Source organism: Pholcus phalangioides, unplaced genomic scaffold (assembly GCF_987345545.1).
Source record: "Pholcus phalangioides strain wild (caught in Gottingen) unplaced genomic scaffold, Ppha-v1.0 ptg000032l_1, whole genome shotgun sequence".
In the NCBI taxonomy this organism is placed as follows: domain Eukaryota; kingdom Metazoa; phylum Arthropoda; class Arachnida; order Araneae; family Pholcidae; genus Pholcus; species Pholcus phalangioides.
Genome location: NW_028301622.1, coordinates 2,451,973 through 2,518,964, shown reverse-complemented (window position 1 = coordinate 2,518,964; position 66,992 = coordinate 2,451,973). Strand labels below are relative to the sequence as shown.

Sequence of the window (66,992 nt, the reverse complement as noted above, 5' to 3'; positions counted from 1 at the left end):
CTAGTAAAAAGAGGGATGGAAAATGATTTTGTTGATGAATAATGACGTTGAATCTATCAATATATGTCAAGTTTTTTTTAATTTTTAATCTTGGCTATTAGTTTATCCTTCAGTTAAACATGATTCAAAGGCAATGCATTTTACACATAAAAAAAAAAAAAATTGTGCATACACTAATGCTTGTATTGACTGTCAGATTTGAAACTTTGTTTACAGATTTTTTATTTTTAAGAATCTTTCAACTTAGATTCAGTTCAAAACAGTTCATTATATTATTAAATATAACTTTTTATGTAAGCTAATAAAAAAAACTAGTACACATGTTGGAACAGTTTTTTGTTGAAAAGAAAACTGTTTGGTTTAGCATTTTATACATTGAGAGGGGGCACATCTTGTGTGTAGGAAGGATTGCATGCAACTATCATACAAGTTTCAACAAATATAATTACAAAAAATCAGTCTCATTTTTAACTTATTTGGCTAATAGGAAATATAGCTATTAATGTTCAGTAATTTAATATTCAATGTGCATCACAAGAATTACTATTAGCATAAAAAAAATTTTTGGAAATCAAATTCACTGAATTTTGTACTTTTTCATTTTAATATGTGTATCTAAAAATTTGATTTCAGGTACAAAACAATCATAATTTAAAAAATATTCAGATAAAAATTATTTTTTGAAAAATTTCCAAATTTATTAGTATTTTTTAAAATATAAATTTTACACAATTGCGACCGTCCTTTTTTCCTTCATTTCATTCACGATTAATAAAATTTGAATGTGTTGATACTTTTTTTTTTTTCAAAGCAATGAAAAGCGCATAAGCTGATTGTACGTGCGATATATAATTTATCTAATCTGAGAATATTAGCAATTCCGTAGCGAAATGAAAAACCATCATTACAGATATAGCGGAAGTAGGAAAGAAAACCGTAGCTGGAATGAAATGGAATTTCCATTAAAAAGGGGATGATAAAACCATATTTTGCTTATCGAAAAAAAATTGTTGAAAAACGTAAACACAAGAATCCTACCGTTGAGTTTTCTACTTCATTAGAAGATCAAAAACCCTTCATCCAATCAGCGTCGGATCTACTTTCGCCAAGCTAATATACGCCAAATACTCGCCAACTGAACCGAGTTTCACTTGATACGCACTCGAGACTCACTGGTGAATGCCAAATTCGTTCTAAAACTGAAACGGGTTTCAGGACCGTAAGTGGTGAATACGGCCGTAAAAGGCGCGTATACACTAGCACGCGGATCATACAATGAAAGCATTCGTAATTGGTTGTTCAGTAATTTGTACGGTGTTGTGAACGATTCTTGAGCTGTTTTCACTGGACCCACCTGCAATCGGTTTTTTCAACGAACACGAAGAAAAGAAAGGAACACAAAGGAAGTTTATGCACCCACGAGCGGAATAGAACACGACCACCTAGATCAGTGGTTCTCAACCTTGGCAAGCCCGCTCCCCGGTTTCATTCATTTTTGTGAGTGGAAGGCCCTGTCAAACACAAGACCAACGGAAAATGAATGAGGAGAAATGAAACCGCTGATCACTCGCGGCCCGGTATGAATGATGTCAGGGCCCGATACCGGGCCGCGGCCCGGCGGTTGAGAAACACTGACCTAGATAACCAGATTATATAGGAGGTCGTGATTAGAACCGCTGCAGGGAGTCGTTGCAAGATCGGTGCGCTAGTATATAGGCGCCTTTAAATACACTACGAACGCGCCGTTATATACGGAGAACGCAAAGGTTTAAATTATAATAAAACGTTTATTTAGACATGAGCAAAGATACGACTGACTCGAGCCGATACAAGAAAACATTGCTTCAAAGGGCGGGAAAAATCTCAGATAAATTGTATAAGCGGTGCCATCTAGTGGTGATAGAGAAAAACAATAATAGGAAATACTACAGCTACATACAGGAACACACGGTTTCACATTATTAATAAAATCTCGAGTTCTAATTGACGTACAGCCAAAATATTGGTATCAAAACGTTCAGAAAAATGCGATTCATTTTTTAAAGAAATTTAAAAAATGAATTTTTTGAAGGTTCAAAGGTCCTGTGTCAACTTAGGGGTCATTCAAGTATTACGTCAACATCGGGGGGGGGGGGTGTTTCAGATTTGTGAATTTGATGACAAGGGGGGGGGACTTTGAAGGTTGCTTACATCATCAACCTCCCCTTTTTGAAGATATGAAATATTCCAAGCTGTGCTGACGAAATTTTAATGACAAGGGGGAGGGGGGTCAGTGTTTTGCTGACAAGGGGGGGGGGGGAGTCGAAAATGGCTGAAAATCTGCTTACGTAATACTTAATGGCCCCTTTAGAATATTTCATATTTTTCTAAAGGGTAGTTGACGTATAATAAGCATCTCATATATATATATATAAGCATCATTTAAATCCCCCTCCCCACCTTGTCATCAAAAGTCAGCAAATCCCAACCCTCTTTCCCATCGATGCTGACGTAATCCCCCCCCCCAATGGCGCCTAACGTAAAAGTATTTTTCAGGGAAACGCTGGTATGACGAGATGATCTAGAAGACGTTTTAGTGTAGATCATGCAGCAAATTTCAACAATTTACTGACAGAACAAAATATTGAAATTTTTGCTTTTCTCTCGCTTATGATGGTCTGTCGTTATAGCTGATTTCAATTGCACAAGCAAGAAATTTTCTTTGAGAAAAATGAGAACAAAAGAAGATAGTAAATCCTTACATTGTTTACTGGAATATGTGTTTCCAAGGAGACTAAGTCAATAAGCTGTTTCACCGTTGCAACCTTATCAACACTTAATACTTGCACCTCAGGTAGAAAGAAAATTCTCAAACCGGCAAAATGTATGTTATATACAGTTTTTATTAGAATCATTTAATTGGGTTTTTTTTCTTATTATATATTATTTCTTAATTCATTTCTTAATTATGGTTGCCTACTTAAATATAACAAACTACAGTTATTAACAAAAAAAATAAAAATAAACGCATCAATTCACCAGACCAATACTCATTATTCTTTAAAGGAACCAAGCAATTCCTAGGGGGAGGGGAAGTCACTCGTGTGGGGGCTAAACATTAATTTCACCCAAACTCAATCGAGGAGCTCCCGCCAAACGCTCTCATCGACGTGAGCAGATTTCATCACTCAACGTTGCGAAGATAGCCATTAGGGAGGACCGGTGGTGGCGAGACGAATCGGCTCACATTCGTGTATGGAAGTTGGAAACCACAGAAAACAAACTTCAGCCGAACAAAGCTTTGCGCAAAATACTTACACACACGGACACCTCTCCATTGGACCTCGATCGAGGATTTTTACCAAAATGTTAGGGGAAACACACAACCTATATAATCACTAATTCCACTTTCTTTTCTTAACAAATGCTATCGATAGCCAGGGAAAAACACGGGGACCACACAACTTTCAACTTGTCCCCAGATATCCCCCAAATCCAGCTCCCCCCCCCCGGCCGTGTCCGGGTGGACCCATGCGTTAAGAAGGCACTGCGCGCTCACCTGGCATGTCAGAGGATGTAGATTCGATTCCCTGTAGAGGCAGTTAAATTTTCTTTCCCGAATTCATCTTCACATCAGTCAGCTATGAAAAGTTTCGTATACATTGTAGCGACCTCTACTTGAACTTTTACCGATTGCGGAAAAATAACGACGTCGCACTTCGCAATTTTCTGGTGCGAATATTTGTTACCTAGCAACGCAAGTTGCGATAAAATCGAATGTTTTTCTTCGCAGTCGGCAAGCAACCATTGTCATGTGATGTCTTTCATTTTTATGTGTCCGTACCAAATTAAACATGTATTATATAAAACCTTCTGATTATTATTATATTTAATAATGGAGCTCAACAACCGGTCCTACAGATAGGCGCCTACACACCGGTGCCCTGCATCGGTCCCTAAACTGGGTGCCTAAACTGGCGACGCCGGACGTGATTTCGAACAGCGCCATGATTTCGAACAGCAAGCTTCTCAAGGTAAGCGAGTAATCGTTTCCTCCGTTCCAAATGGACAATCCGCCGAATGTCGATCGCGTCGCTATAAAGCCGCCTCCATTTTGGAGAAACAATCCAAACTTGTGGTTTATCCAACTAGAAGCACAATTCTCGATCGCAGCGATAACTGCCGATGCTACGAAGTTCAACCATACTATCGCTGGTATCGATGCCGATATTTTATCGACAGTCCAAGATTTAGTTCTAGAACCTCCCCAGCAGAATAAATACGACGCGCTGAAGACACGATTGATTCAGGTTTACGCGGAGAGCGAATCCTCGAAAATCCGTACGCTACTGCAAGGTTTAGAACTAGGAGATCAAAAACCATCGCATCTGCTTGCCCGAATGCGTGAGCTTGCTGGACATAACTTCAGTGATGACTTGCTGAAATCGTTGTGGTTAGTGCGACTCCCCGCTAACGTCCAAGCTATACTAGCTGCTTCGAGCGAAGGGCTTCCACAACTCGCTTCGATGGCAGATAAAATCGCTGAGTTGGCCATTCCAAATATCTGTTCAGCATCCGGTCGACCTGAGAACGCAATCAGCCAATCACCGGAGCAACAAGTCGCAGCTCTGACCAAAGAGTTGAGTGAGCTGAAGGCCGCCATTCACACTTCACAGCGACAGCCTAGACCTCGATTCCGTCATCGAGAACGGTATTCTCGCTCGCGATCCCACAGCCGAGCCCAATACAAACAAGCTGAAAATGGCTTCTGCTTCTATCACACCAATTTCGGAGCTCAGGCTAAGAAATGTCAACAGCCCTGCTCCTTCAAAACCTCACCGGGAAACTAATAAGGCAGTCGTCCACCGGCCAAGGCCACGGCTGCCAATTCGTCGACAGAGTCATACTGGCCGATCCTTCCACCAACTGGACTTTTTTGATCGACACGGGCGCTGATGTGTCAGTCGTCCCGCGAACTGTCGTCAATACCCACAAGAAACCCGAGAAGTTGATTCTTACAGCCGCCAATGGTTCCTCTATCTCAACTTACGGTACCAAACTTCTAACATTGAATTTGAACCTCCGAAGGACATTTGCTTGGCCATTCATCATAGCCGACGTAACCCGACCAATTATTGGTGTAGATTTTCTATCGCATTTTAACCTGTTAGTCGATAGCAAACATCATCGCCTCATCGATGGAACGACCTTGCTATCCACCACTTGTTCCATTGCAAAAAATATCGCAGCTCCATCTTTTTGCTTGAACGGTATCGATCTATTATCATCGCCATATCGGGATATAGTCAAAGAGTTTCCTGATATTCTCCGTCCACACATCCAAAATAAGAAAATTAAAGAGCACAATATCAAGCACTTCATTGAGACTACAGGTCCACCAGTTTTTGCCCGACCTCGACGGCTTTCCACGGAAAAGTTAAAAGTTGCGCGAAAAGAGTTCGAGTTCATGATGCAACAAGGACTTTGTCAGCCTTCGAAGAGCAGTTGGTCTAGTCCACTCCATCTAGTGCCAAAGAAATCTGGCGACTGGAGACCGTGTGGAGACTATAGAGCACTAAACAAAATCACAGTTCCTGATCGTTACCCGATTCCTTTCCTCACAGATTGCTCGCACATTCTCCACGGAACGACAATATATTCCTCAATCGACCTGATTAGAGCGTATCAACAAATTCCAGTGCACGAGCCGGATATTCCAAAAACAGCAATTACTACACCGTTTGGACTCTTCGAATTTCCGTATATGACCTTTGGATTACGCAATGCAGCGCAGACCTTCCAGAGATTCATGAATACGATCCTACAAGGATTGGAATTCGTATTCTGTTATTTAGACGATATCCTGGTAGCTTCTCCAGACGAGCAAACTCATCTCCAACACTTACGTGAAGTATTCAGTCGACTTGACGAATACGGACTGTGCATAAATGTGCCAAAATGCATATTTGGCGTCCCGACCATCAAATTCTTGGGATATGAAATTAGCAAGAATGGACTCAAACCGTTATCCGCCAAAGTAGATGTCATCAAGAACTTTATGCAACCCACGTCCGCCACTTCCTTGCGCGGATTTCTGGGCATGTTGAATTTTTACCACCGGTTCATACCTAAGTGTGCAGACTTGCAGCGACCACTCACCGCTATGTTAGCAGGTCATGCGAAAAACAGCCGGAAACCACTCAATTGGACTCAACCAGCTTCACAAGCCTTCGCAGATGTCAAGGAAGCGCTATGCAACGCCACTTTGCTCGTTCATCCAAAGCCAAACGCGCACATTTCTCTCGTAGCAGATGCATCGGACAATGCCATCGGTGCAGTGTTACAGCAAGAGCATGACGGTGTGATCCAACCCCTCAGTTTTTTCTCTCGCACACTCTCCCAGTCTCAAGTAAAATACAGTGCGTATGACAGAGAACTTCTAGCTATTTATAGCGCAGTTAAACATTTCAAATGCCAGCTAGAAGGACGTCATTTTACCATTTATAGTGACCATCGTCCATTGATGTATGCCTTCAAACAAGACCCGAACAAAGCTTCGCCTCGACAACTACGGCAATTAAATTATATCGCAGAATTTACTACTGATATCAGGTATATTCCCGGACCAAACAATGTAGTTGCTGACACTTTGTCACGCATCGCAACTATTGCTTCTCCATCACCAATCGACTACGATGCGATTGCCGACTCTCAATGTGACGACGAATTACGTGAACTCCAACAAAGCTCATCATTGAAAATCGTCAAACTGCGTTTGCCGGACAGTAATATAACGAAGCACTTGTTTTGTGACATTTCTACGGGACACATTCGTCCTTATATTCCAGAATCACACAGAAGACAAGCTTTCGAATCACTCCATACGCTTTCTCATTCAGGTATCAAAGCTACTACCAAGTTGGTTTCTTAACGCTTCATCTGGCGCAACATCAAAAAAGATTGTCAGGCGTGGACTAGAGCATGCATTGCATGCCAACGTTCTAAAGTTCACCGACACACTCGTTCCGCTCTGGCCGAATTCAAAGTACCAAACAATAGATTTCAACACATCAATCTCGACATAGTTGGCCCATTGCCATTATGCCAAGGCTCACGGTACGTCCTAACGATAATAGACAGATATTCCAGATGGATCGAAGCCACACCTATGCCAGACCAAACTGCCGAAACAGTCGCCAAAGCCCTAATTGCGACCTGGTTTGCCAGATTTGGCATACCACAGAAGATTACCACAGACCAAGGAAGACAGTTTGAGAGTCATCTTTTCCAAACCTTAAGCAGATACCTCGGATTCCAACATCACAAGACGAACGCATATCATCCTCAGGCGAATGGACTCATCGAGAGACAACACCGATCTCTGAAAGCTGCCCTAAGATGCCGAATCCAATCCCATGCAGCTTGGGTTGACGCTCTTCCATTAGCACTACTAGGCCTGAGATCCGCAGTGAAAGAAGATTTAGGATGCTCCTCCGCCGAAATCCTCTACGGATCACCATTGCAACTGCCTGGCGAGTACTTCTCCGCAATACCAGACATCAAACAATCCGATTTCGTCCATCAACTTCAAAAACTAATGCGTTCAATGAAACCCATACCTACAACAACTCACGGATCTACGCCACCATATGTTCCTACATGTCTACAATCCGCATCTCATGTCTTCCTGCGTAACGATGCACCACACTCTGCCTTGCAACCAACGTATCAAGGCCCATTTCTGGTCAAAGATCGACGAGATAAATTCTTCGACATCGACTTCAACGGGACATCCAGGAGAATCTCCATCGATCGGTTGATCCCAGCTTTCTTAAGTGACCAGCATACCCAAGTGCCTTCGACGTCACCCGTCCATCCAAGTACAGTACCAGCAACTGTGACTCGTTCCGGTCGTCATGTCCACTTCCCCGACAGATACTCGACCACGACATTTCGTTGACACTAGGGGGGGAGTGTGTAGCGACCTCTACTTGAACTTTTACCGATTGCGGAAAAATAACGACGTCGCACTTCGCAATTTTCTGGTGCGAATATTTGTTACCTAGCAACGCAAGTTGCGATAAAATCGAATGTTTTTCTTCGCAGTCGGCAAGCAACCATTGTCATGTGATGTCTTTCATTTTTATGTGTCCGTACCAAATTAAACATGTATTATATAAAACCTTCTGATTGTTATTATATTTAATAATGGAGCTCAACAACCGGTCCTACAGATAGGCGCCTACACACCGGTGCCCTGCATCGGTCCCTAAACTGGGTGCCTAAAACATCAATTCAGGGCCAGTGTTAGCCCAAGTGGTGCCCTGTGCAAAACCAGCAGATAATGTGTCGGAGGGGGTAATTTATTGTTCATTGCTAGTCACTAATGCTCCCTAAAATATGAAACTGATTTATTTCTCGATATTATCGGACTCTTGGGGTCACCCCCTCCGCAGGACCGGATCTAGAGGAACGTAGAGGGAGCAACTGCCCCGGGTGGCGAAATTTAAGGGTGGCATTTTAGGTGGAAACAAAGAACACCATTATAAAATTATCACATTTTAAAGTTGTTGAGGCTGCGGAATGAAGTTTCCCGGGCGATGAAAATCCTAGTTGCCGCCCTGCCTTCCTGATTTGTGCTTTACTTCCCCCTTTTTCCCAGTTGATTAAATTAGAGAAGTAATAATTATATTGATATTTTATACAGGTAATTGGATGTCCCGTTTTCCTCGTGCTGGTACAGTTATTAACAGAAGAAAAGCTGTTCTAATCCATCAGAAAATCCGTTCTCTCCAGAATTCCCTCCGCGAATTATTCTTCAGATTACTTCCCGGATGTTGCCAGCAATGTCGATGATGACGAGACTATCGGAAACGGTCTCATAGAAGTCGTTGATTTATCTGATTGATAATGGGTAAGAATCTTAATATAAGTAAGGTGACCATACGTCCCTTATTTCCCGGGACAGCCCGGTATTTTCTGTATTTTTTCCGTCCCGACTTTTGGCAAAAGTGTCCTGGTTTTTCCCGTACTTTACACGAAGTCTACTTGAAGTTTTATTCATTATTGAAGTCAAAGATTGAAATTATTTTTCAGCTCATAAATTATATTGTGATAATTACAACCATAAATGAGAATATTAATCTCCCACATTTTTTTGTCTTGGAGAACGTTTTGTTTTTCGTGGAATTCCTTTTAATCCACTGCAATTTGCAGTAATGCTTCATTTCCCGCCATTGTGATTTTTCGGTAATTTCAACAATATTTGGCAACTTTGTTCGGATTTGGCACTATTTTTGGCGATAATTGGCAATGTCCCTTATTTTCCCGTATTTGGAATCCCAATTTCCCGTATTTCTCTCGAGTAAATATGGTCACCCTAAATATAAGTATATATGATAATTATATTGGAATGTGCGTTAATCAAAATTATTTCACGTGAATATAAACGTAACTGTTTACTGAAATATAAATCTTTTTATTTTGTAATGATCTGTTTTCATCTGTTCCCCTACAAAATAGTCTGATAACATATAGGCCGAAAACAATTATGTATGATATATTGGAATGTATATTAAGTACCTAAATGTTATTCAGTTCTAATCGTATCTCTTTTTCTTTTCGGGAGGTCTCAATGGCGAGGCTGCTGGTAACAGACTGTAGATGACGAGAAATTCGATTAATCGTCATCATTGACTGCTTCACACAGCAGCCGAGAGAGAAATTTAATATACGTACCTTCCTTGTGTGCGTCGAGTTCGTTGGCGTGTGATTGGTGTGATTTATCCCTCTCGTTCTTCAAGGGGGAAAGTAGAGACACGACGAAGATATCTTCCTTTTTCCTTAAAAAAAAAATTATTATTATAGTAATTTTTTTTTCGGATGATTAGATTGCGTTGTGCGCATCGAATCCCTGCAGTTGCTGAGGGAGAGTTCTAATGTGTAGGTGTACTCTTAGGACCGTATTCACCGAGGGCCATATTCACCTGAGGATCTAAGATTTAGCTGGCTAATCCAGCTAAATCTTAGATCCTCAGTGTGTTTTTCCTTTATATTACTGCTGCGGGCGATTGCACTGTGTTAGCTTAAAAAAAAAATATATATATATATATATTATACATAATATACATATAATAATATACATATACATAATATACATATAATAATATACATATACATATAATAATATACATATACATATAACAATATACATATACATATAATAATATACATATATAAATACATATGTATATTATTATTTTGAAAACGTTTTGTTTCTATGTAAACAATTCATCCTTGATTTTTAAGAAAAAAATTTCATCCATTACATAGAAACTCAAAACGTTTTCAAAATAATAATAATAATATTTTTCTGAGAGTGTTATGTAAACAATGGATGAAAAATTTTCCTTAAAATTCAAGGATGAAGTCGAAAAAAAAAAAAATTTTCACCGTGGCCCACCAATTTTCACACGAGCAACAACCGCTCCAACTTCAGGAGAAAGGCGAGTGAGAGATATTTTATTTAAAATATGTTTTTTTTTTGTTTTGACGGATTGTTTCTCTTTCCTCCTGCATTGTGGTGTAATATTCACGAAAGGGTGTTATTATATAAGTAAGGGTGTTATATTATTAAGTAAGTAATAAACGATGTAATTCGATAGTTTATTTCGTAATAACATCGATGAAAAATTGTTAAGACGAAACATCGAGCCAAACCGAACTAATGAAAGGGTTGAAGACTGAATCAACGATTACAGAATCATCGGGCCAGTGCGAACCAATGAGAGGGTTGAAGACTCAGTTCCCACCAACTGAAAGATTGACTCAGTTCGAACCGAAGATTGATTGAACATTAAATACAAAAATGTCAATGCTGTAACTTCAAAAATTATTAAAAAACATGTACCTGTAATATATTTGTAAATAAATCTAAAAACTGTGCGACTGATATTGTTATGTTTGAATGTGATGTAATATAAAATGATAGAATAAAGACGGTAATACGTGGTGCGTAACGATCTGGGAACGAACAAATTCGATTTCATTCTAGATAAAAAAAAAAGTACTCTTAGACTCTGGATATATTCTGAGATTTTTCAGGCAGATCTATTCAAACAGTGGATGAATCAGAGCCTACGAGCATACGTCACCATTCCATCATCTCACGGACCTTTTTAATTTCCCCGAATCGGTGCTGATTGATATTTTCGAACAAAGCTTAGTTTGATGAGAACACTGAACAAAGCTTAGTTTGATGAGAATACTGAACAAAGCTTAGTTTGATGAGATCACTGAACAAAGTTTAGTTTGAAGCTATCACTCTACACTCTTGGCTTTGGTGTTGATTGGACCAGTGCAGGGTGGAGGTCGCCGGGTCGTGCATTTTCGAAATCGATGTGTGTAGCTTGAAAATCGATGTCAGTAACTCAAAAACTAATGATTGCAGACCCATCGTGTTTGGCGTTAAACTCGAACGCATCGAGCCAACTAATCGAATGGTGAAGGTCCGAGGGTCGCTCATTTCCGAAATCGATGTGAGTAACTCAAAAGACCCTCCAAACGACTCTCATCGACGTGAGCAGATTTCATCACTCCGAAGTTAGCCATTTGGGGGAAAGGGGAAACATTGCTCTTTGTGGCGAGACTTAATGGATCGGCCCACGTTCGTGCATGGAAAGTGGAAACCAACTTCGACCGAACACAGCTTTACGCCAGTTACCTACACACTCAGACACCTCTCCATTGAACCTCGATCGTTGTATACCTCGATAGTTGAAAACGTAGGGACATTAGACCTCAAATCACGCACCGGTGCAATCCACACCGAAACCAAGAGTAATAGTTTCAAACTAAGTTTTTTCCGTATGAGTCATCAAGTCAAAAAAAAACGTTATAAAACATCTTTTGGAGGTGTATTGAACGGTAATCTTCCAAATTCAAACATTGTTGGCAGGAAAAACACGACCGCACAGTCACTTCTGAAATGAAATCAAAAGTTTTTAACAAAAGTTTTTTTATTACACAACCTGTTACATTTATTGGCAAATTATTTGGGCTCATTGTCAATACTTTCTTGCACATCGTAATTTCTTTTATTAATTCTGAATTTGCATAGCACTGGAATTATTTCTTTCATTAATTATGAATTTAGTATAAACTGGAATTATTTCTTTATTAATTTTTAAATTTGCATCAATTCTGGAATTATTTCCTTCATCAATTCCTGAATTATATCTTTCATTAATTCTGAATTGACATTAAAGAGTACGTAAGTCGAAGATAATCCTAATCTTCTGTTTATTAACAATTAATTAATACATAATTATAATGCTACTATTATCCCCAATTCTAGATTATTGTCAAAATTAAACATGAACACTTAACAAATTTTAAATGGAGTTTGTACGGAGATAATCCAACGCCATTCCGATACTAATGTAGACTATATCCAGACTACTCTCGAAAACTTTTCCTACACGCTCACGCGTTTTTTGCACCCGGCGCGTCTTTATATATGTAATCATCAATCAGTGGGCCGCTGCAACATCAATTCTGGAATTATTTCTTTCTTCTCGTTCTCGATGGGGGCCAGATATCTCGATGGAGATAGGTGCTCTCAAATCGGATCCATGACGATGGATCTGTAGACGATGCTAGACAGGATTAAGTGTGTTCATGCTACTGACGGATTAAAGCACTTACGGAAGGACCGATGACATTGCGGTAACAATGAATGATATTAGTCAATAAACTTTAATATTAATATAACACAGTAATATATTAATAATTTATCTGTTATTAAATGCCTCTGCATCTACTTCAATTGCTACTGTTTGCGACAACCGAATCGCGGGAAATTCCCGCTTACCCGGGATTGAGGAAAAACCTGGGAAACGTTAATCCCTAGCATGAGTATACTTGCTTGACGAGCAAAGAAACTGATGAGATGTGGTGAAAATCTTATCTGAGAGAAACTAAGGAGATAAATTTGACATTGTGTATGTTCATAATAAAAGTAAAGTTGAATCTCGATATAACGATATTCTGTGGACGAAGAAAAATATAATAGTAGAGCTGTTATCGTTAAATTTGAAAAGATCTTGACATTGAATACCAGCTATCAAGGCCGCAACTAGATGCTTGATCAGCCGAGGCAAGTACACATTTTATCACCCCCATTTAATGTTCAATGAAACATTAAAAGGTGAAATTTACGCCCCCTTCTGGTCCGGAGCAACACAGAATACTGTAGTGTAATTGTTCTACCTTGTTGTCCACCTTGTTACCCTCATCCTCACTTACGGCCCTGTGACCATGGACACCACCGGAAACTTCCATACTATAAAATGATTTACTGAACAGCCTTTTCTGTAGGCCTACTACTACTACAGCCTACTACTAAGTAATAGTAGTAAGTGGAAAGTAGCTTCGCGGCAACTTAATAAACACTTTCGAAAGGTAGCGCAAAATACCAATGTTTATCAAACACGCTAAAAAGGACAAAAACTGTTAAAGAATTTAAAAATATATAGGACAGGAATTTTTCTCGAGCGAAATATGAAAAAAATATCTTTGTATCTATATATAGCCTACACTGGTTTCAAATTCTATAAAACAATATCATTATAGAGGGGATTTATTGTAGTAAAGGATATCGCTGTATCGGTAGATTAACATTATACTGGGCAATTCAAAACAAGGTTTAAAAAATATTGTAGAGGCATTTATCATCGAGTGTCATTGTAGCGAGGTTTTACTGTACGTATATACAAACTTCGTTCCCTGTGTAGGATTTTTTCATTACTGGGAGAAGTATACACTCAGCATTTTTTTCTTCCCGAAAGAAATTTCGTTTTTTTTACTGCAAAAATAAACCATAATGTCGGCTCGGGGGATGTGCAAAAGCTTTCGGGGAGGGTGGGGGGGGGGGGGAGAGTGAAAAATTCTGTCCTCGGAGCCCGGCACTAGCATGTGGGGGCCATGTTTGGCTTGTAAGGCCGGGATCACACTATAAAAGTTTTGTAAAATTAATTTTGTAAAACATGAAAAAATCAACCAACAAGCTTATCGGTTGCATTTGCTCGAATGTAACCTATGAGCTTTATTGGTTAGATTTTTAAGTTTGGGGTCATTCAAGTATTACGTCAGCATCGAGGGGAGAGAAGGTTTCGGATTTGCTGACTTTTGATCACAAGTGGTGCTTACGTCATCAACCCCACCTTTTTGAAAATATGAAATATTCTAAACTGCTGACGAAATTTTGCTGACAGAGTGGGAGGGGGGTCAGTGTTTTGTTGACAAGGGGGTCAAAAATGGCTGAAAATCCACTTGCGTAATACTTAAATGACCCTTTTATAAGAGTGATTTTATCAAACTTTTACAGTGTGATCCCGGCCTTAGGATCTGAACTGAACTGAACTAGAACTGAACTTTTTTATCCTTGACGAAGACTTGATAATCACTACATTAGTCTCTTCTAATTTTAAAATTACATGACAGTACGATTACTATAGATCGAACAGCAGAGGAAACTTCATCTTACACTGTGGTTCGCTTTTTCTGCGGCACTTTCTCTTGTGTGCCTCCTTATTTGACATGAAAATTGCACTGAATTTTTTCCTGTGGGGCCGTTGAACGTCATCATCGATGGGGAGGGGGGGGGTTTCCGATTTGCTGACTTTTGATGACGGGGGGGGGGGGGTTTGGATAATGCTTACGTCATCAACAACCCTTCATGAAAATATGAAATATTTTTAATGGCATCTTACTCGGTGCGCCAAAAACAAAAAAAAACCTTTCGATAGTTTGTGGGCACTTGAAGTAACATTCCCCCTATTGAGAAGTGTCCCACAAAGCCACTTTAATGATCTCTAAATGTTTCGCGGATCCAAGTGGTCTGGAAATGTGTCCAGCGGGTCGCTTAAGTGCTCTGGAACTGTGCCACGCATCACGTAAATAATCTGACAATGTGCCGCGGGTAACTTGAGTGATGTAGAACCGCACTGGGGCCACTTAAGTGCTCTAAAACTACGTCACATGTCACTCAAGGGATCTCTAAATGTGTCACGAATCGTTTAATGTTATGGAACTGTGTCTCGGGTCATTTAAGTGATCTGAAAATATCGGGCCGCTTAAATGTTCTGGAATTGTACCACGGGACACTTAAGTGATCTGTAAATGTGCCGCTTAGTTCATTTTTACAAAATTAGGTTTGAAGAAGGCAGGCCGCATCAGATAACCCCAGGGCCATATTTGGTCCACGGACCAAGGGCCTTTATGTGATTTATCATTATATGGCTTAGAGCGTGGGTCGCAATGAATTTATTAAAGATAAATTTTGAGTTCATAGCCTTTAAAATGGCATTGAAATTAACAGAAATTATTGTACTAACATAAAGATATTTTCTTCCGAAATTCCAATTAAAAAAATTTTTTTTTTGATCGGGGGAGGGGGGTGGGTGTTTATGGGCCACCCTACCTATGCCCCCCCCCCCTTCCACCGTGTACGTCTCTGATCCTTCCAATATGAGTTAGAATTCAGAGGAATCAAATTCATGACGAATTTTTGCTGACAAGGGTGGGGAGGAAGGGTTCAGCGTTTTGCTGACTTTTCCTGACAAGGGGGGGGGTCAAAAATGGCTAAAAATTTGTTTACGTGATACTTGAACGGCCCCTTTTTGACACTGTTCAATAATTCAACCACTTTGCGTTAACCGCATCAGTCACTTCCGTCTCTGATAATAGATGGCGGAACCAAAACTGCGGAAAAATTTACCCGTTTTCTGCTCTTTAACTCTATTTATGATACTTTCTATTCGATGACATATTGACAGCTTCATCAATCGCCAACTCTGAAATGTGAAAGCTTGATTTTTAATTGGTCACCAAGCTTCCACCCACCTGCCATAGCGCAAACTCCTAGGGGAGAAATTGAGTTTAAGTAGTCTCGCGGTGGCATCGCAACGGACGCGGGAATCATTTTGCTTCCCATTTTGTTTACCATTTTGGTGAGTGCTGGCTTGGTATATTGTAAACAAAACATCAGCCCTCGACGTAAGTGTGGTTTTTAGTCCATTTAATTAGTTTGTGTGATTAGAAATAGGATTCCTCCGACCATTTCACAGCGCGAATCCTTTTCCGTGATCACTCCCTAATGATCCATATGCCTATATATTGCAACGCTAGTTTCATTCCATTGTAATATTCATTCGCGCTTTTCACTTATTGGAGCCTACGTGTCTCGAACCTACGTCTTTGAATCGTTTAAAATAAATCCAATTATTATCATGTATGTTCAATTTAGGGGTTCGAACCCGGAACCTATAGATTCGGAGTCCAGAACCCTGTCAGTATCACCATTTAATCGACATCCGTTCCTCAATTAGATCAGTTTTTTATTAGACTGTCAGTAAATACACCCGCGAAATAGCTGTAGCTGTATAAATTTGGCGATTTTTCGGTGGAAAAGCAGTACAAGCACTCTTCTTGGCACTGCTGTGGTGCCAAGCAGTGCTGAGTCTAATATAACCCCGCGAAATTGAAGTAAAAAAAGTTTTTTTACATCCTCCACCGCACAGCAGTAATTCCATAGAAATTTGAATAATTCTTAAGGCACAAATACGTGAGATAATCCTTAGGGCACACACATATGAAATAGTCCAAAATGCTCGTAATAAATTGAAATAACCTACGCGGAATTGAATGGGTGGTAAAATACTATCGAATTTTGAAAAGAATCACGACAATAAGAAATCAAAATCACTAGAAAAATAAATTCCGAAGAGTTTGAAGTTATTAGGCCTCGGCCCAACAGAAGGTATTTAACACCGTTAAAAATTTTAAAAAATCGGTGCTGAAACGCGACTGTGAGCAGAATATCCTACAACAATGCACGGTGGAAGTGAAATGACGCATATGAAGGTTTTTTTTTTTGACAACTGGCTGTTGCGAAGATATATTTTGGAAAGAGAGAAAATTAAAAAAACTAGGGCGTTCACCCGGAAAATGAAAGGACGTGGGTTCGATTCCCAGCAGGGCCAGTTGAATTTTCCTCTCTTTCCAAAATATATCTTCTTATGGTAGCAGAGAGTGACGTCATCCTTGTATATGGACGCCATCTGGTGGCAGCGTCCGCAGTTGTGAGCTTGGCCTGAGTGTGGTCTGGCCGTCCATGTACGGTCCCTTTCAGTGTACACGAGCTCCAAGGAAAGACAGAGAAATTCAGTGCCTCTGTAGTCTAGTGGTCTAGGGCATCACCCGGAAGTGAAAAGACGTGGGTTCGATTCCCTGCAGGGGCAGTTGAATTTTCTCTCGTTCCAAAATATATCTTCGCAACATCCAGTTGTTAAAACCTTCGTATGGTAGCGGAGAGTGACGTCATCCTTGTAAATGACGCATAGTTCAACGATGTATTAGCGCAGAAAACATTTCGTCTAATCGCTAACATAAGTGCATGCGAATATGCAAATCGGTGGCTGCACCTGTAGGCCGAACTTTGTTTCAGGACCAGGACGTCGCTTCGCTCCTCTGGCCGTTAAAGGGGGCCCTTGCCCCCAGACTGAAATTATCAACTCTGTTTTCACCACAACCAGAAACATGGCAATATTACTTCACTAAGCAGGATTAAAGCCCTAGCAGACCGAGAAGGCAGTATAATCCAGTAAACAAACGTTACCAAGTTGCCACAGTTGGCGACTTTCTTATGAAAATAATTTATTGCTGATTTCAGCTTGCGAATCCCTTTCGCTATGTTACTTGTGGTGAACTTGTCTTCTACTTCTTTATCTCGATCTTCTTTATCTGGTACTGCTTCAGTTTCAGTAACAGTTAGGTGCATTAACTCCTCCTCAGTCAACCCAATATCAAAAGAACTTTGAATAGCATGTATTCACTAACAAGGTACCTCCTGACTTCCGAAACGAAAAACCGTTTTAAACTAATCCAGGAAAAGTGTTTTCATAGTCCAAGCCGTTTTATTGTTCGTCCAAAATACTGGGAGCTTTGGCTTATCCTTCCCTTCAACGCTTGCGAATTCGCAGATTTGAAAATGATGGTGGGCTTTATCATGTACCCTTTCGCATTTGCGCAAAACAACATAGTAAGTCTATCTCTACTTGCCTTAAAACCAGGAGCTCGCTTTCTTCCTGTTGCTTAACTTCTTTGCGGCATTTTCTTCCAAAATAGTGTAGTTTCGTCAGCGTTAAACACCTGGTGAGGTGCATAACCTTTCTCTTTATTAGTTTTCTACAAATTTTTCGAAATTTTCTAGCTGCCTCCTGGTCGGCAGAGGCTTGATCGCCAGTGCTTTTTACATTGCGCAATCCGAATCGTTTCTTAAACATATGAAACAACCTTTACTTACATAAGATTCTGATGAAATAGATGTTTCACCAGCCCTTTCCTTATGGAATAGTAAAATTTTTCGCATTTTCTGTTATAATATTACAACCAATTGAAATACTTTTTTGTGTCAGTCTTGTACTCACAAAAAACAGCATTTTCTGAACGTGAAACACATGGATCCCGTAGGTGCTGCAAAGTTTTGACTGCCACAGGTGCGGCTACAGCTACGGCTGAATGAATTTCAGATTCCATTTTCTTGATATAACTCACCGAACATTCGTTGATTCCGTAATGGCGGACCACAGAAGGTATTGACTTTGCCAAGCAGTCAATATATCAAATTTTTCTTGTCAAGTTTTCATTTTGATTTACCTTTTCAAAGCATTATCAGTAGCACTAGAAAAATGAGCCATCCTAAACAAGCACAACTCAAATTTTGTAAATAAAACACGTGAACGACGATTGCTGAGTATTTTAGAGAAAAATTCCAATAAAGGGAAAAACCGCGAATATGGGGGGCCGACTGTATAGATACAGGACCCTGATTGGAAATGAAGTAGCATATAAAATGAACAATAATAACATGATTTCACCAGTGCCCAGCAAATGTAAGCTTGGCCTGAGGTTAGATCCGACCGTCCATGTACACTTCTATTCAGTGCACACAAGCTTAAAGGAAAGATTGAATTATTCGTTGCCTTTGTAGTCTAGTGGCCCTTTCCAGCTTTGAGATGCGAATGCAAGCCGATCTCCCGTTTGAAAAAGTCTCTCCTCAGAGAGCAGGCAGACCTACAACACAATACAGACATACCATGAAAATTCCAGCATTCCCATCTTTTCTTCAGAAAATGAAAGACAGATGGCAGAATGAGCACTACTGAACAACATAAATACGTTAGGGGCCACACATACACTCAGAACACGCATTCCGGCATGTGGCGATTCGTTAGAAATTCTTCGGAGTAATGTGTATGAGTTGCATGTGGGGTTAAGTAGTAGTGGTCTAGGATACTAACCGGGCAAGTGAGAGGACGTAGGTTTGTTTCTTTGTCGGTTCCCCCCATTTGAATTTTCTCGTTCTTACATCCATCTTTTCGCATCAGCCAGCTTTTAAAGATCTTCGTATTGATAGCAGAGAGTGACGTCATCCTTTGATTAATGACTAGTATACGAAATAGTGATGAAAACGGAAGTATTAAAGGGGTACTACCTGAGAAACAATGATATCCTAAACAAAATAATCTAACAGGAAAAACTAAACGTAACATACTCCATAATGGAAAATTTTATATACCGTATGAGGAAGGGGGGAAAAAAGCTTGCATTTTTTCAATTCATTTAAACACCATGGTAGTAACAAAAGCATAATATCGTCAAAAAAGGAAATATACCATAGCCCTTTTGTCTGTTATAATGAGAGCTCATAATCATGAGGAAAATTGCCATTATAACAGATTTTCTCATCATAAGGGAATGTAAATTTTTTGGTTAGTCAGGATATAAATTGTTGAAAACTGCTTCATCTGCATTGAAACGTCTTTTAGATAATTTCATCCATTGAATGAACAGAACTCTCTAATTGTGAGATTGACTTTTGGTGATTATCTTACATATTTTTCAATACATTTTCAAAGAGATTTAATGCTGAGCAATCACACAAATAAAAAAATTCATGGTTAAATCAATGCTCACTTCTATGGATGCATGACATTGTAATAACGTATGGAATAACATATTTCCACTAATTGAAAAGTTCTGAGTGCTGTTTATTCAGATGTTCAGGAATGTGACTTCATACCATGAGTTTTAATCAAATAAGCCTTGTCAGTGACTGTGGAAACTTAATCACTAGGAAAGACAAAGGTCAAATAAAATTTTTATGTATTCAGTGTGCATAGTAGGAAAGGCTAAAGATAGTAAGTAGCCTAGTAGGTAAAAAAAATAGTTCTTTGTGTCCAGTCTTTGTTAGAAGTAGGGGAAGGTGGAGCGCAGTGGACCACCCCTTAAAAAGGTATTTATTTTTCATTTTTTGAGCTTGATATTTTTATTTATGTTAGGCAATTAAGTAATGAAGGTTTACAACCAAAAAAGTATATGGTCAAAACATATCTTAGCCATTTTTCAGAAGTTTGCTGTTTTCAGCTGCATAATTATTGCTCCATCAATATTTGAGATTTCTTGACAGCAAAGACAGAAAAGATGCAAGAAAAAGTACTTAACGCTGAAGCGTATGATCCTTGTTTACTTTTAAATTTATATGAAATACATCTATTAACAGCAAGTAAAAAATCTTGGAAAAATTTCTTACTCATAGTCTACGTGGGGTACAGTGGACCAATTAAAAACAGGGTAGTGGACCTTATGTTACACTGCTACCCCTTAAGCAGTATATGAATTTATTTGTAAAAATTCTTTATGATTTCAATTATTAAAACCTGACAAACAGATACAAAATGCAAATAGTTGAAAAATATTGTTGTACAATGAATGCTATTTCAAGAATAGGTTCACGATACAATAATAAAATATTGAAATACCGTGTTATTTGGAAATTTGAAAACCACTGTTAAACCTTAAACTAGTATTACATATAATGTGATTGTCAAAAGAAATTACTAAATCGAACATTATCTCAATTTGTTAATTTAAAATAAAGACCAGTAAAATGCAACATTTTTTCCAGTCTTTAAAAAATAGTTCGATCGTTGCGTTCTCATGTGATAGGAAGAATAATATTTTTGAATGTGCAATATCTAAATAAATTATTTAAATTAATAATCATTCTTTTCAACCTATGTACCCATGCATAAACCAGGGTTATTTAACCTTCTTGTAGAGATGTGAAATTCTCGAGAATAATCTTTAGGAGAATATTCTCTCGAAGGATTATTATTATAAATAACTTGAGAATATTCTTACTCTTGATGAGAATATTTTCCTGTTATTTATAATATATAATATCCTTGAAAATATTCTCTGGTAGGAGTACTTTTACAAATTACTGGGGAATATTCTTATCGAAAATAATAAGAATTATTCTCAAGTTATTAACAATATTCATTCCAAAGAATATTCTCCTTGATGAGAATAATCTTCAGTTATTTATAATTGTAGTTCTTCCAAAGATTATTCTCAAGAATATTTGTAATAACATAGATTATAATAATCTCTACAAATAACTTGAGAATAATTCTTATTATTTTACGATAAGAATATTCTCTGGTAATTTATAACAGTAGTCCTTTTCAAAAATATTCTGTCTTCCATCTCTCTTCCCGTCAAGAAGACAGGGAATATTGAAGTTTCTAGCCCACAATGTTAAAGTTTAAAGCAAGAAAATGAAACCAACATGGCTGAATTGCACGACTTGCAAAGAAATGCGATACAGAATTTAAGTGTATGTGCATTGAAGAAAACAACAGTTCTGTATTTTAGAATGAAGGTGATTGTATAAGAATAGCTTCTTTTATCAATCAACTTTGACTTTTGTGCTTTGCTTTGAACTTATTTCTGAAAATTTATCTAATTTTAAAATAATTTTTTAAGGTTTTAATCTAAAGGTTTCTAAAATCTTCATAATCAAATTTTGAAAACCTCACATAATGACTCGGACTCGAACTGAAAGTTGTCATTGGAGGTGGTTATACCAAAAATTGCTTTGTTGTAAATGTTTCGGGCAATGAAAACTGATTTATATTTCATTATATAAACAAAATAAGTAAAAAAATTTAAATTATTTAAAAAGAAAATGAATATTCTCGATTATTCTCTAATTTTTACATCCAATTCTCGTTCTCTGAGAAAATATTCTCACCTCGCATCTCTACCCTCTTGAAACTAAGGAACAAAAATGCAAATGGAAGTCGCATAATTTTAGAATGACTTTTTCTCATACACATTTCAATGTTCTCTTGTTGAGTTTCAACCTTTCATAATTTAAATCTAATTTCCAGTTTTCTTGTTCATCAATTCACACTCAAAACCTGTATTTGTGTTGAAAATATTTATTTTTATTACATGGTCCACTATGCCCCACGTCTGGGACACATTTTTTTTTTTGCTTACAAAATATTTTTTATACAAATACTATTGAAATTAATGCTTTGAGAAAATTCATAGGTAATAAGTAATAGAGGGGTATTCATGATTTTTTTCAGATAGATTGGTTTATAAATTTCAGAGAAGAAAAGAATAAAGTCTTCAAAAAAGCAGTCCACTGTGCCCCATCTTCTCCTACCTGAGACCGCAGGGTTGGGAGGTTTTTGACGGTTTAACCTGTCAGGTCGAACACCTTCAGCTGCTATGCTGTCGTCGTCATTTCCCATCGCTAAAATCAGGAGTGTGTATGCAGAAAAGGCAGATTCTGTGTGTGCAATCCTTAGGGGCACATAGAGATGTAAAATTCTCGAGAATAATCTTTAGGAGAATATTCTCATCGAGAGGAAAATATTTGAGAATATTTTCTCTGGAAGGACTACTATTATAAATAACTTGAGAAAATTCTTATAGATTTTTGATGAGAATATTTTCCTGTTATTTATAATATTGTTATATATAATATCCTTGAGAGTATTCTCTGGAAGGACTACTTTCATAAATTACTGGGAATATTCTTATCGAAAATAATAATTATTTTTCTGAAATTATTAACAATATTCGTTCCAGAGAATATTCTCCTTGATGAGAATAATCTTCAGTTATAGAAGTCCTATAGAGTATTCTCAAGAATATATGAAATAACATGTATTGTAATAAATAATCTCTATAAATAACTTGGGGGGCCATTCAAGTATTATGTCATCATTGATGGGAAAGGGGGGGGGTTTCTGATTTGCTGACTTTTGATGACACGGGAGAGGGGGGTTTATATAATGGTTAGGCCTACGTCATCAACCACCCTTTATGAAAATGTGAGTTAGGATTTAGAGGGGCAGAGCTGATGACGAAATTTTGCTGACGGGGGTGGGTCAAAAATGGCTACAAATTTGCTTACGTAATACTTGAATGGCCCCTTGAGAATAATTCTTATTATTTTCAATAAGAATATTCTTTAGTAATTTATAGTAGTAGTCCTACGAGTGAATATTCCCTGTCCCCATCTCCCTTCCCATGAAGAAAATGGGAATATTGAAGTTTGTAGCCCACAATATTAAAGTTTGAAAGAAAAATTGAATCAACATCGCCGAATCCCACAACTTGCAAAGAAATGTGAGTGATACACAATTTACGTGTAGGCCTATGTGCATTGAGGAAAACAACTGTTCTGTATCTCAGAATGAAGGTGATTATATAAGAATAGCAGCTTCCTTTGTCAATCAACTTTGACTTTTGCGCTTTGCTTTAAACTCATTTCTGAAAATTTATCTAATTTTAAAATAATTTTTTAAGGTTTTAATCTAAAGGTTTCTAAACTCTTCATAACCAAACTATTAAAACCTCTCATCATGACCAAGAGAATATTCTCAAACTAAAAAGATGTCGTTGGAGGGGGGGGGGTTGATTTTGTCAAAATATGTCCCCCTCCCATAATTCACTGGTATCTATGCATTTTTTCCAGCATGGCCTAGGTCTTTGATCACCTACTTATATCTTCATAGAGACAGAGCGGAGAGCTGTGTTCTGGGTAGGAGAAAGAAGAAGGTATCCGTGACTCAAATAAATCATTTCTAAAAACATGTTCTATCCAAAGGTTCATTTACATTCATTGTTTTGTCTACTAGTAGTAAAATCTTACAAGGAAGCCCATTAACACTGAGAATTAGATGTATGGAATTTAGAATATGCAATAAATTTAAAACAAATATACAGTCGATCCTGCTTATAACATCCCCATTTAGAATGTTTTTCCACTTAGTATGACTTATTTTCGTGTTCCCAACTCTAAGTAATTCTCAATAAGATTCCCTGTTTGAAGTGTTTTCCTGCTTACAATGTTTTTTATGATGGTTTTTCAAAAAACTTTATAAGCAGGATTCACTGCAACTAAAAGTTAGAGGCAGAAATTGTTATATTTACCAATAAATCAATCTATAAATTCCCTCCTGATTGATTTTTCGTTTTGTTAAAAAAAATCTTAGCTCTATCAATATCTTCTAATTAAATTTAAAGCAGGTGTGAGATTCTCTCTCTCTCTCAGACACTTATCTTCTGATTCCCTATTCATATAAATCCTTTCGATGAGATTTCCTGGTAGAATGATTTAATTTTCTCTCCCTGATGGTCCACCACTCTGATCTGTCGCCTTATAATTGCCATGTATTTTCATACCTGAATATGGGAGCTATGTATATCAGATTTGTGTTGGTGAAACTTGACAGTGTGCTTGTGTGTGTGCCCAGCATTTGGCATGTTTTGTGTGTTCAGTAGGTGGTGCCATCTATCTAGGGCTGCAACTAGATCCTTACAAAAATGGGCCAAGCACACATTTTGGCACCTGTGTAATGTAAAGAAGAAGAAGATATAAAGTATTCAACAACCCCTCTAGTCCAGAGTCCGGGGCACTAGACCCACCTGCTGTCCCCCTTCCCTAGTTGCAGCCCTGCATCTATCCTTCAAACTGCTAATGCATGGATTTCAAATTTAATGTATGCATATTTGAGCATTATTGAGCACTAGCTATAATACCCGGCGCTGCCCGTGTTTTCTTCAATGAGGCTTTTTGGATCACGTGATATCTTCCTCTTTCTTTGAGGGACATACAAACCGTGTCTAAGGTAACCAATATGAGGACTTCTTGCGCAACTCATGAAAGAAACCGATCTAGATTTAAAGAATGAATGAATTAAAAGGCAATATGGACACATTAATTTTCATGCTTGAGAAGATGTAAATAAAAAGTTGAAATCAATGTTATTGCGTGGATATCCAACTCAAAAGTAGATCCGGCTAATTACTTCATATTTGATTTTCTGGGCTTCGTATCTCTAAGTGAACTCAATATTTTAAAAATTGAGAATTCAATACAATTTTTAAAATTATCGATGTGGCGGAAAACCCCACCAAATTTCCGCATTTCTACAGTAAACTCTGCAATTTTAACACTGATTTCTATGGGGATCATTCTTTTGCCTGACCCTCTAAAGTGGTGCTAATGATGATTCTGACGTCTATTCAAAGAGCTCTTATTACTGGGAAGATTTAAAAAAATGGCAAACCATTATAAAGGCATAAACTATTATACATATAGCATTGAAGAAGTGACACACCATTGTAAAAGCATATACACGTCTGAAACACATTGTTAGGGAACAACGGTAACGAAAGTAAATGTTCAATCAAATTCAATCGAGTTCAATCAAATTCCATGATCTTACGGGGCATTTTGCCATAGACAGAATAGTTGGGAAGATCAAGAAAATGTACTGGTTTCCATACATGAATCGCTATGTAAAACGTCATATAGCAATGTGGCTGGAAAATTTAGTCAATAAGTTACCGGCAGGTAAGCAACAGGGATTGCTGCATGCAATCAAACCCGAAAAAAGACCATTTGTATCATTTCGGACCTTTTGTCAAAGTTCGAAGGAAAATCAGGAGCTACTAGTGATCATTGACAACTTTACCAGATTCGTATGATTGTTTCCAGTGAGAAATACTTCAACTACTTGTGTAATGAAATCGGTCGACAACTTTGTGAATGATTGGACTACCGGACCGAATCATAACTGATCGTGGTTCTTGTTTTACATCACAGCAGTTTGAAAAGTACTGCAAGGATAATGGAATTCACCATACGCTCAATTCAACGAAGGAGTAAATAGGACTATATTGTTGTCGATAACTACAGGTATGGGGAACAGAGACCATAAGGACTGGGACGTGAAAATCGAGTTAGTAGAACGAAATCTGAACAACTTTGTGAACAAGTCATCTGGTAAGACACCATTTGATATGTTGCATGGATACTCTTCAAGGTTCAATGATGGAATGTTGAGACTGTTAGCAGGTGAGCAGAATAACTCATGGATGAATCCAGAGGAAGTACGAAAAGAAGCTCAAGATATAATCGTGGAGAATCAAAGAAAAATTAAGAACACCTTCGATAAACGCAGATGTTCTACAATAGTGTTCGAACCAGGTGAGGTTGTTGTTATGAAGAGAAATCTGAGAGCCATGGGGCAACCGAGGAAGACTTAACCGAAGTATAGAGGACTGATGACTGTTACGGCTGTATTACTGAACGACACATATCGGGTGACTGAATTGGAGTCAACAGTGAAAGGTTATCTGTACATGACAACAGCGCACGTGAGCCAACTAAAAGTTTGGAGGTGTGAGTCTGAGTCCTATGATGAAGACATTTTAGTTCAAGATGAAGATGAGCCAGTGTTACCAAAATTCTCTGCCCAATAATTCACCACTAGGAAAATTCACAGACAACAGTTCAATGTGAGTTAATAAGCGAGTAAGTCAGTCCGTGAGTTAGTTAGAGTGATCCAGTGTGTGAGTAAGTGATCTAGTGAGTGAGTGAGTGACTTAATGAGTGATGCTAAACATATGGCGGAAAGTTTTAATAATGACTTTATTAGAAGGAATTTAGATGATACGGAAGAAATTACAAATTGTGCTGTTGCACAATACAAGAGTTATATTCAATAATTCCATTAACTCTCTCTCTCTCTCTCTCTCTCTATATATATATATATATATATATATATATATATACATTTTACTCAGAATCTTCTCACGAAACGTTAAAAGGAATAATAACAGAATTAAAAGATAATAAAGTAAGTGGATATACGATAAATTAACCCCTAAAATGTTTAAAATCATCTCCTGTTATCACTTTGGTATTATAGAAAACATCGCTGATCAACAGTAGCCAATGGATTTCTTTTTATGATGAACTAGCTGCTACCCGCGACTTCACTGGTGTGGATTCTGCAATCTTAAATTTACTCAGCGATATTTCCCCCATACCACTTGAACACCTCATGTCTCCATATGTGATGAACTTCCAAAAATCCTGTCTTAGTGGGTATCTACATATATATATATATATATATATATATATATATATATACTGGATATAAAATAACATGTCCTGACTGATTCATCATCGCCGAACCAAAACTGCTGAAGCTATAGATATGACATTAGGGCAATATTGTAATATAGATAATATAATATAGAACAATCAGATTTTTTAATCATTTGTGACACTACTAGGTTAAAAACTAACGAACTAATTCACTCACTTCCTCAATCACTTTATCTCTAGATCACTCACTCACAGACTCACAAGGTTGCTCATGGACTCAGTGGCTTGCTCACTCACGGACTGACTTACTCGCTTATTGACTCAGTAACTCGCTCCCTCTCTCACCGACTCAGTAACTCAATCACTCACTTCCCTCGCTAACACTGACTCGCATACTGTTGTCTGTAAATTGTTAGTCGTCAATTTTCCAGCGCTGAGTTTTTGTAGCGGGGTGAATTGTTGGTCTGTAAATTTTCCTAGCAGTCAATTTTCCGGCAGTGAATTGTTGGTCAGCAAATTTTTCAGCAGTGAATTGTCTGTGAATTTTCCAGACACAACCAAGTCATAATCCGAAGAGGTTGACACATAAGGACCAGTATTGTGGGGCAATCGGGACGATTGCAGGTCAGGATGGCAGAGTGTAGGAAGCTATTGAACAGCCACTGAAAGTTGATTCATTTTTCAACCTTGCTTACACATTATTAGACCACGGCCACCTCGTTGTATTCTACCAAAATTAGTGCATTTGCTTGGTCACGTGTTAATACTTATTTGACTATATTACTGATGTTTTAGCTCTTCTTAATGTTTTTTTGCTGTCTTGAGAATTTGAAGAGTTGGAGTTCGGTATTGTAGAACAATCCAATAACCTGAATGACATACGATGATTTATAATGTGATAGCAGAACGCTAGTTAAGCTGCTTTTACACCACAATATTGCGCATGCGAACAGGGATGGCAATGGTTCAAAATTAGTTTGCCGTCCTTTAGTTACATAAAATATTAACATTACAAAAATATAACAGTGAAAAATTCCTAGCATAATATCCAATGTAGCTAGATGTAAAATTAGAAAAATATTGAGAGTAATTCAATTTTATTGTGCAAGCAGAAAGCAGGATAAACAGATGTCCTGAAAGCCTTTTTTAGGGACGGCAAAAAATAGTGAAAAACTGGGACATCTGTCCACCCTAGTTCCATCTGTAGTTCTTAATGAATCCAGATTCTGTAAGTCATGGTTTTTGAAATTTGTGTGTTCACATGCCATGCTTGAGGTTTGGGACTCTTTCAAACCATTAATGCAAAGCTACTTTTGGAATGAAATGCTTTTCAGAAATGTAATTTTTCAATTCAGTTTCATTTTTTTTTTCAGATACAATGAGCTCGAATGAGTGTTATAAATGTCACAGAACTGGACATTTTGCAAGAGAATGTACGCAGGATGGTATGCGTTTTCCCGGTTCTCGTGGTAGAGGATATAGAGGTGGGCGTGTTGACATGAGGTCGATACCCAGAGGTATGTGGAATGATCTTTGATGAATTTAAAAAAAAAAAATTATATGTGTTCGATTTTCAATGGTTAAAATAATTCCTTGATGGTTTCTTCCCAGATGCATGTAAAGTAACTAGGATGAAACTATTTGACTCACTAATAAGTAGGATATTTGATTAATTATAATTTGATATTTGAGACTAATTTCAAACTTCTGGTGTTTTTTTCCTGACAACCAACCCAATACTAATCAGATATCATACTAGATAAAGTGATTAGGCTATTTCGTTCGTTACCTTACATATTCAATCGTTTCAATATTTTTGTTTGAAGTTTCTGTTTGAAGTGATAACGATCTTGCATTGCTGCATCCCAAATAGTTTTCAACTGCATGATTTTTAAAATTTGCTGTAGTTGCCAGTTAAGCTCTATATACTGTAGGCCTAACTAGCTTTTTTAATTGAAACAGTATGTTACTTAAGATTCAAAATTGTTTAAAAAATTGAAATCTTAATTCAAAATTGAGTTATTTTTGTGTAAGAGTATCCGATTATATGAAATGCAATATACAGTTTACAATCGATTTTACGAACTTCCAATTTACAAAGACGCTCTTTTATGAACCGGTCCTCTGTCCCGAACAGCATGCCATAGAGCAAATGTTAAAATATGTACTATTTTAAAAACTCTCATTTCTATAAGCGCTCTATTCTATGAACGTCATTTTTATTTCGCTATTTTTTTCCCCAGTTATTTTATTCTTGCTGCCACCTATGAGTTTGTTGTAATCAAAAGTAAACTTCAATTCAGATGTTCTATGTGTCTTAAGAGAAAATAGAGGAAGAGAGTTCATCACGTTGTCATCACAAACATACAGGTGTTTTGTGAACATGTGCTAGGAAAGAGGATTTGATTGTTGGCGGTAGTGATGCAATTCATGCCTCGTGCATCATGATTAGATAAATTGCCAATTTCAGAAATGGTATGATACATTAGGTTGTTGATAGGCCATTTCTAAGTCGAGAGTGGATCACACTCTATTTCAGCCAACTGCTGTTAATCTATTTATCTCTTCGCAATGCAAACAAAATGGAAAAGATCGAGCTTGACAGTGGATAAAAAATATTTTGAAAGAAATTAATGTTCAAACTCTTACACAAAGACAGAAATTGCCAAAAAGTATGGAATTCAGAAAATTACATAGAGTCCTCTAATTAAAGATCAGCAAAGGTCGTTTCTATGGCAAGTGGTTCCAATGGCATTCTACAAACTTGAAAATATTTTTGGGAAACAAAATTTTCACTTGAAATGTTATTATCCTACATCAATTTTATGGAATCGTATATGTGTAAAAATGTTGCGAGAAAGCAAACAAAAATAAGCGATTTTTATACAAATCATCAATAAAAATGAATGACTAACTGATTTTTTATTTCACTTATATTTTTTTCATAGTCTCTCTCATTTACAAACTTTTGCTTTTACAAACTAATTATCAAGTTTGTACGGGTTCTAAAAACAAGCATTAGCTGTACATAGAAACGGACAAGGATTTTTCCCTTTGAATTCTGATAAAATTGCCAAGTCAAGGCATTGTGTGTCACTGAGAAAATACTGTCCGGCTCTTTTATAATGAACAAGACTATAAGACAGACAGACATGACCACAGCCCAGAGAGACCATCTTGAGATGGTTTGCGCTCTTTCCGAAAGGGATGGACGGTCTCGGAGAGCCAAGGCTGTAACAAAGTTTTTTTAGATTGGATTTTGTATATACCTTTTCGGTGTTATCTTGATTGTTTAAGGAATTGTTATTAGGAATAACTAATCTGAGATGGTGAGCATATTTGAAATATTTTGAATTGTTTTCAATCAAACATCATTACTATTTCTTCATTGAAATCTAAAACGCACATTGTTACTACAGTTAAAACCTTTCATAACAGATATTCCTTGTTAGTGGGCACCTTCTGTTAATGAATACTTTTTGAATTATGCCAATGAGCCTTAACATATTCTACTACCTATTAATGGATACTCCCTGTTAGTGAACAAAATTTTTGGTCCCAAGGGTGTCCATTATCGAGAGGTTCTATTGTAAATTGGTGTATAAAATGTAGGGGGAAGGATGGGTCCTTGAGCCAAGATTATAGTGTATTTTTTGCTATGAAACCATAAACCTTGGCCCTTGAGAAGAAAAAATGTGAAACCCCCTGCCCTTCTTGAGAATTTGAGTTATGGTACCGCTTTGCTTTATGCTTTGTTGGAACTCCAAGAGACTGGAGATCACTTTGTTATACAGAAATTCTAAGTTTTTGCATTGTTCATATGTAAACTTATCTGAGGTATTAAAAAAGTGGTAGTTGAAGATTTTTGCTATAATGGTATTCCTTAAAATGGGATTAGACTGTACAGTGAAATATCTGTAAGATCTCTTTTGCTACAGAGATGCGGAAATACCATATGTATATGTGGTATATTACAAAAGTTTAGGCACTAAGAAAATTTCAATAAATAGAAAACACTAGATAATATAGTGAATGAAAAAATCTCATAGTTTATTCACTAACTTGTGCATGTTTATAAGTAGGCTTAGTATCAAATTTCAAAAAGTAAATGGATTTGTGTCTGCAGCAATACTTCGTTTTACATCAGATTGGTTTATGTCACCCTACATTTACACTGTTTCATCTCAATTTTTTTTCTCAATTATACACACTCAGCAAATCCTGAAAGCACATGATATTGTGTTAGAGTAGAAACATTTTCCCGTGAGAGTCACATCAAAAACACGAATGGAAAAGAAACAATTGAAAATCTGCACATTTACAATTTATGTTTTCTTCTTTCCTTCCTCCTATTTACATTGGCTTCTAAAATTTTAAATGTGTGATCATATTGAATCATAGTCTAACGGCAACAAAAAATTCATAGAAATTATCTGTATGTCTAACAAAAAATAGAGGAGGGTCACAGTGTCTCGAAAATAGGAGGAAAAATCATAATTTTGTTATCATTTTTGTCAAAAAAAGAAAATGTTTTTCTTCCTAAGATATATCGATGGTGCCTAAATTATTTTTGTAATTTGTCAAGCCCTGCTATAAAGGTTTTTTCCCCCCAAAGAATTTTATAACCGAAACACTGTTAGCAGTTTAACATACATTTGTTACCTGTTAGATTCATACGTTGATTCAGGGCCGTCATTTCAACTTTTTCCAGGGGGGGGGGCGGGGCAAAGCACATGTACTCAATGTATGTATATATATATATACATACCATTTTTAGTGTGTTTTTAAAAACCACGGGGCAACGGCCCCCCCACCCCCGTAAATGACAGGCCTGCATTGATTGGTGGTATTGTGCTGGATTGGACAAATCCCAGGCGCCAGGTCATTACAGTGACCAAAAAATTGGTATTGGCCCCTGAAATTTCCTTTGTGCAGTTACTAAATTGCAGGCTGAGAGCAGCACAAAATGTTTGGAATTTATAGCAGCATATCTACTAACATGAAAGGAGGTCACTATTCCTGAAAAAGTCAAAAGCAACATTGTTTTGGACGTGTTTCTTCGGGTGAAGTAGTTTCTCGGTTAAAGCCAAGTTTTTCTGGCACCTACATTTTTTTGCGATTTGTCCAGCCCTGGTATTGTGTGCAGAATGACAGAATTTTTAATCACAAATGATTTTCATTGCTTTGAAAAAAATGAATCAAATAAGTGGAAACAACATGAAGAAATTCAGTATATTTGTTGGAACTTGTTATAAATGATTTTGAAAGAAATAGAGCGTTTGTAGAAATTTTTTTAGGATGAATAGATTATGGAAGGAAGATGTATACAAAAAACATGTATTTTCAATAAAATATTTATTATATCGCATAAGATTTTAATTGAATTTTTTATTCCTTCATTTTTTATAAAAAGTTGTGGTATGAAAAAATTTTCCTTTGTCTGTGTTCTTTGTTTTTTTTTTTCGCCAATACTTATGATGGATTCATTTCTACAATTTTTGGAGCAGTGACTTCTTTTAACCCAAGTAAGTACAGGCTGATACGTGCGTGTGCATCACACTATTGTCCCATGATTGTGTATTTGTGTAAAGATTTCGTTTCATGTGTTTGATGGTGTTGTAATGTGTTCTCTTGAATGGCAAACATGAGACATTGGATAAAAAAAAACAGTTGGTTTTTATTGGTTAAATTATGTTTTGGAAGAAAAGTTCAAATAAAATTTAAGAACGTGGCTGGAAGATCAAAACTACAATAAGATGGAACTGCATGTTGGTTTTTAAATGTGAAAATCACTGAATTCAAATTTGTTTCCTTTGTTGTCTAGTCTGTTCAGCTGTCTTGATGGAATGATAAATTATGCATGCTTTCTGCTGCACTTTTTCTCTCTCTCTCTCTCTATATATATATATATATTGAACCTGCATGTGATGTCCTTTTTTTCATTTCAGTTGAATGCTTATTTGAAAGTTTTTATATGGTGAAAGGAGACAAATTAAAAAGAAAAAATATGAATTTGCAACAAATTTTTTCCTAAATCATTAGGAACCACAAGGAATAAAATGCAGCAGTTTTGTTTTCCATAGTTTTTAATTTTTCCCTGTCTTCTTCATGATTGTTACCTAAGACATAGCTACTATTACACCACACATGTACCTCGTCCATATTCCTCTGCGGAACCTCTAACAAATTGGTACATGCGGGAATGTGTGTGTACGTGTAGTGAAACCTGACGTGAAGTTCGTTTCGGTGTAATGCTTGTTATGTGTAGTGCTGCCATCTGCCACCAGTTTTTCTAACTATGAGTGAAGTGTAATGATTGAATAATTAATTGTTGTAGAACTGTTGCTCTCTGTGGCGAGACTTTTCAATGGGGAGATCGGCTCGCATTTGCGCCTTGAAGTTGGGAACCACAGGAAACCAACTACAGCCGACCTTCACTATGGCGACGGTGGGGTTCGAACCCGGATCCTTGCGATGCGAGTCCGTCATTATGACCTAAGACATAGCTGCCACTTTTCCTGTATTTTCTCAAATTTATACTCCATCTCCCAGACTCCCCAAAATCCCCCAAATTTTGACAGTGACTGCAAGAAATCCTTACATTTGGGGGTGGGGAAATATTCCAGAGGAATACATCCAGAAACAGGCTATTACTTTTGTAATATACATTACTAATATACTATTACTTTTGTTGAATACATTTGATGTCTCATAATGTAAATTGTCACTATTTCATCAAATCACCACAAAATTGTTTTATTTTGGCAGAGAAAAGACAAAAATGTACCAAATATCAATCCTCAATTCTGCCTCTTGACACTGGAATTATCAAGTTTACTCATATATGATCATACATCCTGTTGAGTTGTATGTCCGGTTTTTGGGTTCGATGCAGTTTTTGTTGCATTGATTTGATTTTAGCTGCCATATTTAATAGGAGATTCAACCTACTGATGGATGATGATTCACGGCTTTATGCTAATTGGTGATGAACAGGAAAATATCACTTTTTTTCCGATGGAAAAAAAAAAAATTATATGATTTTACTTTCAGGAATGGAAAATCCCTATTTACTTTTTTTTTTTCTCAAAAAAATTCCTTTTATAATAGTTTTTATGCTGTATTCGGATCGGTGCGGAATCTTCCTAATTCTCATTCACCAAGGTTGGCAGCTATGCTAGGATAAATGACAGACATAAACTTAAGTGAGAAGGAACCATTATAACTAAAAGGTTTTTTTTTTGTATTTATTTATATGTGAAGCATATCAGAACGTTTCACTGTTCTTTGGTAATTCGCCAAATAAATTGCAGTAGGAATGTAATTTTTTTACCTTTTTAAATGACCTTTTTTCTTTTGTAAAATTGCTAAAGCTCAATGTGCTTTCACTTTTAGTCCACATAAACTCAGAACTTCAGGCATTTGCCCCTTTTACATCAGATACGGAAGACAGTATTTCTTGAGCGCAAACTGTACATTAAAGTATGCCCCCAACCCATCATTCACCGGTATCCATGTGAATCAAATAAATAATTCATTTCTAAAAACATGTTCAATCTAAAGGTTATACCTCTGACATCATAAATACATTGGGATTGGGGGATGTCACTCACGCCCGCGCACAAAAACGTCCCAGCATGCATCAATTTGTTAGACATTTTTTAGAGTAATGTGAACAAATAAGGTGCATTGTAATTCACTATTGCTTATTTAACCCCTGGTTATTAGAAAGCAAGGTTTAGTAGAATTGTGATTTCCCCCCCCCCTCTCATGACCAATCAATAAGTGAATAATTCTATGTATAGATCAGGCATATCTGAAAGCAGGATATTCTCCATATCAGGTATACCTAGCTTTATGTGATTTTTTATGCCATTTTCAATAGTTAGGAGGGTTTTAATGTAGTCTGAACGAGTGGTTTGCGGTTTGTGCGTCGTGGTATTGATCTGCTCTCTGCCCATGGTTGGATGAAGTTGATATGCATAGCTATATTGAAGGTCTTGGGGCAGTTCATCTGATGTGGGACTGATGTGACTCTAGACTCTGGATGCTAGTAGCCTAGAACTACAGTGGCACTTTGATTTGCAAGCATAATTCATTCTGTGAAAGTGCTGGTGATTTGAATCACTTGTATATTATATGAAATTTTTTCATATGAGAAATAATTGAAACTCTGATGTAATTACTGAGAAACTGAATTTTTTAGATGTTATGCCAAAACAAATATATATTTGTTTTGGCATAACATCCAGAAAATTCAATTTCTCAGTATATTTCGGGCCGAAAAAATACCATCTCTGATAAAATTCATTCCACAATTATTCGTTAATATAAAAATTACTGATAAAACGACATTTAATCTATATTGTCACACAATAATAATATAATAAATATTCATACAATGAATATATATTGATTGGAATAATTTGTTGAGAAAACTAATTTTTGATGCGCATGCATGGCATATGCAAATCCAAATACAGTAGAACCTCGATTAACTATGCTACGACAATTTCAATTTCATGTTTAGCTCTTCTCTGTCCATGTTGTTATTTTTTCATCGGTTATGTAAGATTTTGTGAAGGTTTGTGATGAAAATAATTATTTTTATATTTTGTAGAACTGTATTTCTTCATTATTTTACAAAACTGCCCCTCCCACCTTTTATTCTCAGAGCTGAACTCCCATGTCAACGCGTTGAAATGGCAGCCCCATATGCACTCATAATTACTGGACATTGTCCTGGAGCGATCAGCACTTGAAGATTTACAGCTAGTTGCAGGAATGTCAGGCAGTTAGTCGAAATGTATTGTTTTGTTTTTGTAACTGAAAGATAAGACACAGGAATTGCGTAACTTTGGATGCGGTCGTGTGACCACATGGCTCATTGGCTGGACCGGTGCTATTCCTTGTTTGCGTCATTCTCATAGCACATTTATAACTGTGCAGAATGGCTGATAGAAAAAGGATAAATGGGGTTTTTGGTTATTCGTGATCACCTTCCCTAACATTAGCCCATATAATCGAGGTTTTACTGTATTTCTGTCATCAATGAAACCCAGTATATTAGTAGCATGGCTCTCCTTCAATAAGTGTAATTTTTTCTTATATTTTTTTTGCACGGATAATATATTAATATATACAGTGGATAGTCATTTTAAACAGGTAAAATACATAAATACTACTTTTTTCCAATGTTATTATTTTAAATCATTTTTTTACTGACGGTCGTTTAATTGTGTTTTCTATTATCCATGTTCACCATTAGCCCCGATAATCGAGATTCTACTGTACCAATTTTCTGGGTTATTTTACTGATGCAATTTATACACTGGAGAAGTGCGAAAATATATGTCTTGCACGGGTAAGAATTTTGCCTAGAATCGCCCTTGCTCTTCCTCCTGAAGTGAGATCCTGTCCACATGCTCGTTATTTTCATGCAACAGAGATGTATCAGTTCGTTATTGGTCAAATCCTGGCCATGTTCCTTCACTGGTTCTTGAAATTTAGATGTCCTCATTTACCTCCAGTCTTGAATTAATGTCAGAACTCTGCTGTCAGACTTATTTCGTTTGCCCTGATCTCTTCCAGCCCAGCTTCAGGGCAGAGTCTTCACCTCCAGTTCTATGGTCTTCCCCAAGGGCAATCTCAGACAACTGATGGCTCATGTTTATGAGCCAACCCATCAAAATCATCGTTCAATCATCCAACAGCTTTGTCCAAGCAGGATTGAGGGTTCCTCTCAATAATCACATCCCGGGTTTCATTGATAATTTTGAGGCATTGCACAATGTGAAATGGTTTTCCTAAAACTTCTGGGTTAGTAAATTTTGTTCAGTTTGGCATGCTGACTGGAGACTGGATGAGAAATGAATACCCACAGTACATGTGTGAGCAAAAGCGATGAACCATCGGTTCAGTTCTGATCTCTTGAAACAGAGTAAACAAAGCACAAAATATTTGCTCGCAATGTAAATCATCGCTCATTTATCGAATCAAAATTTGTTCAAAACTTTTACTGGTCTTGCGAAACACTTGTAATTCAAAGTTCCACTCTAATTTTGGGCAGCCTCGTCTAATCACGATATCAATACCTACTCTAATGAGCAGGTTTTTTTGCATCAGGAATACGATTTTTGAAATTTATTCAAAAATTAAAAAATTTTTGGATTAGCCAAAAAAATAAAACTCAAAACACTTAAAAATCTTATCTTTATTTTGTGTTGTTCAAATCAATTGCTGTTTATAGCTGTCACGAGTTCGATACCCGGTTCGTCCTTGTCAGAAAACTTTCCTGACACAGGGATACAACAGGAACAGCAACATGACCGCAGAAAAAATTTCTAATGCAGGGAGTCCCCATTGAGGGGCAGGGTTTAAGCTACAGTCGCATTTTTTGCAAAATGCAATCTTAGAATGCGAAAGAAGTGGTAGCTACTTTCGCAAAAATGCGTACAAGAGTTACTGAATGAGTAGACATCCAACCATCAATCATTACATTAGCATTGTAGCATTTTGCTAAAGCTTTTCTCCCCATTTTCGATTTTTTGCGGAAGGAATTTTTTATCTAGGTTAAACCCTGTTGAGGGGTTAGCACACCAACCTGTCGATGAGTATGAAAAATAAGCCTGCCATTCGGAATCGGCGATAAATTGTAGGTCCCAGAGAGTCTAATTAGCCCTCGTGTGTACAAAATGACTGTGGTGCAACAAAAATGATCAAATCAATTGATCATATGTGGATGAAAAACTTATTTTCATGCCATGTAATTTATCCATTGAATTAAAGACAAATTTCATTTTCAGTTCCTGACATAACTTATTTACTGTTGTCATATTTCAATTTAAAAATAACAAGAATAAATTGATGAACTGTGTTGCATTTACTTACCAAACGTACACAACTCTGGTCTATTGCCACAGAGTTAATTTACTACCATTTCACACCTGAATTGGTGGCTATGTCAAAACATACTTTTTATAGGATGAACATGATGGTGTGCATATACTGTAGGCCTATATATATATATATGCATGCACATTTTGTGCATGCATGTGCATAGGTATAGCCATTGATATTCCAAATTGGAAGCTGGCAATGAATGAATATTCTGATGTAGGGCATGACAAATATGATACCAGTTTCACACCCAAACTAATACTAAACCACACATACACCTTGCAAACAATGTGCAAGAATCATTCATCTGGATGTTCGAATCCTGTGAGTGGGAAGACTGGAAATATGGTGATGCATTTTGTATTCTTTGGGCACTACTGTAATGGGATTGTGTGACTTGCTTGATTCCTGGATGGGTGAGATACTGATAAGGAATGGAAGAACAAATTGTTCCAGTAGACTTCTAGCATTTAGTGTTCTGCCATCTGTATTTAAAATTGTGGGGGAAATGTAATAATCAAGTTTTTGTTCCATTATGGGAGTCTGTTGGTCTCTTTGAATAGACTTTTTAACTTGATTAGCACCTCACAGTTGAAAGGCACAGCAAACGAACTTCAGCCAAACATTAACTGTGGGAATGAATCTGATTATATAAATGAATTTAATCTGATTATATAAATGAATTTAATCTGATTATATAAATGAATTTAATCTGATTATATAAATGAATTTAATCTGATTATATAAATGAATTTAATCTGATTATATAAATGAATTTAATCTGATTATATAAATGAATTTAATCTGATTATATAAATGAATTTAATCTGATTATATAAATGAATTTAATCTGATTATATAAATGAATTTAATCTGATTATATAAATGAATTTAATCTGATTATATAAATGAATTTAATCTGATTATATAAATGAATTTAATCTGATTATATGGAGTTTAATCCCTTGATATGAAGACGGCATGATTCCCACATGCTATACGACGACGCTCAAACTGTAAAACATGTTAAAATCAATGAAGAATTGATTGGATTTGTGCTAATGAGATGTATCTGTTGTATGTTATCAACTTTTACATGCAGTGTGAATTTTGAAAAGTGCTTGAGATTGTGATCCAAGTTGCTTACTTTAGCATAGCACCTTAGTATTTTCAAGACATGATGCAAATTGTCAAGATTATGTATCAATAAAGATATATATATTTCCATGATCAATACATATTTTAATGTGTTGGTTTCTTTTGCTTTTGCTTATCTTGCTAGAAAAATGTTACAAGTGCAATCGAATTGGCCATTTTGCTCGGGACTGTAAAGAGACAGAAGACAGATGCTATAGGTGCAATGGGACTGGTCATATAGCAAAAGACTGTGAGAATGGACCAGATGAAAGTGAGTATCACTAGTTGAAAATGGAAACCAAACTACACTGTATTTTGCCAGCATATAAGACGTTTTCTTTCGAAACCAGTCCCAAAAAATAGGGTGCATGTTATACATTGCTACTAAGTGTTTGTGGAAAATTTATACCAGAAAGACTGGGGACATCTCATACACTAGCAGATACAGTAATTGATAAATTTCTGAATAAATATTTTTCAAATATTTTTTATGCCTCTGATGTTTTCAGTTATGTTAATACAGTGGATATAACCTGGATAAACCTGGATATAACGATACTCTGTGGACCAAGAAAAAATATCATTGTATAGGAATTTGTAGTTGTATCGAGTAGCGTTGTTTCATTAGATACACATAAGTACAATAAGTATATTGTACAGTGGAACTTCGGTTAACAAGCTTAATTCATTCCACCAATGTGCTCATTATCTGAATAGCTTGTTATTTGAGTCAAACTTCTGCATAGGAAATAATGGAAACTCTGATAATTCGTTCCACAATTCATTCACATAAAATTCACACAATATTCATTCACATAAAATTCACACAATATTCATTCACACAATATTCATTCACATAAAATTCACACAATATTTATTCACATAAAATTCACACAATATTCATTCACATAAAATTCACACAATATTCATTCACACAATATTCATTCACATAAAATTCACACAATATTCATTCACATAAAATTCACACAATATTCATTCACATAAAATTCACACAATATTCATTCACATAAAATTCACACAATATTCATTCACATAAAATTCACACAATATTCATTCACATAAAATTCACACAATATTCATTCACATAAAATTCACACAATATTCATTCACACAATATTCATTCACATAAAATTCACACAATATTCATTCACATAAAATTCACACAATATTCATTCACATAAAATTCACACAATATTCATTCACATAAAATTCACACAATATTCATTCACATAAAATTCACACAATATTCATTCACATAAAATTCACACAATATTCATTCACATAAAATTCACACAATATTCATTCACATAAAATTCACACAATATTCATTCACATAAAATTCACACAATATTCATTCACATAAAATTCACACAATATTCATTCACATAAAATTCACACAATATTCATTCACATAAAATTCACACAATATTCATTCACATAAAATTCACACAATATTCATTCACATAAAATTCACACAATATTCATTCACATAAAATTCACACAATATTCATTCACATAAAATTCACACAATATTCATTCACATAAAATTCACACAATATTCATTCACATAAAATTCACACAATATTCATTCACATAAAAATGAATAAAAACGGCATTCAAAATCAATAATTAAACACAATAATAATACATAATACAATAAAATATATCTCATAAAATAATGCCATAAATAAATATACAATACGATAATGTATTTATAAACATTTTTGACTATTTACTTACTGTAAATGACGAGAGGGAGGAGGTCTATCATTTAGGACGATTTACAGATTCACTGTTTGCAAATTTATTCTTTTTGCGTGACTTTCAAAAAGAGCCTCATCCAATGACACTTGCTTTTGCCCCCTTTTTAGGATTTCTGGGAAATAGGAAATATTGCAGTGTTCGTTGGACAGACTTATTACACTCCTGCAGCTTTATTTTAGTGGAGTTTCGCACAGATTTTCACATTCTACACCTATCTAATCTAATTTTAGTTGAGAGAAAGGCGTCTCCTTACTTCTCTCTTCTTCAGATGAGGTACCGTCCATAAACTCTTGGTGGTGCGTGGAAAAGAGATCCACCACTTCATGTACCGTCAACTGTTACATTTTTCACAATAGTTCTTGAATGCCATCCTCATTAACCCCCGGTCCATAGTCTTCTCAATGTACACAATCTCAACAAATAGTGGCTCCTGTTCATGTGCTAGCCCCTCAAAGTCATTTTCAATAATGCAAATCAGCCCACAATTTTTTCCAAGCAGAATTTGAAAAAAACTTCAAGCACACAATGCTATATCTAGTTTCATATTGTAAACAATCACACTCGCACATGTGGTTGTTTTCCCAGTGAGGCACACTTACTGGAGACTTTAGAGGAGAATATTATCCATAATATGTATGGGTGAAAGCAAAAACCATCAGCTCAGTTGTGATTACAGGAAAATAAATAAAGCAAAAAATTTTTGCTCATAATGCGAATCATCGCTCGTTAGCCGAGTCAAAATTTGTTCACAATTTTTGCTCGCTATGCGAATTGTTCATTAACCGAAGTTCCACTGTACTTTATATAATATTGTTCTCAACCTTTCATGATTCAAGTACTGCCGGGAAATATGTAGGAGGCTTGCTTACTCCTTAGAATCCTTAGCTGTGCATATATCAAAAAATGTGTGGCGGGAATATTTAGTACCCATGAATATTCTCCCACTCTTAAAATTCATAGGAGGCTAGTATAGCCTTACAGTGACATCACCCAGAATAGAATGGGTAGCTTATTAAAGCTCTGTCATACTTCAACAACATCACTGCCCTTAGGTATACTAAGAGACTTGCTGACTCCTAGACATGTGCGCGAAGCTTACATACCCCCAGGTTCTAACAAATTCCAGGCATCAAGTTGCTATAGCAACTATCAGATTTGTTTGGTACAAACTAAAGCACTTTAACATGTAATATTAGTTATAGCACAAAGTTTTCATCACTTGTGTCAGCATGCCTACCAAAAAAGGTGCTATGGGAGGAGGGGGGTGGTGTCTATGTAGATAGGTAACAGGGTGTATGACATTTTACTGGCGAACTGTTGGTTTTAGATTCATACTTCTGATTAGAAAAAGTATCCAAATAACGTGCAGTACTCATATGCCATTCATGTTGCAAGAGGATATATAGTTATAATCCTAGGGGATGATATAAAAAGTCTTTTTATATCATCCCCTTCAGCCAAGAAACCCAATTAAAAAGTTGTTGCCCTGTCTCTCTTGATGCAGACAAAAAAAAAAACCTATGTTTCTAAGTGCGATGTTTGCAAAGATATTTTAATTGGAAAAATGGAGGAAAGTTGGGAAAAAACAGCATTAAATGTGAGTAAAATGGGTTTCCTGCATTGGATGCTGTTTTTCCCAATTCTTCTTTATTTCCTCAGATATTCATATTCAAAAAACATTGTGCTTAGAAATAAATTTTTTTAGTTAGCATCAGTAGTGACAGGGCAGCAACTTTTTAATTTGGTTTCTGGGCATACGGAGAAGGTGAAAAAAGTTAATTTTTTTATTTTAATGTAACTATACAACCCCTTGCATTATGAATGATATCTCAGTACTACCAACACCATCTACAGCAGAAGGCCTCCGTGTGAAGCTCATGATGTCACTGAAGAAGGGCCTATAGCCATTGGATACAGCAGGCCAATTGCATGCGTCATCTTTACCCTTTTTTGCAGTATATGGCTGTAGGTGACATCACCTTCAGTGACATCATCAGCTTCCCGTAGAGGCCTTCTGCTATAGAAGGTGTTGGTACTACATAGGTGCGGATCCAGGACAATGTGGTGGGAAGGGCAAATTGTATGGGTTAGTTTAATCACCCCATATTTTACCCCAGGACCAAAAAGTTTCCCATATTATTCAGCTCTTGGAACGAGCGGTTGTTCCCCTCGCCCCCCTTCAGGATCCACGCCTGAGTGAAGGCAGACACATATCTTCAGCTGCAAATGGAATGGAGGCAAACATCTGCAGCTGTGAATGAAGCAGAGGCAGATATCTTCAGCTGCAAATGGAACCAAGGCTGATATTTTCAGCTGTGAATAGAGCTGAGGCAGTGGATCAAGGGCGATGTGTCGGAGAAGCATTATATTGTGTAGCTGCATCGGATGATCCTGTATTTTACGGAACAGATAAATTTTCTCCATATTATTCAGCTCTTAGGTGGGGCGATCACCTCCCATTGCCCCCTCTGTATCCGCAAATGGTACTACATGTTATTTAGATACTTTTTCTAATTGGAAGTATGCCTCTAGGATCAATGGTTCATCTATAAAATGCCACATGCTCTGATACAGGGTGATCAGTGAATAAGTCCTTATTTCAAAATTAAATATCTCTACAACAAAGATCAATAGAATTATGCGATAAACAGTACGTTTATTAGCAAAACTGTAAGAATGTTGTACAGAAATTTCGAAAATTTCGTTTTTTTAAAAAAATTTTTTAAAATTAAAAAAAACAAAAACAAAACTGGAGATTTTGGGGTTCCGAAAATCCTCATTTGTGTGAAGAGAAACCACTGCATTCGCCTAAAGTTACTGCATGGGCTGCGGTATGCGCCAGAGGCATTATCGGCCCCTTCTTCGTGCAAGAAACGATTACTACTGAACGTTGCGTTACAATTTTGGAACAATTTATCAGCACACATGGCGCATACCGCAGCCCATGCAGTAACTTTAAGCGAATGCAGTGGTTTCTCTTCACACAAATGAGGATTTTCAGAACCCCAAAATCTCCAGTTTTTTTTTTTTTAAAATTTGAAAAAAATTAAAAAAAAAAACGAAATTTTCGAAATTTCTGTACAACATTCTTACAGTTTTGCTAATAAATGTGCCATTTACCGCATAATTCTATTGATCTTTATTGTAGAGATATTTAATTTTGAAATAAGGGCTTATTCGCTGATCACCCTGTACCTATGCATCCTATATAGCATTGCATATGCAGTAAAGTTTGACATTTGACAGGGATGGTTATTACTTCATGCTCTGGTCAATTTACTGAGATCACTACTGTTAGAAATATCTTTGTAAAAACATCTCTTATAATATCACTGTACTTCTCTTCTGCAGAATCCTCATGAGATTTTTAATGATTTTTTTGTTGCCATTTTTTAGGGGAGGAGGGTAGAAATCTTATAGTGCTCTAATTCAGTTGAATATCTTTCATTATTTAGATTTATTTCACATTTGATGTTCTTAAATTTTGCAGTGTCCTGTTACAACTGTGGAAAGACTGGTCATATAGCCAGAGACTGCAAAGAGAATGAGAAAACTTGCTATATATGTGGTAAGCGAGGACACATTTCTCGAGATTGTATCCAGGATGACCGAAAGGTGAGTTTTCATGTTAACATGCTTATGGTTTTGCTGTACTGGATACAAATTTCAGTATTGTCTTGGTTATGCCATTTTCATTAAAGTACCATTAAGCTATTCAGATTCCTAATTATCTGACATAATTCACATGAGTAAGTCAGTAAACAAAAATTTCTGGATGATGAAACATGCTTTTATTCAACCCATTAACCAGCATAGCAGGAGTTGCTAAATTTCCTGTAAAACAACATATCTTTCTTTATAAAGTAGGCTTTCTTCCGATTTTCAGTAGGTGCAATGTAAGGTGATAGGCAAATGAGTTCCATAGAGGAAAATCAGCCTTACAAAATATCTGGGCTTGTCATTGCCAAAATAAAAGACTTTTAAGAAGGCAAGATTTATATATGTTGTCCATGCTGGTGTGCATTAAAAGCCCCGTATTATGCATGATAATTATAATCAATGTAAGTTCAACAGACGCGTAGACAATTTGGTGAACTTTTCTTTGCAGCAGCATTAAAAAGTTTCTAATGATGTTATTTATGATGAGATAATGTTCTTGCTACAACCAAGCAATTCCTCAAATGTGTTATCGAAAGATCTATTAACCCAATTTCGCTCATTTACATCGATTGGAGAATCTTGGACTTCAGTGATAATCCTCCCATTACTGTGGGGGAAAAAATTGTCACAAAAGGAGTCAACACCAATTAAGAGTTTCAGATAAACTAGGGTTGGATATACATTCAAGGTTCCACTGTACTTCCCATCAAATTTTACTGAGAAGATCAGTTGTTTGCTCTGATACATTGGGACAGACATTACAGCGCAATAACACAACACCCACTCTCAACATTCCAGTATGTTGTTCTCGCTATTAATGGATACTTCCCAAAACATTTTTGGCTCTCAAAATAGGGCTTCATTGTATTCTGCAATATATATTCGGACACTCCCCGTTAGTGGACAAAAAGCTCAGTCTCATGGTTGTGTGTTATCAAGAAGTTTCCACTGCATTTCAGTGTCTCAGAGTGAGATACCGCTATTAGTGGGGTTCCCTTTTCTTCTTATTAGCAAGCTAGTTTTTTGATATCAGAGGAGACATGATGATCTTTCCAGCTCCTTGTTCAGCTTTGAATTTCTATGGGTCTTGGTGCTGCTGCATAAATATGATTTACTATAAAAATTGTGGCACTGTTCTCATTTTACCCATTGAAAAAAATAGATACTAATTTTCAGTCTCAACAAATTTAGTAGAAGCCAGTTTTTCCACATTTATAAAGTTAGTGTGTTGAATATCCATGAAACATGATTAACCAGACTCAAGTTTTATTCATTATGTGATCAGATTTATTCAAATAATTTTCATGTTTTATACAGGGTTGTTTGGTTTAAACCAAGTGGTTTTTTTTTTCAAAAAATCAAATAAAAGTGGCCTAAATATCATTTTTTCCTTAAAAAATATCATATTGATTCATTATTAGCCAAAATTTTTTATTTTTATCATATTTTATATTCTTGGGGTATATTTTGATGGTATATCTTTAAATGGCATAAGATGGTATAAGTGTTTTTTTTTTTTCAAAAGTCTCATAAAAGTGGCCTGAATATATATATATATATATTTTCATATGAAGTATCTTAGTTATTTAAAGTTATATACAGAAGTCAAAATTTCTCATTCTTACAACATTTTCTAACTTTTGGCTACATTCTGATGCTCCATCTTTAGCAAATTCATGAATAAAGATTGCATCGCACATCTAAATATGGTGGTGTATTATCAGGTTTCTTTTTCCCTTCACAAAGAAGCAGCAACAGTAGTGACACCATCATGCTATGGGCACAGGTGGTCTTATAATCCAATAAAGACACCAGCTGTCCTTAAAGGACAAAGACTAATGTACTAGTAGTTACATTACCTCATATTTTCATTTTCTTTCCCATAAGAAGTAGCACATCTCATACTGTCTATCACCTAGTCTTAATATTCAAGTTTTTTTTTATACTTTCACTGTTAAGCCCAGTTAATCAAGGTTTTATTGCATAGTAGTAACAGATTTATGAAAAATAATCAGCTATATACAGGGTGATTATAATTTAAGTTTTGATTCCAAAACTATACAATAAGTACTGATCAGAATGACTTGAAAATTTGCATGGATACTCCTGAAGCAATGGAATTTTCTTTGGCGAAAGAAAAAAAAGTGCAAGTAGATGATGCTGTATTTGGCCAGCAGTATAATCTATTTTGTGCAACCACATCATTTCGGCACTTCCACAGCACCAGTGTGTCGATAGAACTTCTATCAAGATGCACATTGCAATACCAGCAAAGCAGCTGCTGAAGACCCATTTTGACAGGATGCACGTTAACCCTTGCAACTTCTGGCTGTGGAGGTATCTCAAAATGTTATAAACAGTGGTCAGATTGCAAACTTTGGTGAATTGCAATCTCCAGCGCATCCCCTATATGTTAGAAGTTCCTCAGGAATATTAACGGTGGGAGGGGGGGGGGCACGTTTGGTTTAATAAAGCTGAATTGCAAGCACATCCACATTATGACCATGGCCTACTCCGATTCTGTTGTTGAACAAGAATTTTTGTGCTTTCAACCTCATAGCCAGAACATGTTGTGGAAAACATATGTAACATTTCTTGAGTAAGTTGTAGTTATTTGTTCAACTACTTCGTTTTTTGTGATGTTTCCATGAATTATGAAATCATACAATGCTATAATATATAAGTTATATTTTTGCCATGACTGGCTATCGTTTCCATTCTGTGAGCAAATTTCCCACGTGTTGGATGATGTCATTAATTTTACATTTTAAATTATTTTTTTCACCTTTACCAAATAAAATTTCATTTCTTCAGGAATATTCATATCAATTTTCAAGTCATTCTGACAATCGTTCTTGTTTTACAGTGTTTTGAAATCAGAACCTTAGTTATAATCACCCTGTATATCGTAAATTATCACTAATTAATCTGCATTATTTATGCTTCATTAAATACATTATATTCACCTAATTTTTATTAGTTTTTGTAAAATAGCTTCCTAATTAAGCATACTGAAAGTAACTGGAGAAAACATCTTTATATTATATATATGATTAATAATTAAAACAAATTTCAAACCTATGAAGTAGTCCATTAAGTTAAACAAAAATAATTAAATTGCAAAAATATGTTTTTGTTAAAATGTAAGAAATATTTATTGTGACTAACTAATATGGGAATAGTGTTAATTACATTAATAAACATTTATTTTAATTAATTATTAGAAGTTTAAATGATTTCTCAGAAATTTTATAGTTTAAACCAAAAAAACAGTTTTTTACCAACCCTGGTTTTATATTATCCTTTGGCATATGCGGAGATGCTAATGACATGCTATAATGTACCAAATACCTGGAATTTTGGAAAAGGAAGCATAAAATTTAGTTGACACGTCCTCTGCACCATGTGCTTTCTTAGTTCAAAGAAGAAAAAAATAGAGAGGGAAAAAAACCTCCCCTTTTTTTCTTCTTTTTACAGTCTATCATGATCATGCGACCTTGAAAAGGTTGTTTTACTACTTTGTATACTGTACTGATATAAACATGGGTTATTGAAGAATAAAATGCCGGATATCTAGTAGCTTTTCCCTGAATCAGGGGCCGTATACCAAATTTTCAAATTTTGGAATTTTTATTCCCCTGCAGATTTTCTCACCTTTAGTGGCCCAAGGATTTCTTCCACAAAAATTGTGGGTCACTAACACTTAAAAAGAATTTTAAATTGACGTAGTTTATTAAGAATGTATTTTTTTCCCATTATATTAATTTTTGATCTTCTAGAGGGTATGGGCCCCCCATAACCCTCCTTCAGATTTTGCATTTGGTGAAAATCCGGGTTTGGAACCTGCGATTGCGCAGTGGTAATTGCTAAAAATATGATTTTCTCAAGTTTTCCAATTTGGAGTTGGATATTCCTTTGAAAAAAAGCTCTGGTTGCCAAGACAATCACAGTTACTTACAGCACAAATATATATACATTAAATTTCAAATCCATGCATTACCAATTCTGAGTATATATGCAGGGCTGCAACTGGGGGGAGGGCATGCGGCTCTGGGCTATGGGGGTGCAGAATCCACCCTTTATAACTTTTTTTTGCATTACACGGGGTGCAAGATAATTAAAAAGAGATCTTTTTTTTCTCTGAAAAAGGACCCAGATTTTTCGAATAACCTGGGTCCCGGGACGCAGGTAAATTGGAATACAGTGGCATCTCTGTATATGTAATGATCATAGTGCACATTGAAATAGAAACAAATAATGAAAAATTTTTTCTTTGTTTTTGTTTTTCAGAAGAAAGATGCATATCAAAGAGTAAGTTAGCTTTGAATGTTATTTTCTTCATTTTTAATAGGGTTAAGAAAAATACCTATGTGCACACATACAGGGTGATTCCAAACTCATGATACAAACTTTGGAGGCAGTGAAGCTCACTAAAGTCAACTCTTTTATCAAAGAAAATGCATGTCCAAAACTGAAGCATAAATATGTTAGGGGTTTTTTCAAAGCGAATGTGTGGGGTGAAAATTTTTTTTAAAATTTTTCTTAACATCTTTTCCATATTGATGATAGTATTGAAGAACCTCTGCGAGCAGTTTCATATCATGTTCACTCAGAGCAAAATTTCTAGAATAATAATTTAAATGAAATCCAACTCGGCTCCTGGTCTTGACAGTTTAAACGCTTAATTTTATAAGATATTCTGCTCAAGAATAAGTGCTATCCTGTCAGGAGTATTTTTTACCTGTTTCAATTCCGGTCGTATGGCAGGTGTCTGGGCACCATGTAATTATCACTAATACACGAAAAGAAAGGTAGACCTGAATTGGCTGAAAATTATCGTGCAATATCCTTAAAAAATGCGGATGCAAACATTTTCGAACAGAATTTACTACAAGAATTATTGCCATTTTTACTGGGAAGACGTATACTAACGCATCATCAATTTGCTTTTATTCGCGTCAAATCCTCAGTGGTAGATGCTTCAATGTCGTGATGACTGGAGCAGGGCTGTGAGAAATAATGTATCTACTGACATAATGTACATTGATTTTGAAAAGGCATTTGACAAAGTGAAAAAATCGGTATTGTTGAGTAAACTTAACTCTGTTGGTTAACATGTTGTCAGAGCTATCAGTGGCTTACTGTCTACTACTACTAAACCAGACATGCACCTTGTCTGTATTCCCCTGCGGAACCTCCAAAGAATAGGTACATGTTGGAATGTATGTACGTATAGTGAACCTTCTGTGAAGTTTGTTTGTGTGTAATGCTTGTTATGTGTAGTGCTGCCATCTGCAATGAATTTTTTAAACTATGAGTTTTTTCTCAACTCATAGTGAGCGAAGTGTAATGAATGAATAATTATACAGTTGTAGGGCTGTTGCTCTTTGCTGCGAGACTTTTTAACAGGGCGATCAGCTCGCATTCACGCCTCGAAGTTGAGAACCGCAGAAAACCAACTTCACCTGACCACCACTGCTGTTTACTGTTTGGAAGAACTCAGCAGGTCCGTGTCGGAAGCTGTCTGTTGAGACCTGTGCAGGTTGTAGGAGTATAATTCAAGGATCCGTTCTCGTGCCTATGCTCTTTTCAATTCTTGTTCACGACCTCCCACCTGCACTGGGTTCCATACAAGTTTCCATGTAAGCAGATGATGTAAAATTTCATACGAACGTACATGACTTCAACTCATGCTTCAACCTTCAGGCTGTTTGTGATGGGCTTCACAGATGGTGTCAATTCAACAAACTTCCCATATCGCTCCCAAAAAATGTGGTTATTAATCTTGGGCACAGCAACCTAGGTTGTCAGTACTCAATTGGTAACATCTGTCTTCTATCGGTCACTGAACACAGTGATCTCGGCATCCCCATAAATATCTCCTTGAATTTTTCAGGCTATTACTGTGAGATCTCAGCTCGTGCCAAGAGACTATCATATTTGATTTTTTATACATATCGCAAATGCAGCAACTTGATACTTATTCCGGCATTAAACACATTTGTACGACCTATGCTAGAATATGCTTCACCTGTATGGTCCCCTCACAGAGTGGGAGGTATCAAATAGCTTGAAACAGCCACAAAAAAGATTTACAAAGAACTTACCTGCACTCCGCAAAAAAATCCTATGGGGAATGATTGGAACACCTAAATCAACACCCACTCAAATGGCACTGACTCTTCCTTGATCTATTATTGCTCTAAAAAATACAGAGAGGACTAACATTCATAGTAGTCGATCCCCTCACTTACATCAACTCAACAACAAGAGCCCACAAATTTTACAATCAGACTTCTATTCTTCCAAAATAATACAAGATACCATAGTTTTTTATTTGCACAGCCCGCATATGGAAGTCATTGCCCAGTGAGATTGTAACGGAGCCCACAATCCATCAGTTTAAGACTGCTTTAAAAAACCATGATCTGTCTCCCAATCTTTGATGTGCTATACTTTTTAATTTTATTACTACTATTTTTTTCTTTTTTGAGGAATTTTCAGTTTTTTATCATATTTCTGAGCCAGCTACTGTTATGTCGTTGTGGTTTTAACTTTTCATTGTATTCTTTTTATGTAATTTTACATACACCTCTCTTAATTATATTGATAATTAAGATATTAACTCATAATTTCAATGATATTGAAGTAAAAGAGTAACCTGGAATGGTATGCATGTTATTGATCTGTGGTAAAGTTCTTAATTAAAAGAAGTATAGAAGATCTTTGGGGGTATAAATATAGACTTGAACTTGACTAAATACAAAAAGTGCAGAAAGAAAGCTGCTCTATTCCTAGATTTTCTGCATGGAAAAAAATATAGAAAAATGTAGGGAGTTCAGACTTGCCAACTCTCCAGATTTAGGTGGCAGAACCTCCAGATTTTTCACCCTTCCTCCCATTCTCCGGATTTGTTAAAAGTTCTCCGGATTTTCGCAGAAAATTAGATTTTATGCAAGCTTTCATGTAGTCGTAACGTCAATGACTGCCGTCGTCGTTAGGGAAAACACCCATAGAGGACAGCCGTGGTCATTCCCATCGAGCAGCCATAAAAAAAAGTCTTGGTGACTGCATCTAAGCAACTGGCAAAGACGTGACTTTGTTTACGTAGCGTTTATCGGCAGTTATTTATCAGGGGCATGACCTTGGTTGCAGAAATTCCGGTATAATCGTTATTGTATATTCCATTAACAGCCGTGCAGTGAACACAAGTTTTTTCATCAGCAGCTTTGTATTTTGAAGTTTTTAATTGTTTCCTCTAATTAAATATGTCTTCAGAAATGAAATACAAAGCTTTAAGCTCTTATATAAAGCTAAATATAAAGCTTTTAAGAGTTCATATACCCAAGATTATCAATCACTGATAGCATCCAAGAAAGGAAACTTATGTTTTATAAACAGTATATGTAGATGTGATTTCTCTATTCTGCATGGACAGACTGACATGGAATTATATTCTGCTTGGGGGGGGGGGGAGGAATGGAACTTTTTCTTAATTTCTTAATTAATTGAATTTTTTTTTTATCGAGTCTGAGTGCGGGGGGGGGGGGGGTCAGTGCATTACAATGAGGCACAAGAGTTCCCCTGATTGAAAAACAGGAATTATTTTTTGTATAAAGCCTTGAATTCTGTACCTTAATTGCTGATTTAAATAATAGATGTTGCACCAACATAAATATCACTGGGCATTTCGACTTTAACGTGTTGACTTAGGACCTCTGAGAGTGTGAGGATAGTAGTTCTGTAAAAAGAATGAAGAAATAAAGTTCTATGAAATGAAAATGTTTGCTTTCATTTCAACCTTCACAAAACCTTACGTTACTAATGAAAATAATAATAATTATTTTTGAAAAACACCAACAACACGGTAAGGGAAGAAATTAAGAAATTAATATGAAAATAAAATTTCCTTACCTGGTTAATCTGCTGTTTGTTGATCCGCACCTTCATAATTGAGGTTCTACTGTAGTTTATTTCTGACTTGAGTAATAAATTAATAAATGAAGCGAATGCTTATAATTTATTATATTATAATTATAATATAATTTTGCCCATTTTTTCAAACATAGTGTTATGGATGTGGTAAAGTGGGCCATATTTCTCGAGAATGTCCAGAAGTTGGGAAAGATGATAGAAAATGCTACACATGTGGAGAAACTGGGCATATAAGCAAGGACTGTCCGGAATCCATGGCGACTTTTGAGAATGATGATACTGTTTGCTACAGGTATGTTCTTTATTTTCAGTGCCATTTACTCAAATCAAATAAATCTCAGTTATTACAGTGCAATGCGACCTATTTGGTCTGGTAAATCTAAAGAAATAGTATACATAGGGTATTGAGCAGGGTTTAACCAGTCAACTGTCCAATTAATTTCTCCGAGCGTTACCCGCAGTGCCCACTTTTTTTTTAACATGCACACGCTTTTTCCCTTTTTTTTCCTTTTCTTGGAAGTTTGAAATATTAAAATATTTTTTTATAACATGTTTTTTTATAGCTCGAATGTGTCGAGACATAATATGACACCCCAAAAGTAGGGAGGGGCGGTCGTAATGTCCTGTGACTAAAAGAAATGCTGTTGATGGATTTATGTGGAGCCATACTAGTTGAACCTTTGCTAAAAGATATATGAGTAATAAAACAGATTCATCTTCGCTAGGGAATCGGAAAAAAAAAAAGCGATGGGGATGTAGCTTTTTGCAAAACATGACAAAGATAATAGTAATAATAATCTCAGAACTTGAAATATAATTGTCAACTCCATCTAGTGATGAGATAATAAAGTAGAAGGATGGCTGTACATAGATGGCAGCACATGTATAACAAATTATTTCGTCATATCTGTGAGAAAGACAGAAAAGTCCTCGTGTCCGTTAATGTTGCGTAGGCAACGCCATTATGTATATCAGCGACGGCAAATGCCGTCTTAACCACTTGACTGGTGAAAAAGACAGAAAAAAGTCTGCTTGTCGGCAAATGGCGTCGTAGGCACCAACATTACGTATGGCAGCGTTACGACGGGCGGTCGTAACCACTTGACTGGTTAAGCTAGATAAAAAATTCCTTTGGCAAAAAAGATTCATGGATGGATGTCTTCTCGGTTCGTAACCTACTGTAAGTTTTTTTGTGAAAGTGGCTACTACTACTTTCGCATTCTACGATTTTCTTTCGCATTTTGCGAAAAATGCGACCATATCTTAAACCCTGGTATTAAGTGATTTGTCACAATGAGATCTGTTATCCAAAAATATATATAGTGTAAAACAATTTTGTTACGAAAAGGACCGGTGCCCAGACCGGAAGAGGTATTAACACCACACAGTGAGGTATCATTGGATTTGTCTCAACAATAGCTATTAGATCAGTGTTTCTCAATCTTTCTGAACTCAAAGGTCACTAAAATTTCAGAACAATTCAACTGATCACTAATTTACAGTATGTGGGCTTAATTTATTCAAAGCTATGCGAATATCAATATTAGGTGCTTACAGTATAATTAAATAATTTTTGCTCAATCAGAATAATATTTTCATCCTGTGGACAGCCTGTTGTATCCTCATTGACCACAGGTGGAGAAATGCTGTGTTGGACAATAATAAATACCATTGGCTTTTATTTGTGTTGCACACTTCCTGAAATATAGCGTCAAACACAATCAATTTCCATACAAAAAAAAAAAAAAAAAAGAGCAAGCCTGGTGTCCAGACCAAAAGAGGCACTAAAACCAGTTGGGTATCATTGAATTTCTCTTAAGATTTCAATATTTAATCTGATATTCTTAATGTTGCAAAAGCTTATGTGTATGGTTGTATGTTTCAGGTGCAATGAAAAAGGCCACATAGCTAGAAATTGCCGCAATGCACGTGGTGGCAGCAAGTGTTATTTCTGTGGTGAAGTTGGTCATATCGCTCGAGAATGCGAATCTAAGGCTTAAAGTTCACGGTGGTGGATTCTTGGAGGCTTGAAATATGATCTTCACAAGTAAGATATATATAAAAAAAAAGTTAAAATAAATATGAAAATTGCATCTATGAGCAATTTTTCTTGTATGATGTCATGTGCACCTTGGATGCACCTTTTCAAAGTAGAAGCCGTGGAGGTGCTTCTTGTGCACTTGTGCTTTGAAGTTGTTGAGTCGTTTCCTTCGTGTTGTTGTCGCTGCTTCTATTGCCTGTTTGCTGAGGTGAGCTACTATTGACTTTCGTGGAAAAAAAATGGTACTGCTATATCCTTCAGAAAAAAAAAAATTAAAAAAAAAAATGGTAGAAGTTAGATATACATATAAATAAATATATCTAGTGAAGAAGTATTTGTTATTGTTGAGAGTATTTATGATTGTAAGCCAATGCACAGACGTGAAATGTGTACCTGGAAAGAGATACGTAAAGCTATATAGTATTATATATAAGGTTTTGAGAGAGAGTGCAATACTTGAAATGTGCTTGTGAAAAACCGGTGATATCTGAAGTGTGATTGATGATTGTGATGTGATGGTTATGTGTCTGCAAATTTGAGTCCATTGTATTTCAAGATGGTGTGATGGCTGATTTTTTTCTCTTCTTTTTCTTTTCAAAATGTTCTTTGCCATCTGTACATGTCTGTATAATCGTAGTGTATGCATATGGTTGTGTCTTTTTCTCCCTATTTGCTGTGGTAATCTTTCAGAATCTCTTGACTGGCGACGATGTGTTCAAAGTTTTATGCACTTTCTATTTCCTATTGCACCGAACATTGACTGATATATAAGTGTATTAGAGATGTTGCACACTTTGAATAACTGATTTTTTTTACGTCTACCGCCATGTTTAAATCTTAATTTGATTGTTAATTAAAAAAATATATTTTTGTCAATAATATAAAACATTATGTCGATTATTTTAAAAGCATTTCTTTTGTTTTTCTGGAGGTTTTTTTGAAAAGTTATTTTGTTCTTGTTAATTTTCTCTAAGTCTATGGCTTGTTAAATCCGTTCCAGTATTGTTACCTGCCATTTGCTGTAATCTAGATTAATCTAGAATGTAATCGTAAATCTGTTTGGTGTAGGTCGTCATTAATATAGTAACTCTTTTTCGCGTCTTCTGTGTCCATTGTTTGCCATCTCAATGCCAAAATATTGTTATTGTGGATTTGTTGCGATTTAACACATTTTGTTTTTAGCTGTAGAATATACGGATCATTAAGAGCTTTCATTGTTTTCACTCTATCTTTTATATATACATTGTTCATGGTTTTTAAAGATACTATTGCACATTGTTGTTGTTGAATCCATTGAACACATCTACTTTTCTGGGTTAGAAATGAACTTTTTCCCTTTAAATTGCCTTAATTTTTTGAAGATAAGCCAATGGTAAAAGAATCAAAGGGGTAAAAAGTTTCTGGAGAAACACAATTTTCCTATGTACTGAATTTTTACATTAGTACCTTGATTTTAGGGGGGGGGGGGGAAAGTTAAAAGTATCCTGAAAATATTAAAATAAAAATTTCATATGTAAAATAAGGCTGTATGTCTTTGAAATATTGGCACTTACATGAAAAATAAATTGGCTTGGTTTAAAAATAGTTTCGCTCACAAGAAAAATATAAGAATGTTGTCAGCTTCGGCTTTCTAGCTGAATACACTTTTGGTCTGTCAAGTCACCACAGGGACAATTTAATACCATTTTATCTCTGAAGAAGTGGCTGTGTCAGGATCAGTTATAATGGAACCTATTCGTGCATTTATGTGAGCTTTTTGCATCTTACCATTTGGTGCATTTCCTTCTCCCTCACTCTTCTCTTGCATTACTTTTACTGCAAGACACCCTTAGATTGTGGTACTGATGTGGGAATTGAATAGCAATGTATTTGGGAATCCAATGACTTCATCTACATTTTATCAAAGTGTTTTTTTGAGTCTGATTTGAAAAATTTAATAGTCCTTTCCACAAAAGTCTGAATTATTATGAAGTAGACTTAAACAAAATTTCTAATCACATCCTTCACACACATTTTTGGAGAGAGGTCATTCAAGTATTACGTCAGCATCGATGGAGGTGGGGAGTTTCCGATTTGCTGACTTTTGATGACAAGACGGGAGGGGGGGATGTGGATGATGCTTACGTCACCAACCACCCTTTATGAAAATATGAAATATTCTTGATGGCATCTTACTTGGTGCACCAAATATGAGAAAAATCTTTTGCTAGTTTGTGGGCACCCAAACTAACATTCTCTCTAATGATAAATCCTTTACAGAGCCATTTAGTGATCTCTAAATATTTCACGGATCCTTCAAGTGCTCTGGGAATGTTTCCAGGCCGCTTAAGTGCTCTGGAACTGTGCAACGCGTCATTCAAGTGATCCGTAATTATGCCGGGATCACTTAAGTAAATCTGGGAATGTTCCGCGGGTAACTTGAGTGAAGTAGAACCGCACCGGGGGCTGCTTAAGTGCTCTAAAATTCTGCCATCATTCACTCAAGGGATCTCTAAATGTGCCACGGATCGTTTACGTGTTCTGGAACTGTGTCTCTGGTTACTTAAGTGATCTTTGAATGTGCCACGGGCCTACTTTAGTGATCTGAAAATGTGCCACAAGCCACTTAAATGCTCTTGAATTGTGACACAGGTCATTTAAACGATCTGTAAATGTGGCGCTTAGTGCATTTTTACAAAATTGGATTTGAGGGGGGCAAGCCACATTATAACCTTCAGGGCCACATTCGGTCTGCAGGTCAAGAGTTTACCATATATGGTGGGTCGCAATGAATTTCTTAAAGAGAAATTTTGAGTTCTTACCTTTCAAATAGTATTGAAATTAACAGAAATCTATTATAATAACATATAAAGGTATTTTCTTTCGAAATTTTAATTTTTTAAAAATGTTTTTACATTAAAAAATATTCAGGGCTCCCACTCGTCCTACTTTTCCTACTTTTTGGTAAAATGTCCTACTTTTGTCCTACTTTTCCTACTTTTGTCCTACTTTTCCTACTTTTGTACCAAATCCTATCGACAAAATTTGTGTAATTGATTTTAATTGAGCAGGAAATTATTGATATATTGCCAAATATTACAAATGTTGGAGAATGCAATTAATGATTGTACCAAAGCAGAAATTGTATCATTTTTAAGGTAATTTAGAGGGGGGGGGGGATATGTGGACCATTTGATTGATTAATTTTTCATTTGCTTAGTTTTAGGGTTCAACAAGTATAGTAGTCATTAAAAACTTCTGTCTGGATGGAAAAAGAATTTTGTATTTATTACTTCGTGGTCATGGACAGTAACTTTCATCATTCAAAATTATGGTGCAAATAGGTGAAACAACAGTTTGCATTTCAAAGCAGTTGGATACATAGGCCTATTCTAGGTTTGGTGATTCTGATGCTACCCAATAGCATTCAGTTGTCTTCTGTATTTTTAAGTCATGAACAGGCATAAACAATATTTACAATGCTCAGCAAAGAGCAAGAAATGGAAGTGCTTTATTTGTCAAAAATGATTACACTGGCATTGAACAGTAAAATTTAAAAAATGATGAGCAACGCAGTAAAACTATCTGGTTCACCTTGCCTTATATACGTCGGATCTTGTAATTTACACATTTTTTGCATTGTGCTTTCGAAAGTGGTCTCGAAGGTGCATCATTCTTAAAAAATGTATGTCTTCAAAATTTGCCGTGCCTTGTCGAAGAGAGTTGACAAGCTCGTCACTTTGGAATACTCCAAAAAGGAATGTAATATATATATGAGGAGAGACAGCAAAGAGTTATCTGTGGTTGCTAGTGCACTGTTTTGGCCAAAAATTGGTTTTGTAGCCAAGTCATTTGTCATTTTGTTTTGGCTTGACTGAAATAGTGCTAGGGGGGGGGGGGGAAGTTAATTCAAAATGAAAAAATTTTTTTTAGGGATTCTTTTCTATAATGCTATGATTATGTTGTCTAAGGGGGTTACCCTCTCCTATCCTACTTTTTAGTCCTGCGTTTTCCTACTTTTTCTCATTTTTTGAGTGGGAGCCCTGAATATTGTTTTTTTCGTCTGGGAGGAGACACACGAGCCCCCCATGCCTCCCTCTCGCGTATGTTTCTGATCCCACCAATATGTGTTAAGATTCGGAGGGGCAGAGCTGATGAAATTATGCTGACGGGGGGGGGGGGGGTCACAAATTTGTACAAATTTGCTTATGTAATACTTGAACGGCCCCAGAGCTGGAATGTTTTTAGTCTATAGCAAGTAATATTTGATTTCAGTTCATATTGGGCAATTTATAGAAGAAAAATTGAGATAGATTTGTTCATTCAAGCTCCATTTCCGAGCCCCTTATGACTGTATTTATTTCTTTGAAGTTGGTGATGTCACTGACCACTATAGAGTATCTGAAAGAAAGACAAATGAAAATTTTATTTTTTTATTTATCCCAATGTGCACTTTTGCTCATTAAGGACCCGGTTTATTCTATAACCTGCAATCCAGAAACATGGGAGAGGACAATGGGATGCCACTCTATTCTGAGTGCACTCTGAGCAAATGGCATTGCATTTATTTGTTATATGCATTGTTACTTTAATTCCAGACATTTAGTCAGGAATCCCAGGTGCCAGGTAGCCACTGCAATTAAAAAAATCGAGATTGGTGCCTAATTTTTGTATATTTGCTAACTGAATTCAAGTCTCAGGACTACAAAATTTTCTGAAATTATGTCATCCTGTCTGTTAGCAGGGAAAGATCTCTAAGTTCCAAAGAAATCAAAGATTATACTGTTTTGAATCAATTTTGTTGGGGGAAAATGCTTAGCACCTATGAAATTTGACTGGGATCTGCACATTTTCCTGATTTGTCAAACCCTGCAGTGAAAGTGGTAAAAGAGAACAATTCTCTAAGATGTGGTTCAAGTTTGTAACTTTGTCTCGACAAGTGGTCATTCTATTGTTTTGATCATTGTGTAGATCGATACCCAGTGAATGAGAAAAAAATAAATTGCCATGGCATCTTTGGTTGAATTGTAGGAGCTATAAAACACTTTTTAGAAGTGCAATATGTGCGATATATATAAAGGCTTATCTTTGAAAAATTACTGTAATTTCAGTATTTTTTTTCATTTTTAAGGTATTACTGTGCACGCCGCTTAATGTGCAATCCGAGCACAATTATAGGCAATTTACTACCAATTGAATTGTGCCGGAAATGTGTCCTCCCTGAATCCCCAGGGTCTTCCAGATCTACTGGAACCCAAAATCTTTGGGTGGGGCCTTCAGAAATGATTAAATACAAAGTATACAATCTTGCGTCGCAGCATTTGGCCAGTTGTGCCCTAACCTTTAAGGTTCAGCCGCCTCACAAGCAGTTACCTAATTGGTTTGGGTTTTCAGGGTGCTGCCTTGCTACAGTTGCCCTTAAGGCACAGCTCTTGCCCTCCCACGAGTGATTCTTAAAGTGCAACCATTTGGCCTCTGTGTGGGTAGTGGGCTCCCAAGTGGCTCTCTTCCTCTTGCTGGCCAGCTAGTGGATCTTCAGGTGGTGGGTTTCTGATATTAATAACTTATTGATAACTATAGTTCCATGAAACAAACGGAAATATGATAGCCATGTGTTCTGTCTCTCATGAAAAACCGGATAACTTTTATACACAGAATTTGTTGCTAAATGTTCAATCCTGCTGCTGTATTGCGCTGACTTATTTTTATATCAAAATCATACTGCTCTAAAACAGGACCCCCCCCCCTCCTGCTTTAAGCTGAGATCCCGTTTTTTTTAAATTTAATTTAGTAGTTGAGATTTGATTTGTGAGGAGTTAAATTTGTTCTCATGTAGATTACAGCATTTTCTTGTGTGTGGTAAATTCCCTTGAGAGTCTTTCAGCTGAAAACCATAAAACTGATCAACTGAAAGAAAGTGACAGAGAACTGAAAGAAGGGGTTTTTTTTTTTACCTATTTTATTTGGTTTCTCTATAGGAAAGCGAATGTGAAAGCAGTGACTACTGCCTGATTGGGGCATCATGAATTACGGAAGGAAGTACACCTTCTGACCTCTTACATACTTTTAAAGGTACATGACTAACTTTGGGGGTTCTAGTTAAACTGTAGCTTCGAAATGTACAAAGAAAATTTGGACGAGAGAAAAAAGATAACAAACCTGAAGACTATAAAAAAATAATTTTCCAGTGTGATTGTATAGCTCAGTTCCATATTTTGTGGAAGTAATAAAAATACCTGAATGATAATCCATGATTCCAATAAGCGGTGTCCACTGTATTTACAATTGGTTCTTCTGGGAATTTTTTTAAAATAAATTGGTTTTTAAATATGTAACTTCACTCTGATTGGGATTTTTAGTTCTTGTTCTGAGGACTAATTTTAGTTGTCACATGGTCAGTGTTAAAGTCATGTTTCAGAAGCATATTTTTTTAAAACATTTAATGAGAGGCATATGTTATTGTAGAAAACATTTCGTAAGTCAAACTTTCAAGCGTAGATTGAATAGATTGAAGTAGATTGAGTATATAACGTGAAATGGAATTGTTTAGTGATGCATGAACTAAATGTGAAACTTCAATGATAATTCACTCTTTTGATGTATGAGCTGTATATTGAAATGAGAAAACAAAAAATCTGTATCAATCATCTTCATCGCTGTTTGTTTTTCTTGTATAGAGCTTAAACTCTGTGACTATTTTTCCCGATGTAAAATAAGGATTACAGTCGAGTTCAAATGTGTAATGTGTAACAGAGACATGATGCAGCAAGTAAAAAAAAAAAAAAGGGTACAAATTCTTGATTTATTTGTTGTAAAATTGTTATTTCTGGAAAAATGATCTTGAATTGATTATTGAGAAAAGTGTGTCCTGTTTCAGATTTTTTTGTGTTGTTATGTTTGAAATCAATCAAAAGTTTGGAGCGATCGGTTAAGTTTATAAGAGTCTTCTTCCAAGTTTTCCCACCACCCTCTCTCCTCCGATAATCTTGTTCCTTAGCGAAGTTGAATGTAATATAATGTTGAAACTGATCTGAAAATGCTTGTTTGAAATTTTGCTGGTGCAATTGATCGCTAATGTGACGTTTTTGTTATGCTTGTATGTATATATCTATGTTATCAGCTTTTCGGAAAACCCTGAAGATTAATTTAGTTTTTTTGTTTCAGTCATGCAGTTATTTTCTTTCTTTATGTATCATTTTTATTTTATAGTATTTAGAAAATATTTCATCCTGGTGATTCACTGCGTGTGTTTGGTTTTATTGCCGCTTGAAAATATATTTGTTAGAAGTTCAAACGCCATATGTTTGTGGCCTTTTTTACAAGGGAGATAATCATGTGAATTTAATGATGTGTTTGAGCTTTTTGATGTATTTCAATGAAAATTTAGGGTTAAAATTTAAGAAAAAAGGGAGTATCGGGCGTGGCAACACTAATGGAACATGAAACCAAAGTTTCCGTTGTGTGAGATGATTTTTTATTATTTGATGACTTTTTTTTAATCTTCATGTCATTTTCTTGAAAGGGATATAACTATTTACTGTTTTGAGATTATTTTTGAGATGAAGTTTTCTTAAAAATGTTCAGAATTATTTCGTGTGTTGCTGCTCTGTGCATCCAGTCTTTTTTTTTAAATATATAATTGGAAATAGATTGAGAGCTACAATTCAAGCACACACTGGTGCCTCGACTTATGAACTTAACTTTTTCCTCTTGAAATTGATATATGTTGAGAATCAAACTTTGTTCAAACTATATTGTCAATCTATATACATTGTGTCCACAGTCCTAAAGCTGAATATACCAAAAACTATGGCATGTGCTGCAGAACAATTAATTCTGCTAGGAAGACCAAGACCAGATGAACCCCGCTCCCCCATCTGGTGCAAATAAAATTAATGCAGCACTATCTCATGAAGATTTAAAGAAAATAAGGAAAAAGTTTTCTATGTAGAAAAATTTTTGTTATGGGAATCTTTTGCCGCAGAACATTTTCAGTCAACTGAGGGCTTGTTGCAGAACAATGCAAAACATTCTGCTTTGGAGTTTCCAGGATGTCCTTACCCAGACACTTTTTTTTTCTACATCGTTAGTTATAATAGACTGTAAAAATGTTTTGAATGTTTGCAATTTGTGTTTCTTGTTCTTAACCATTACAGCTGCAATCCCAAAATATCTCGTTTAACTTGATTCACTTTATTTTGGCAACCACAAAATATATTTTTAGTTCTTAAAACCCGCTCATTTCGGCATTGACAAGCCCGGGTAACAGTTGTAAAGTTTTCTACTCCTGATAACATGTTTTCCTTCCCGTCTCTTGTCAATCACCTGCCAGTGGGCGGAGTCAGCTTTTCTTTGTCCGATAACAGAACGGGAAAGGTTTGTAGGATTATTACCTACCTTCGAGGTAGTGTAGAATTATTGCGCACAGCAAAAATAAGAGAAACTCTATAGTTTTTTTCTTTTCCTTGTTTTATTATTTTCCATTTGGGGGGGGGGGGGAAGAGAACATTTATCAGCTCACACAATCGTAAAAAAATCTTCTTGCAATTAGTTGGCAATTTCTAGAAGGTTGAGTCATTTCCACTGTGGCCTGTATAATTTGGATTAGGAAAATTCTAAAAAGTGCTTAAATTAAATGTGCCACTTTTTCATCTGATAACTCTTGTGAGATTGGGTTGAAATCTGAACTATCATTTTTTATCACGGTTTTCTTTTCCCCCATGGTCCATGTAACGTATATACCAAATTTCAATGAAATACATCAAACAGAACGGTTGGCTCTACATAGGTCTGACAAGAAAAGCCATCCAATTTAAATACATTCATCTCACCCAGAAACACAAAAATAAATGCGGAGTGCAGTTATTAAAGCAGCAAAAAAATATTTAAAAATCGAAACGGGCTACTTATTGCTTTTCACACTTCTTGGCGATATCTAAAAAATATCCCCACTTTCACATACACTCTAGATTGGTGTTTCTCAACTGCCAGCCTACGGCCCTTTACCGGGCCCTGACATCAGTCTAACCGGCCGTGAGTGGTTCACAGCTTCATTTTTTTATCCATTTATTTCACAGTCATGTGTATGACCGGGCCTTCCACTCACAAAAATGAAATCAACTGGGCCGTGGGCTTTCGAAGGTTGAGAAACACTGCTCTAGATCTCATCTTTCTTTTCCCCCTTCCAGATTCTCTCTTCTATAGGAGCTAGTTAGTTTCCCCCCCTCAATTTCTTTGTCTTCACTGTTCATGTGTTTGAATGATGTCATTCTAACACTATGGTTGCAGGATTTTCAAGTCCTTTCTCGGCCTCTATTGGCATTCAAAATATTGATAGGTTTTTTTTTGAGTGAAACATAATAATTACTAGGGCTAAGATTTCAATGGCTTTGCATATTCCACTATTTTTACATGAGAGAACTTTTTTTTTCATGATTTTCAGTAGTTTTAGGGCATTTTTGAACATTTTCAGAATTTTAGGGCATTTTCAAAGAGCTTCAGAATTTCAAGCATATTTTTATATTTTGGAGCATTATTTTGCATACTTCAGCAAAACAGTGAGGTGGCCCCCCCCCCCCAAAGCTCTCTCTTCCCTTGCATCATTTCCCACGATTGGCGATTTTAGCAGTAATTGGTAATTTTACTTAATTAACTCTTGCATTGTTTTTGGCAATGATTGTCTACTTTTCGGTGAGTTCATTTGTGCACCTTTGACAGTGATAAGCAGTTTCCTGAAATTTCCCGAATTTTCTCAATTGAATAAGGTCAATATATTTATAAAAGCTTATTTTTATGTTTTTTAGGGCGCAAATACATTTTTTTATGGAGCATATTTTATTGGTTTTTAGGTCATAAATATTCTATCCCTAAAAATTATGCTGCACTTTTTCTATATTTTTGTGCACATTTAAATGAGTAGTGGGGTAATTTTTTCAAAACTTCTTGAAGATGCCAACTCGGGATCCTTTCCTTGTGAGTAGGGTCAGTTTAATTATGACTACCCTGTACATGCAAAGTTAGGAAGCTCATAGGTCGAGGTGCTGACCTATATATATAGTTTTTTTTTGCCTCCCAAAAATGTTTCATCATTAATTTTGTATACAATAAAACAATGTATTGAAACATAAGTTAATAAAAATGATGTAGTACTTAACAGCAGAGCTTGTATGAAACATTTCATCATATATATATCAAAAATCACGATCATGTTGCTTCATGAAGAATTGTAAAATAATAGCGATTTGAGAGAGACTATTGATAACGTAACGGAGTGGTACTGTTTGTGTGCTTTATTGAAGGTACGAGATTGTATTTTCTGTCCATATCCTCATCAGTCTGTACTTTTACTTATTCAATTATATTTGATGAAAAATGCACAAATATATATATACATATATGAAAAAATGAAATATGTTAATTGAAAAATGTATTCTAGTTTATAGATATTAGGGAGAGGATGTCGTGTTATGTGTCCAAGTAGAGTTGTATGCATCTAAGCTGTTATATTTGGATCAAACTTGATTTTGACGACGATGAAGATGCTGTTTTTCATTGTTATTATAATTATTGATTAATCAATGGGAAGATATAATACATATTATACATAAAAAAAAGTTCTGTATGTGGTTGTTGTGACTGAAATAAAAAAAACTATTTTTGTTGTTCATATGCTGGTTAGTGTTCAAGTTATTTTATTTCGGTAAACTTAGATGTGTTCTTTGCTTTTTGATTTCGATTCTGATTCAGAATAGTTTTCAATGAAAAGAAATGGTTGTAATTGATCTATCGATAAGTTTCATTAAGCACTTCATTGTCATACACTGAAGCGCTACTTTATTGAATTGGTCTTGACGTGATTTTACTTTTAACTGCATTAGAGTCTCTAATCTAAGGTTAATATGGGACCAAGACCACATCAGATTAATGAAAACTTGGATTATCCGAGAAGTAATGGGAAACAAATTGCTAAATGTGGGCGCAAAAGGTATTTACTCTGTCCTTAATTCATTATTCAATACACAATTGCCAAGACCCATAGCCTCTTTATGTATAAGCGAGACTGACGGGCTCAATATGAAGGATTTTTTTTTGTAAGTGATAAATTTACTAAAGAGCAGTCCTGTGAAAAAATTGACATGAAAGGCTGCCAAAGAAACCAATCTAGGGATCAAGACCCCCATAAGACAAATTATTTTTGTAAGAAAACTGAGACAATGAAAAAGAAAACTTGTTATTAGCAGAAAACAGGCTTTAAAAAAGGAATTTTGAATAGTCTGAGCACCTCAGATTAACTGGAACGTTTTTTGAGACTCTAATTATTGAGACACATATATGTTGCTGCCAAAACCTGAAGTCGGCCAGTTTGCGAATTGGCCAACCCAGTTGACCCGTCCAATGTCCGAAATTCAGGCTTTGGCCGGCCCCTATGTCAACCCCTATACATCTGTATTACCATGTGTTAACAGTGTTCCCATCAACCAGGGATGATAAGCGTAGCAATGTGCTCCATCATCCTGAGATGAGGTGGATTTTTTTTTCAAAGAATTTTTTTAAAATGAAGCTCTTAAAATTATGTATAGATGGCATGCATATATATATATATATATATATATATTACTGCCAAAGCCCGAAATTGGCCACTTTGCGAACTGGCCAGCCCAGTTGACCCTGCCAATGTCCGAAATTCAGGCTTTCGCCGGCCCCTGTATATCGATCTTCAGTACATGGATCGCTAAGATATCAATATTCGAATTCCATTGATCGTTAGGATTGCCATAGCTAATATGGCTAGCTATGGCTAATTATAAATGGCCGTAATTAGCACACAAAAAATATGCCAATGAAGTCATGATCTAAATGTGGTTGCTAAATTGGATTCTATGGGTGACACAAAATTTTCCTATTTCATTACACTACGTCAGGGGTCGGCAACGTGCGGCTCTTTGGATGTGAAGCTGCGGTTCTTTAGTTCCATACGCAAATATTATTTATTTTATCAAAAAAAAAAAACCATTTAAAAATCGTTTTGAATCGATTAACGAGGATTAGGCACCGATTCTATCTCTCAGCCACTTGTACTCGCTTTTCACCGCACCCCCCCCCCCACGTGACACACGTCGTTATTGTCGTCAGTCCATCGGAAGCTCTCGAATGACGCCGTCGTCAGATGTTTCTATGTAGGTTTTAATTCGCTTTCGACGCAAGACAATTTGGCATCTTCACCAGTGCTTTGACTGTGACGTATAGTTT

The 66,992-nt window shown here is 36.2% G+C and overlaps 1 protein-coding gene across 3 annotated transcripts; it reads left to right on the top strand.

Annotated features, from left to right (window-relative positions):
• The first annotated feature begins 15,923 nt into the window (after positions 1 to 15,923).
• Positions 15,924 to 65,409, top strand: LOC149066219 (uncharacterized). Of its 3 annotated transcripts, none has more exons than XM_089253251.1 (8): positions 15,924 to 15,989; positions 28,681 to 28,824; positions 32,815 to 32,832; positions 39,489 to 39,614; positions 44,619 to 44,743; positions 49,079 to 49,099; positions 52,858 to 53,015; positions 54,609 to 65,409. In XM_089253251.1, exons 2-8 carry the CDS (start codon positions 28,686 to 28,688, stop codon positions 54,721 to 54,723), a joined length of 702 nt encoding a protein of 233 aa, XP_089109377.1. In that variant the 5' UTR covers positions 15,924 to 15,989; positions 28,681 to 28,685; the 3' UTR covers positions 54,724 to 65,409. The 3 variants fall into 3 exon arrangements, with proteins under 3 accessions (XP_089109377.1, XP_089109376.1, XP_089109378.1); XM_089253250.1 differs by having other exon boundaries at positions 15,940 to 16,035; XM_089253252.1 differs by lacking the exon at positions 32,815 to 32,832 and having other exon boundaries at positions 15,940 to 16,035.
• Positions 65,410 to 66,992: the final 1,583 nt, after the last annotated feature.

Excerpts from the sequence above, each read along its gene's own strand:
- LOC149066219 (XM_089253251.1), top strand. The coding sequence starts at position 28,686 with ATGAGCTCGAATGAGTGTTATAAATGTCACAGAACTGGACATTTTGCA. Across the intron at positions 44,744-49,078 it reads GTATCCAGGATGACCGAAAG|AAGAAAGATGCATATCAAAG; the intron begins GTGAGTTTTCAT and ends TTTGTTTTTCAG. Across the intron at positions 53,016-54,608 it reads GATGATACTGTTTGCTACAG|GTGCAATGAAAAAGGCCACA; the intron begins GTATGTTCTTTA and ends TGTATGTTTCAG.